At 38.0% G+C, this 54,699-nt stretch overlaps 1 protein-coding gene across 1 annotated transcript; it reads left to right on the plus strand.

Moving 5' to 3' along the window:
- Positions 1 to 23,110: 23,110 nt before the first annotated feature.
- Positions 23,111 to 29,041, plus strand: LOC145771878 (dynein light chain 2, cytoplasmic). Its single transcript, XM_082583627.1, has 3 exons — positions 23,111 to 23,250; positions 28,113 to 28,203; positions 28,368 to 29,041. The coding sequence occupies exons 2-3, from the start codon at positions 28,123 to 28,125 to the stop codon at positions 28,554 to 28,556; spliced, it is 270 nt and encodes an 89-aa protein (XP_082439753.1). The 5' UTR covers positions 23,111 to 23,250; positions 28,113 to 28,122; the 3' UTR covers positions 28,557 to 29,041.
- The last annotated feature ends 25,658 nt before the right edge of the window (positions 29,042 to 54,699 follow it).

The following is a 54,699-nucleotide window of genomic DNA, read 5'->3' on the forward strand; positions in this document are numbered from 1 at the left end:
TTGCTCAAATTAGAGCAGAATTCCTTATCTGGCAACACTATTGAGGCTATTCTTACACTATATAGTGTAAATATAGCCACAGCCAATAAAAAAATACATAGATAGGCTACGGTACTACCGTACTCTTTCATCAACGCAACCTTTAAATCTGCATCGCATGCACGCTTCAAGCTTCTGTGGTTTTGTCACTTCTTTTCCCGTACACTATTTGTAACTTTATCACTGCTGTTGTTTACCGACAAAGAAAAATAAATTGAATTGAAAGTGAAAAATTGAAACCACCACCACTGCAAGACTACAGCAACACATCAGGGTTGCCAACCTGTTTTCACCAAAAAAAGCCAGACCTAGTCACAATAAAAGCCTAAAAAAAAGCCAGCAAAAAATAGCTGAAAAAGCCAATTAGTATTCATTAAACATACACATATAAAAAGTGCACAACCAAACAGTGGCCCACTGAACTTTAACTTCAGCGATAACGCAGAAACATATATAATGAAAAGACAAGCAGTGAAGCAACTAGAAAATTATCTAGTTTCGGTTTCAAAACGAAATTCGGTCGGACACTACAACCAAATATAAGGTAGAAATTACTGCTCGAATTGACGCAGACCGAATTTTTTTCCTACAAAAAATCGCGAAAGATAAAATTAAGCCAAAAAAGCCAAAATTATGTTGGCTTTTTTTAACTTGACAAAAAATCGATGAAACATGAAAAAAATAAGCCAAGGGAGTTGAAAAACAGCCAGATTCTCAAAATCTGGCTTCAAAAAAGCCAAATTGGCAACTCTGCAACACATGTGCGTTTCGCATCAACTGGTGTCCTTGCAATCTTGTAGAATGTTGCGACGTTGAAAGCAGTGATATGGCATTTGACAAAATGCCAATCAAATAGTCATCCGTGATTTACATCATTTATACTGGGAAACGTGATCGAAAATGAAAACACAAATATTACTTTGCATAAAAGTCACAAAGAAACTTAATTTTAACATCACAAGAGTAAAAGCAAGGGCGAATCCAGCACGTTGGCGGAAGGAGTGGCGATTTCCACAATACAAAACACAGTAATGTGTAGGTCACCATGAATTAAACCTTGCAAACACATCGTAAATAAAATTGATTTTCGATGTGCGAGATCTTAGGGTTACTCGTCCCCTTGCCTCTCCTGGATTACAGACAAAAAGAAATCTATTTCAGTATTAAAAAAATGTCGCAAAATATCACGCACGCATAAAACAAGGCATTTTTTGCTATGTTGCCATGTTAATTTATATTTTTGTAAATACTAAAATACAGTTTAGTTCAATTTAATTTAATTTCTGACTATCACAACAAAAAACAATATGTGCCAAACATACCAGAGGTCTAGAAAAAAGTAGAGACGACAAAACTTTGACGTTATAACGTGCTAATTAATAAACAAATTCAGTCAGGTTCGAAAACTTGTATAATTTGTTGATACAGTTTTTGCTGCCATAAGGGTGGCTTTATCAGTGACTGGAAAAGCAGAAGAAAATGAAAAATAAAAATTAATTAACCAATAAAATCTTTTGTGAAAACCATTTAAAGCAACAACTTTCTAACAATTACAAAGTTGCATGAGATTTATTGCAGAAGATTGATTGATTGGACCACTGGTAGTCAGTTTCGTTTTTCTTAATGTAATTTAACTTTTTTCGTGTGTCTCCTTTTTTCCGCATTGTTGGTTTTCCACCGCTGCTCATGTCTCGTTGTTATTCATACTTGAAATTTATTGAATTTCTTACAAATACTTTCAGATTTTTAATAAGAGCTTAAATTAAGCCGCAAATGTTCGACTTAAACTATTTGTAAATATGTTCTTATAATATTACCGGTACTCAGTGGCGTAACTACCCATTGGATCTTGTGGATAAATCCAAGGGCGACACGTTGCTGGAGGGCGGAAAAATATGATAACGTTTGAAACGAACAAAGACAGTCATGTTATTTCATTCTCAGGGAGACTCAGACTTAAACGACCTAAGTTAACACTGATCTAAAAGAAGCCAAAAAAGATACGCGTTAGGCCTATGCCTCTAAAAACTAATTTGCAACGTTTATAGATTGTGACTCACTATGTGGTGTTCGGGACGGCATCATGATACTCATGCTGTTAGAATGACGGTTGTAACTTGTAAGCTACAGCATTGTTCAGTCAAATATACGTTTAGATTTGTTTTCTGTTTATGTCACTTTCGCGAGGAGACAGAAAGAGACCCTGAGATCAACCATCTGTCTGTGGGTGGTAGATAGACAGGATTTCTCCATCTTCATGTGTGAAGATGAGTTAGTGAAAGGTTTAAAGTTTCAGATCTGAAATAGATCACTTAGCTGAACTCAGCAAATTTGCAATTATGGTAATTGTTTTTTAACTATAGTGATGCAGATTCCAGAGCAAGATTTAAGCTGCAAATTTTTTAAGTTAATTTTTACCTATGAAGAGAGTAAAAGAAAGTGGAGCTTTTTTAGAAAAAAAAAGAAAGCTAGAGAAGAGGAACTAAGAAAAAAGAAAGGAGCCATTTTGAAGTTTGTAAAAATTGTTCTGCTAAAGAAACAGAAGAGGATGGCAGCCGCAGTAAATCGCTACCTCAGGTTGAGACGGAAGAAGAAGTGTAGGCTACCTTGTTTGTTTGTCATATCTTTATCCTGCATTGCGAGAAAGCGGACTTGAGCGCTATGCATCGGTGTACGCTTTCCGACGTACACCTGACCCACGCTGCAGCCGACGACAATGTCTGTTTCCGGTGGTCTACTCTACTTATGACTTAAATTTGGTACTACTCATTACTCGAAATCCATCACTGGGTAGAGGCAGTTATCGTAAAGTTTCTTGCCCAGAGAAACAACAGCAAGTGCGGGTGGCTGAAGTCGAACATGCAGGCTCTCGACTAAGAGCCCAACACGCTAACCACTCGGCCACTGCTGCCCTACCTCAAGCAAAGCAATAACGAAGTGATCATTGAAAGAAGTCAGCCTATGGATGAAACACTTTTATATAAAGATAAAACAGATGATATCTATTCTTCTCATAACGATGTGGCCAGTGGTGGATTTCCAGAAGATTAGCTTCCGGAGCGCTAGTTTTTTACTTTCCAAATGCGCTAGGTGCCGTAGAAGAAATTCAGAAATATGTTTTTATAAGACTTTGAAACAACACACTTGATGTACCTAAAACGTTGCTAAAGTAAGTATCATGGTCTATAGATGGTATAGCGTTGTTCAATGCAAATATTCATATTTTAGTGAAACAATAATACAAAAAGTACAAGTTATAGCCTAGAAAAAAAAAAAAAAAAATTTGTTTTTAGATTTTTCCACTTTTGATTTTTCAAGTTATAGCCTACAATTTTTAAGACACTTATCGTATTCAAAATCATAAAACCTCTGGCGACTTCGGGTCTTAATTGCCGGGTTACGTCCATGGCGTAATCAGGATCCAACATACTTCGCTGTTGGTTAAATATTTCTTAGTGGAAGACGGATCATTCGTATAAAAAGTAAACTTGAAACAGTTACAGTGTGTAGAGAAGCACGTTCAGATGTCAGTATGAGGTTTATTTGTGAAAATCCGCGCTCACATACTCGCTCAATGAAATTGGAAGGGATTATAGTGACGTTATCAAATTTTGAAGACTCTGGGATCTTCTTTTCGCAGTTATATATTTACAAAGTCCTCTCACAGCAGCTTCGCGTTCATCTAAGCGCAATCTCTTTGCCACTTCAATGATTTCGTTTTCTACGTGTGTCATTAGGTTACTGTGTCCTCTGCCAAATAGTTGCATCAAGTATTTTGAGCTGTTAATAAAAAGCAAGTCTGTTGAATTCAACAAGCGATCTTGGATAGAATTTCCTAAGTGTTATAACTTACACCCTTCACTGTTGGGTGGAAAATATCACCCTTTGGTAGGGTGGAAATGACCATCTTTCCCAATAGGCTATGGGGTGGGAATGAAAAAGTAGAAGTGGAATTTTTAGACCACCCCTAGAAGTGGTTAAAACTACACTTTTTGATTTACAGTGGAGAAGATGCGGGGATTGATTAGCGGGCTATTTCTACAATGGTTTACATGTAATTCTACACCTTTGAACTCTAAGTTTTCTTCAGCATCCTTAGCAATGCCATAATGTCGTCCGGGTTCGTTCCTTCGTGTTTCAAATAATTTTGCAAGATTAATAATTTTGTTATCTTCATCTCAAATAGTAGCCTACATGCTCTGTTTTACAATTCAAGGCTTAGGCTATTTCGGATAATTCTTGCGAGTATTCGTACATCAAAGCTAAGTCCAACAAGAAATCCGTGGATGTTATCTTCGACAAGAGTCCTTGATATTTCGCACGTTTCCGAGAATCTCTTGTGTCGCTAATAGCCACCTTTGTGAAAAATTCGAAAAGTGCTGGGAAATCATTCCAGACGGCACTAACTGTGCAGAAACTCGAGGCTACCCAACGTGTGTCCAGTAGGCCTACCCTTCCGATTTTCAACAACTGCACTTCAACAGCCGCTGCACATTCACCCAATTCCCTGCTATTGTTAGGAGAAGCGTGGTAAAGGCCATAGCGTTTGTCCATAAAAGATCGAAATCGATTTAAATTACTGACTGATTTTACAGCATGACGAACCGATAGTTCCAATCTATGGTTGCACAATACCACACCACAATGTCTGGAAATTCATCACGAAGCAATTTTGCTACACCATTTTTGCGACCTATCATCACAGCCGCGCCATCACATACAACACTAATCCGTTAGCGCAACTAACTTTATCAAGAGGTTGAAATAGGTAGGCTGAACATTAGGCTATACCGTACCTGTTCAGCAGAAACTAGCACAACATTCCTTTCTTGTCTCATATAATTTCAACGTTTCTTGACGTTGAGCCAAAATGATAGGCTATAGATAAATTTACGCTGCCGGATAGTGTCTGCTGTTTTTAGGCAGAATTGCGTTGTCAATTAAATTAGGAAGCAATCTTGCTGCGTTCTTAACTCTGGTTCAGATTAGTTAATTATATTTTTGTGTTGTGTCATTTGCTTCCGAACAGGTAGCCAGTGCTGTGTCAAAGGAGTTGGCCAAAGAGAGCCTGGCTCCCGAGCCTTACAGATGACAGAGTTTTGTGTTTCGATAGCAACATGTTTGCTGTACTAATGTAAGCTTTGATTTTGATAGGAGTATGGTTCGGTCTTGGCTTTTTTGTAAACTGTTTGGTGCAGAGTCACTTGTAGTAAACTGCTGATTTGAATGAAGCAGTCATGCGTTAGTAATGTTAGCAAGACAGATAGTACGGTAGTCGGTAGCCTACAATGTTAGTTAGTGGTTTTAGCATGCATGTTCTTTGCTGTCAGTATTCTCTTGTAGCGTAGCCTATTCTTTTCGATCAGTGGTGTTAAGGGTGTGGTTGCGATTGTCAGTCATTGTTTTTTCAGTCAATGATCTGAATATGCTGAACTATCACAAGATGTATATTCACGCATGTTCTTTGCTTTCAGTATTCTCTAGTATTATTTTCGTTTTGTGGTGTTAGATTTATGACTTGGTCAATTTTTTTTCTTAAACTGTTTGGTGCAGTCACTTCCTGAGTAAATATGTCCGTGAGTCACTTGTAGCAAACTACTGATTTAATGGAACGGTTGTATAGGCTACTATAGGAAAGTAAGGTTAGCAAGTAGAGATGGGACAGTGTTGGTAACTGGAATTGGTGGCCTAGTGCTAATTGCTGTGCCCTTTTAAAATTTGGCAGTCAGGTTAGGTAGGTTTATTTGTGCATGAGCTTATAGTGGAGTTATTTAAACCTACCAAGCAAAACATAACCACCACTTGGTAAAAGTGTTGAAATGTTCATTTTGTTAATGTCAATTTTTGTTGCACTTCTAAAGTGTTTTGCTCTATTACGCTTACATATTTAAAAATGATAGGTTATTAAATTTTCGAATAGGCTAACTGTAATTTTAGGAAAAACTCGCTTTCAAATGTCGCTAAGCAAATTAAATCTCCTAATTTGTCAATTCCTGTTCGATGTTTACAAAACAATAAGTCAATTTAATGAGCATGTCAAATTTTCAAGCTAGCTTCAATTGTGTTCTGGGTAGAATGACCCCACTGTTTATGATCATTGCCAGTATTTTTTTCTAAAATCATTAATGCTTTTAGCTTTCACTCCGAGCAAAGGACATATTAGACTAGTGTTTGCATCACAAATGTTTGCTATCACATACATTTGTGTTGTTTTTCAAACTGGTCTGAAACTCTATTACTGTAAAGTAAACCACCTTTCCATATCGATGCAGTGAAAATACACACTATTGGTCACAGCGATAAACCATAATCTCTTCGTGGGAAAATTGTAACATAAGATTCTCGGATCCGTTCGTCTGTATGTAATGACCGAAAAAGAAACACTCCTTAGAAACGTCTATTCAAAAAGTGTATTTCTGTAAAATATAGCCCGCGGCTATCGAAAATGAGATGCAACGCGATACACCACTAAAAACTTGTCACTACAATCCAAACTACTTAGTTAAAAGACGGAAATTTTGTCCAGCTGACAAACAATAAGCAAAACAGTTAAATATGCGACCAACTTCCAAGTAACAATTTTAAGAATGATCAGAATACATGGCAATATCTCAAACGTACATAAGCAGTTAATGTGACGCAATAATGAAAGGAATTGTGAAGCAATTCTCAATAGGAGTTCAAAGGCGATGATGCAATGTTTCATCAGGTCTTACGAACGATGGTGCAATCTTGCGTCATTTTTTAGGAAAAATTCCATGACGTAACACCCTAAGATTCAGTAGACCTGAACGGTTTTATATGACGTTTGATTTGAAAATTGTCCGTAACATAGCGGCCCCTAGTTATGACAGGCTAACATGGCATAACTAAAAAAGAATTTAAGGACAATTTTGAGCCAATGAATAAAAACACACGATACACAAATTGTTTGAATCACTCACGTTTAAGTTACTACGCAAATACAAAGGGCATGCAAAGAATGAACAACAATAAGAATAATACACGACGATACATGAAATTGGTACCATAAGTACACGCTAAAATGACGCTATATACAATGGTTGCGATAATAACCGACTGTTCTGGGCTCAGACAAGTGTCGGCCACCGCAGACAAAACCAGGCTCAAACCCTAACACTTAGGTGTTTTTTACGGGGGCGAGGCACGAAATATCCCTCAACACGTAATCTACTTTCACTTTCCCCGTACTCTCATCATAGTTGCAGACGGCAACTTTAGCTTTACGAACCACAGGCTTCCCTTTCCTAATTTGTGGAACCACCTCATGCACCCTCCCAAGTTGATACTTCCCACGTTTACCAATGTCTTGGAGAGAACCCACTACTACCAGTTGACCAGGCTCCAAATTCTCGGCCATTTTTAGCCATTTTTTCCGGCCCTGAAGCCCTGGCAAGTAAAAATCTATCCATTTGCTCCAAAACTGCTGAGAAAATGACAAATTGAACCGATAATCCCTTCTTAATTGGTCACGATCATATGGTTTCCCAACAGCACAGTATGGGTCTAAGTATGGGGTTAACAGTGAGGCAGGAGTGATGACAGTAAAATCCCTAGGGTCGTCACTCAAAGGTACCAAGGGGCGTTCGTTCACGATCCGAACGGCACTGCCTGTGTACGTAAGCAGTTCAATAAAATTGGGCTTGCGTATTGAAGTGTCCAAAATGTGAAAAAAGTACTTGGTCATATCGGCCACGAAACCAAATCTACTAAGCCGAAATCTAGCCAAGAGATCTGTCAGAGGGTACAAATCAAGACACGAAAACATTACATCATTAACACAAGTTCCTCGAAATTCAAACTTGCCATCGTAGACAATGCGCTTTTTTAATTGTGACGTCACAAAGTATGGTAAATACCACTCAAATCCCTTTACATTTTCTGCTTCACCAGCACGCTCAATATAGCCATTAGATTTAAGATCCTTCATGGTGTCAGTAAGGAAATCACGAAGTTCAGGTTGTTTTAAAGCCTTCTTCCTTAAAGCAGCAGCTCTATCCAGGCCCGCAACCAGCAAATATTTTCGGGGGGGGCATTTAATTTTTATCATAGAACAAACATTAAAATGATGCATTGTGACATTTTTATGTTAATGTCCATGCCCATTGATAGAGTGTGTGGCACTACCATGTTACGGTTCAGTGGTCATAACTTATGTCAATCACGTTTTTGTTTAGTACAGCATTAAAGGAAACCAGTCTTTGTAACCTTTTCTCATTTAGCTATGACTACCCAAGGAAGAAAATTACGATAATACAGTAATGTGTTCAGTCGATTACAAATAAAATACAACATCTGTAGGCTACGAACTGCATTGGCACGACTGGAGTCATAAATTAATCAATAACATATATTTACATCAACATAAACAAACAAATACATATGAATAAACTCAACACGGTAATTACAAATTACAATCCTGAAACATTTTGTTCGCTCAACAAGTTTTTATGTTTGTAGGCCCAAAGAAGTTGACTTTGCAAATGAAAAATGACATTTTAATTTAGATCATAATGTCTAACTTTCTACTTGATTTGGCAAGTTCGTTTAGCACCAATTCCGCGCTTGGAATTTTAGTACGATGGATTTGCATGAGAGCTAGTGGAGAAAGCCTGTCCTGCCCCATAGTGCTTCTAAGGAAACTTTTCAAGCGTCGTAGACAGCTAAATGTTCTTTCTGCAGACGCAGTTGTGACTGGAAGTGTAGCCAAAATTATCAAGAGTTTGTAAATGTTTGGATAAAACTCTTTTTGGGATTCTATTGCTGACACCGCATCAATCGCACTTGCTGGCCTTTCACTTTCAAGAATTCGTTCCCACTTAATTTTCCACCTGCAAGTTCATCTATCATGGCTTCGCAGTCAATGTCTCCTTTGTAAAATTGTACTGTATTGTCAATGTCACTATAGCCTACCTCGTTGAAGCGACATTTCTAGGCACAATGAGTTGAATTTGGGCAGCTGTTTTAAAATACTCATGAAATCTTCCTTGCAATTCTTGTAGAAGGCCATCTGCATACGGTAGGCATATACATACGGCATGTATACAGATTGACGATAGAAACCTTCCGGATCATTTGTCTCGTAGTTTGCTCTCATTGATTGGCGACCAGCTTTCCTAGGTATTGTTATTGCATCTAGAGACAGCTCTTGGGCCTTAGAATATAGGCCCTATTGTTTTGAAATCAGCAACTGCATTTTCTCTGCAATCAAATACAACTGCTTGAACTCCGCTAACTTCCTTTGCACACTGTGTGAGGTCCATATTTGGAGAATGAAGAATTTTAAAAATCGGTAAAAGTAATCTTGAAAATCTGGCGCACACACAAAGAGATACAACAAACTTTGGAGAGAGCATAGCACATAAATATTGCGATGCCTTGGCAGCAGCAGTTGTATCTGACCACTCTGTCATTCCTTCAAGTGTGTCAAGCACGACAGGAAACATTTCCACAAATTTTGTGACATGGTGTGTGAATGAGTACTTTCGGTTTCAATAGTCTACACTCTACAGTATGGCTGTACGTGTACGACGTACTATTCATAGTACGTTTCATACTGCATAGAACGCTTAAAATTTTTTCAAAAAATTTGGGGGGGGGCAAATGCCCCCAATGCCCCCCCCCCCTGGTTGCGGGCTTGGCTCTATCTGACGCCAACACAAAATTGTTAGGTAAATCAATATCTTCCTTCAACGGTACAGGTATCTCAAATCGACCATCTTTCAACTTAATATTCGGTTCAACAAGTTCTCTAGCCAAAATGTCATTGCGAGACAATTCACAGGTTTCATTTTGCAACGTCAAATCCTGAATGACTTTATTCAGGTCTGCTATTCCCATATCACGAGACTCAATTTTACGCTGAAAGCCAGAGATGACATCCGACTCTGAAGACGTCTGCACTCTGCACACATTAGCAACGCTTTCATCTAAGGGTGACTTACCACCACAAGCCAACCAACCGAGAGGAGTGAGTAAAGCATGCGGTTCACTACGATTTTCACCAACACGCTCTTCTTTAGCACACATCAAATAAGCGTTGTCGTTGCCAATCAGTACATCTACAGTACTACAATCATTCAAATGAAACATATTCACGTCATGAATATGACGGAAACCACTTAAATCCTGCTTATGCGGTAAAGTTTTAACATCGTCAGCCCAAGCTAGGTTAACCACCAAAGTTACATCACAAAACAGTTCATCTGTCTCTAACGACTGGATGTTGAGTTTAACAAGGTTAGCACAAGTAGGTTTCTGACCAGCCAGAGTATCCATTTTAAACGACGCTTTATCATACGGTTTAAGGCCAAGTTCGCAGACCAAATCACTCAAAACAAATGTCAACTGCGAACCAGGATCATGCTGACAATACACCAACTTCGATTTGCCAGTCATTGGATTCAAAACACGAGCAGCAGTAATGCGGTTAAAGGCTGCTTTAACATTTCCAATCTTAACATTACGCACAGGAACTCTGGCACCAGCATCCTCTTTGCCGACCGAATCCAGAGAATCACGTGACGTCACATAAAAATCATGCAGAAGAAAAAAGTGTTTCCTGTCGTTGTTAGGCCCACATTGACGACAGTTATTTGCATGATTACAGTCCCTATAACCATATGCTGGCGCAAACAATTCAAGCATTTTCCAGCTTTCACAATAACATCTCTCCGATCTTTAGGTGTCAAGCGCAAAAATCTTTACAATTAGACAAAAAATGATATTCAACTTGACAAGGTGACGAACAATAAATACATGCCGGTATGTTTTGACGTCTGACCATACCACCGCGCGGTGCGCCAACAGCAGTTGAGTACTGCGAACTCCCTGAAATCATATTATCATGGAGTTTTACCGACGTCTGCCTAACCGGACATGAAGGCAATTTTCCTTTGCCAAACTTCTTAAAATGCTGCGACTCATCAGAATCGCCCATTAGCATAATGCTAAAATCAGTCGACTTACGCGTTTCTTCCCGTACTACAAAATCGAACAAACTCTGAAAAGTAGGCTCATCAGTGCCACCATACTGATCACCTAAAAAGTCAAGATAACGCTGCTTAGCGTCAAATGGGAGTCGCTTAGCCAAATCCAAAACAAAACGTCTTTCCAATTTGTCACGCTGACCATAAGATTGCGCGTAAAGCAGACACTGCGACAATTCATCTTTAAACTCTTTCAAATCACTGGAAGAGATCGAAGTCAATTTGCTACCATAGCGATACTTTCTAATTTCCGGTTCGGCGAAAAGACCTTCACGAACTCCAAAACGTTGGGACAAGCGAGCTAACGACGTTTTTATCCTGTCTTCCTCTGACAAGCCAGGAGTGTCAGAAACCAAATTAGCAATCGTTTGCGCAGCTGTTCTAACACAAGCTGCTTGTAACAAAGTCAAACGAGTTCCTTTAAAGGGCGAAGCTGCCATCAAGGCCGTAACACGATTTTTAAAGAAGACAAATGGCATATTATTACCATCGTAACCAATCAAGGCCACCTTATGGAAAAACGTCCTACTATTTTGGTATTCAAAAAAGCAATCCTGCTGCTGAGAACTCGATTTAGCGGGAGAAGACAAGCTATATCCCTTAAGGTGCTGAGGGGGCTCAGTCACGTGTACAACCCGATCACGATCCTCACACACGTTAAAATCAGTAGACGCGACACGCCTCTCACAACCACTCAAATTACGTGTAGCTGGGAGATCAAAAACTATCGGCGCAGAAAACTGTGAAGAGGGCAAAACATTACTTTTGATAGCGGCCCGGGACCTGTACTCTCTAAGGGAGGAGTTCGGCTAAAATTCGCTGGCTTTGGCTTTAGATCCTTCGGAAGATCCTTAGCTGCGGCCCCGAGACCTCCTGAAACAGTTTGAAAACATGTGGATTGTACTGGTCCACTTACGGGTTGAACAGGCGTCTGGAAAAGGTTATGTAAATTTAACCGCGATTGATGTTCACTTCTGGAATGCCTAGAAGAGCTCTTCTTGGAGCTACGCCGGGAGCCCACATCTAATCGATATTCAGCCAAAGCTACCTCTTTATGTTGTTCAGCCCTCAACTGAGCGTCTTTGAGTGCGAACTCAGCAGCTCTCGCTTCAGCTCTCGCGGCAGCCTCAGCTCGTACCTTCTCAGCTCTCGCGGCGGCCTAAACTCGTATGGCCTCAGCTCTTGTGGCGGCCTCAGCAGCTCTTGCTTCGGCGTCAGCTTGTATCTGGAGCTCCTCTCGTCTTAGCTGCAGGTTAATTTGTGCAACTATCCGTGACGAGCTCTCAGACATCCTAGTGCTTACATTTGAAGCGCTATCCTCAGGATGTATGTCAGCATCCAACCTATTTGAGAACTCACTTACTTTTTGTTCGAGGTTATTTTTTAACGAGTTAAATTCGGGATCTACCCTATCACGAAGTTCTGCCAGAATTGCAGAGTTAAAAATTTTACTCAAAAATGCATGGAAATGCCTTAATTCCTCTTCTAAAGTAGATAAGTTAGATCGAAAAATTAACAGTTCCTGCTTATCACTCAAAGAACCTAGGGCTACAGAAAGTTCCCCAATTTGAGTCAAAATATCCTTTCTAAAATGCCGGGCCTCTCGAACTGACTTAGCCTCGTCGTTACTGGGTCCCTCCCCAGAATGGCCTGCCCGACCGCAAAGAACATCATCAGGCTTAAACTCAGTCGAGTCGACGGCGGCCGAGTCCCTGTCGCCACCGAGTGTAGACATATTAAATGTTAGGGCTAAATTTAACAATTAAAAAAAATTACGTTACACAAACACACAAAATTAAGTTATAAAAAACTTAACTGCAAAGACCGTAAAAATACAAAAAGAATTTAAATGCACAATACCGTAGTTGTACGGGTAGATGAAGTCCTAAAGTTCCACAAAACTTGCTTGGATTCGTCCACTTGAATCTTCAAGCACAGATCTTTAGTCTTTAATCTTTTTTCTTGCCAATGAATGTCAATGTAGTTTTTTCTTCAGAACCAACAAAGAAACGCCTGTAATTTTTAGCTTGAAGTTCTTCAGTACCAACTGAGAAGAAATGTCTGTAATTTTCTTTTGCTTCTGTAGATTACCAACCAACAAGATCTTCTTTTATTATTGCTTTGCTTCTGTAGCCTACCAACCAACAACTTCGTCTTTTATTATTTTGCTTCTGTACCAAACACTAAACAGAGTAGCCTACCGTCTTTTATTATTTTTGCTTCTGCAGCCTACCAACTGACAAGAACTCGTCTTTTATTATTTATGTCTTGCCTGTGCTTCCGTACAAACAGTAGCCAGAGAACCGTCTTTTATTATTTTTGCTTCTGCAGCCTACCAACTGACAAGAACTCGTCTTTTATTATTTATGGTCACAGCGGTAAACCGTAATGTCTTCGTGGGAAAAATGTAACATAAGATTCTCGGATCCGTTCGTCTGTATGTAATGACCAAAAAAGAAACACTCCTTTGAAACGTCTATTCAAAAAGTGTATTTCTGTAAAATTAGCCACCTGGCTATCGAAAATGGGATGCAACGCGATACACCACTAAAAACTTGTCACTACAATCCAAACTACTTAGTTAAAAGACGTCCAGCTGACAAGCAATAAGCAAAACAGTTAAATATGCGACCAACTTCCAAGTAACAATTTTAAGAATGATCAGAATACATGGCAATATCTCAAACGTACATAAGCAGTTAATGTGACGCAATAATGAAAGGAATTGTGAAGCAATTCTCAACAGGTGTTCAAAGGCGATGATGCAATGTTTCATCAGGTCTTACGAACGATGGTGCAATCTTGCATCATTTTTTAGGAAAAATTCCATGACGTAATACCTTAAGATTCAGTAGACCTGAACGGTTTTATATGACGTTTGATTTGAAAATTATTCGTAACAACTATATTATCATAGATTTTCTTACCTGCTGGAGGCCCAAAATTATTTTGGCCCCGGGACCCATAAAAAACTTAACACAGCACTGAAAGTAGCCTAGTAGCCTACCTTTTTCAGCAAAGAGGGTAATTTTCCCTTCCGAAATGTTTTAAATAAAATTTTACATTCTGTTTTTCTTTCATTGTTGTGTGGCACGAAGCAGCTAAATCCGTTTTCGGGATTTTGCTTTACTTCTTTACGTTACTTCGTTCGTTAAAAAAAATCTCGCATGTAAGGCAACGTCGACCAACAAGTGTGAGAACTAGCGACCCTCCCCCGCAGTTGTACCTGATTCCAAGCATTGACTGCCCATTGTATGAAAAATGCTTTCAAGATTCACGGTCTTTTGCTGTAGGCTATGTATTAGGCTTATGTTGGTATTGCTTTTGTTGGTTTGTTTGGTTAATTTTTGTCTGCTTTGGGCACATTTCCTTTCAATTTTGCCTGTGGGAGAGAGATGTTCTAATTTTCCTTTTTGCAGCACGTGTCCTAAAACTGAAGTTGTTTTTCTTTGATATTTTTCTGAAGATTCTTAGTTTGATCAACTTGATTTAAAACGGTTTGGTTAGATTTTCTGTCAGTCCAGGAAATCCTCTGCATTTTTCGGAATGCCTACATTTCAAACCCGTTTGTTCTTTTAGTCATTCTTTTGTTGATTTTCCAGGTTTCTGACTTATAATTAAGAATTAGACAAATGTAGCATGTTAACACTCTGTATCTAGTTGAGAAAATATGTAGCTACTTGTTGCAAAATATTGAATTCATTTGCTAAAAATCGACCTTTGCTTGAGCAATACGAATAATAAACTCTTTTCAGTATCATTTTAGACTAAGACGCCTGAAAAACGGAACTGGCGACTGAAACTCAGCGAAACCAAAACTGTGGCAGCAGCTTTCCACCTCCATAATCGGGAAGCTGATCGTGAACTGCACGTCTAGAACAACGGAAAATCTCTGTCCTTCTGCCCTGAACCAAGATATCTTGGGGTGACACTGGACAGATCGCTCACATACCGCCACCATTTGGTGTCACTGCGCAAGAAACTCACATCCCGCGCTGCGCTACTCAAGCGCCTGACAGGCTCTAGCTGGGGGGCGAGGGCTGACACTTTGCGTATAGCAGCCTTAGCCCTTGTCTACTCTTCAGCAGAGTACTGTGCACCTGTTTGGTGCCGCAGTGCTCACTGCCATAACATCGACACTGCCATAAACACTGCGCACAGTGACCGGATGCCTGCGTCCCACACCATTAGACAATCTCCCCATTCTCGCTGGCATCCAACCCGCTGAGCTTCGTTGCGAAGAAGCCACTCTCTCCCTCGGTCGACGAGCAATGGAACCTATAACCACCTTCTCCAACACAAGATCTCTGCTCTCCCAAACGAGCACCCCGTCGACTGAAATCAAGACACCCATTTGTGCCAGCCGCTCGGCTTCTTATCAATGAAGCGGATGTACAAGACATCTTTGCGGCTGCTTTGGTGGATCATAAATGGAGTTCTGAATGGAAGTCAATCGCCACCAGACTCTATTCGTTCATCCCCGACGCCAACACACGCCCCATCGGTCTAACACTACCAAGACAGGCATGGGTGCGCCTCAACCGTCTCTGTACGGGCGTCGGCCTTTTCCGCTCAACCATGCACCAATGGGGAATGGCTTCTTCCTCCTCCTGTGAATGTGGTGCCGAGGAACAGACCGCAGACTACATCATCAATGACTGCTCCATCTTCAAGCCACTTAACGGAGTGGAAGGTCTGCGTGTCATGGATGATGAAACCAAAGACTGGCTGCTCCCTAATAGCCTTCCAGTGTAGTCCGGGAACACCGTGAATCTGTGGTGATAAAAGGATAGACCCTCGGCCCCAGACGCTCACACGACGACGACGAGTATCATTTAACAAAGTTTTACTATTTATTTAGGCTGAAAGTACTCTCAGAACGCGCAAATTTAAGGATTTTTTTCAAAATTCTCCCAATTAGGATAGGCCTCTCAGACCCTCTGTGGGTGCTCCTCCTTAACTCGTTGTTGAGGACACCCCCATAGGCAAAAACAATTATTTGCGCTTCCTTATCCGAATTTTTGTGCTGGCTAAACCACTGATTCTTAACACCAGGTAGTACTTAGTATAGTCAAACGCAAATCATTTTATTTATCAAATACCTGCAGTACAGTCTCCTTCTGCATTTATGCTCAACCTTGTTGTGTTGTTGTGCCTTGCCTGTCTTTGGTAGGCTACAAAAATCTAGTAGGCTAAGTTTGTGAATAATTTTATACGCTGTTTTAAACTGTTTCAAACACGCTGCTATATCATCACACTTCTTATGCTCTTACATGTGCAGGAAATTAATTTAAAAAACAAAGCTTTTTTAACTATTTTATCTTGATAATGAGCTGCCATATTGTGTATTTGTTCTGCAATCTATAGGCTACTTAATATCGTTGCTGCGAACACTTTATTTCTGTATAAAATCTGTAAATAGTCCCTGTTTTGATAGTCCGTTACGTAATTACAATATGTGGGTGTGTATTAGTTTGCTTTTGTGATGTTGTTGGGTTCAGACGTGTTCTCATTGCTTTAAGAATTGGCGCTCCAGTTCTTTCAGGAACGAGGAGGCGACTGTTGTTTAACTAATTCATCTACTTGTTTTAAAGTATCAGGTTTGGTGGCCGTGCTTAACTATATTTATTGATGCATATAGCCTACCCAAATATTAGATCCTTTCATGCACGTCTTTAACCATTAAGGTTTTGCCACCTTTTCCTTTTGTTGGTTTTGTTACTGTATTTCTTTTTCACAATATCATTTCTTTTGCATTCTGACAAAGAAAAATAAATTGAATTGAATTCATCTGCTTTAAAAACTTTTAAATCGTGTCATGATGCTTTTCTGTTTTTTGCAAAAATCAAGATCCTGTCCTGATTCGGATCCTGTGAACAACTCTGAAACTGGATGACTCCAACTCGGTAAACTATTGAACAAGAAAAAGGCATAAACTGCAAGGAAAAAACGTGTGGGTTTTAAAAACTAGAAATTAAAATAATTCTTTTTTGTTAATTTTATAGTTAGGTGTAGTTTACCCTCAAACTAGAGATGCAGCAAACCCAAAATTTTTATCCACACACCGCACCGCAACTGAATTACTTATCCGCACACCGTAATTTATCTATTATCTGGAACTTTGACACTGCACCGCACCGCAAATTACAAAATTTTCAAAAAATATTTTAACGCGTTATTTTTTAAAATGTCAATTGTGGCAAAAAAACACCCATGGTATATAACGGGTAACCTATCGGTACAGTTGTGCACTAATTGACTAGGCTAACTAGATCATATTGTCCTATCAGCAATGCATCATGATGCTTTTTCAAATAGAATGTTCCTGGATCCAGTATCAGGACTTTTGAACACTTTTTGTAAGCAATAAATGTCACTGGTAACCTAAGGCTATAGGTACAGTTGTTTAGGCTACCAATTGACTAGGCTAACCAGATCATCAGCAATAGCCTACATCCAAGTTCTAAGACATCATGCTTTTTCAAATAGAATTAGAGATGTACCGATACCAATATTTTGGCCAATACCAATATCACTTTTTTAGGCCGATACTGATACCGATATTTTGGCCAATACTTTAGTGTTACAAAAAGAAGCAATTTTGGTATTTGCAAGTGATTATATTGTTAATTTTATAATCGACTTGAATATCATATCAAGTGTCAGCCGAGCAAGCAAGTCTTGTTGTTTCAAGAAAACTTCTGAAATGTCAATCGTGTTTTCGTCTTGATAGAATTATTACGTTACTTTTACATTTTCAGCAATTCTTTATTCTTTCCGAAAAACAAGTTTAAATAATTGCTGTCAGTTTTTAGACAAAGAGCTGGATTTGCAAGAGCTTGACTCATAAGAGGGCGCCAGAGTATCGGTACTTTGTTGTTTTAAAACACTATTTTTAACTTCCACTGCTGTAAAAAAAATTTTATGTCATCTTGTGGGCTGAAAATTAATCGGTGTTTTTCATCATCCATTTAAACGTTGGCATAGCATGGCCAACGTTAATTCAACGTCTAAATGCCGTTTGTCTGTATGTGACTGTAAATATTTGGTGTAGCACAATATTTCTTCAAAGCTTTCGCCGCATCTTGAAAAATGTTGTATCAACGTTAGCGAACGATTGTTATCCGCTTGCTTGCTTCAACCAAGGCATATTACTGTATTTGAAGCTATTTCTTCTTTTCGTTGTCTTTAAATAACAAGGCTTCTCTGTGTTTTGCTGCAATCAGCATAAAAGCTAGCAAAGCGAACGCTTGTCTACTTGTGAAAACATAGATCAGAAATTTTCTTGAATTTTGTATTGGCTGCGTTTTGTAAAGCGAGCTGTTCAATCTTAGTTCTTAAGCATAAATTGATAAACGTTATGTAAAATATTTCTTGACCATTTACTAATTGTAAATGTTGTATTCTATTTGAATAAGATGCACTAGTAGAATCAATTGCTGTATGACTGTTACGACTTGATATCATTTGGATTATTATTTGTACGGATTTATCCTTCAAGCCCTGCTGCTGTCTTGGTGAGTCGACTGAACTTCCCACCAGCTCTATTAGGATTGAAGTAGCCTTTATCTGCGCACTAAGTTTGTTAAATGAATTTGCGACCTGCAACCCTGTGAACTTGCGACCTGCAACCCAGTGACCTTGCGACTTGTAAACTTGTGACCGTCTGACCTTGTGATCTTGCCAAGGCCGGATTTAGCTGATGGGGGGCCCGGGGCACTTTTAGATCTGGGGGCCACCGTGCAAAAAATTTTTCGCGCCTACGGCGCGAAAAACCATCTCTACGTCTACAGTAGCATCAGTCCACTACTGCACAGCATTTTGCAAAAACTTTAAAGGCCAAAAGGAAAAAAATCACATTTTTTTCCACATAGGGGGGCCCTTCAAAAGTCGGGGGGCCCGGGGCAACTGCCCCCTCTGCCCCCCCCTAAATCCGGGCCTGGATCTTGCAACCTTTCTGCCACAATAAACTAACAGAACTCAAGACCGTGTTCAGACTCAATCTGCTTGGCTTGTTTCTCTGTTGTAGGCGCAAAACCGTATTAACTAAGCGACGCATATAATAATCCGATCCACTGTTTGGCGCCAGTGAGAAAGACATTCTTTAACGTAGAATTCGCGTCAAAATTCTACATAGATCAAATGCTAAGTTTTACCTTATTTGCATAAAACTATTAAAAAAAGCTTTGAATTGGCATATTATGGTTCTCAGCTGTGGTGTAAATATTTTTCTTACAGTATCAACCGTCTACGTGTGGCGTACAATAACAGCTATAGAATTATATTTCCTCTCCTGAGGCGTATAAGTATAAGCTCTGTGATGGTAATTAACAAAATTACGACGTTTCATGCTCTCCTTCGTAAAAGTATTTATCAATTTACTGATCGCTGCTTTAACACATCGAATACGTGGATTCAACATTTGATGAATTCCGACTGTTATTATCAATCTGCTTTCTTCCAGCATCGTGATCGTGCTCTCTAGCCTGAAACTTGTGGTTAATATTTGAAGAGCTTGTTTCCAAAACCGCTTACATCCACTTTCGGTGATTTCGAGAAAACCACGAAAAACGTTTATGACAGTTTCGCTTGGTAAATGTAATGCGCTTTTGATTTTTAACGATGTATAATTACCTACTGAATTGAGCCATGACGTTTGTCCAGATCGAAGGAATATTAGAAGGCTTAGAATCGCCTTTTTATAAAATTAGAAATGTGGATATAAGCGGTTTTGGAAATAAACTGGAGAATAAAAATTGCCAGAATGACAGAAACCAATTTTTGAAACCATTTTTCCAAGCTGACCACCACTAATTCATCACCACAATCCAAATCCACTTTATATTATACAAAGCAAAAAAACACAGTTATAAACCTCAAGTAGGCTACTAAGCAGTCTAAGCACCGTTGGTAGCTGCAACAATAGGCTGCAAGCCTATAACGGTGCTTATCAGTGTTGCCAGATAGTAGATGCTTCAAACTACCAAACACATTTCAAATTTTGCCAAACTGACCAGAGACTGACTGTCAACTCACCAAAAATGTTTGCCAAAATTCTGCCAACTCAAAATTTTACTGTCAAACAACATAAAATTCTGCCCAAATCTCGAATTTGGTAGTGAAATTTGCCAAATGGTAACACTGCTGCTTATCACGAAACGATGACGAAAACGGTTTAACAATCAGCGATGTGTCACGTGATACAATGGCTTCATATGATTGGTTAATTGTGGATACAAGTGGTTTTGGAAACAAAGTGTGATGGCGCTTAAGCGGTTTTGGAAGAAAACGCAATTTTTAGTGTCGAATTTGAAGCAGAAAGAGAAGGTTTTGGAAAAAAGGAATTGATAGTAGGTACCTATGGTAATACTCTACCTAATGACACTCTAAACTCAATTTTGGTAAAAGTGGCGCCTAAGCGGTTTTGGAAACAAGCTCTTCATTTGTGTAGTACCGATAGCTGCTACTCGTTCTCTGTGTGGTGTTGTATTTCGTTTTCTTTGTGTGTTTGTATCCTATGGACCAATTCTACTTGTGTCTGAAACAAAATCCAAATAATAAATGAATAAATAAATATTATGCCGGTTGAGCTTCAAAGCCAATTCGTTTTTACGTTGCTAAACGCTTCAACAGCCCATGTAACTTGGTTGTTTTTAGTAAGCTGGTTCTATCAGTTTGTGATTTAAATTCCACCTTTCGTTGTAATAAACTCATCAAGCTTAAACAATGTCAGAGTAGCCTAAGTAGACTGCGCATTGCGCAACGAACTCCCACAGCCACAGCTATCACCACTTGCTGCTTACAAGGCAAAGAAAACATTTATGTCTTTTGATGTTGCCGATTTGCGTCACATTTTTGTGTTTTTTTGTAGTGATACTTGCTCTTGCTATTTCTGTTACGTTTAGATGATGTCACGTCATTATGCCGATTTGAGATATAATTTAATTCATGACGTTGTATGGATGAAAAACTTTTACAAGTTTTATAGGCCTACTCTGCTGAGAGTAAAAAAGAAACACAAATGATAAATATTGGAGAAATTGAATCTCCTTACACAACTTAAGAATCGAACAACGCAAACTGCTGAAACGAAACGTTTTGTTTAAGTGAAAGAATCACTGTAAGCAACCAATGTTAAAACGTGCGCACAAGAAGTCATAGGAGTGTGACGTATCAAAAATTTGAACAGGTTGTCATTTTTCTCCATCAGTGTGACGTTAGTTACTACTTTAAAAAAATTATATCTTTGCTTATGTAGAAAATCCGCAGCAAACGCCTTTTTTACATGATTAGTATCGGCCACAGTATCGACTAAATTTTGCCTATACCGATACCAATACTCAAAAAATGGCCGAAATCACCTATACCGATATATATCGGTACAAAAAACTGATATATCGGTACATCTCTAAATAGAATGTTTCTGGAACCAGTATCAACACTTTTTGTAAGCAATAATGCAATTTTAATGTCAGTGGTTGTATGAACTACACACTACACAGACAGACAAGACGTAACGAGTAAAACTTATAGCCAGAACTAACTGTTCTAGTAACTAATGCGGTAGTTGCGCTAGGCCTATGGTCTGGTAACTGAGCTTAACAGGTAGGCTATTAACCAAAAACACTCGTACAACTTCCATCACAATCCAGCCCCAAAAACCCTGTCAACTGCAAGCCATTTGCATTAGAGATGCAGCGAATCCAGTTTAGGATTTTCGACTTTCCGTTAAAGGAAAAAAAATATGATAAGTGTTTCCAATTTAAATTTGAAATTTTATAACTGATATCAACAGTTCAAACATTAAGTAAGCTAAGACTATTTCTTTTGGGGTAAAAAATCAACAATGCAACAGTTTAAACATTAAGTAAGCTGAGGCTATTTCTTTTGGGGTAAGTTGAGCAACTGCTCCAAGATACTTCAACTAGCATTGCACATTTTATCCCAGCCTGATTTTTGTGACAAAATTACAAATATTTAAAAAACTAACCAACCTGAACGTTTTATTGAATATCCTCACACTTTATACTTACTAATACAAAAAAAAAAGATGTGATTTTCGTAGTGTAACAATAAAGTTATTCTGTTTTTGGCAAAAAAAAATTTATAATTTTCGACATAGACAATATAATTGCGTGCCATTGTAAAATGCAATTCTCAGTGGACATAACAAATACATTGAATGAAGTGGCATTATGAGTGACATATTCAGAATAAAAAAAAAAATTCTGCCGACTCGTTTTTCCAAAAACAGGGGTTGCTCATCTTACCCCATTGCACACTTTACCCCAGTCTCCCCTACACGATTCATTTTCTTTAAATTCAAGAAAAGTAGGCTCGATGTATAGCCTATGATTATTATTGACCAAAACCATGATTGACTGGTAAGTGTGATTTGGTTTAGTTTTGAATCTGTATCCTCGGACTGACAAAGCCTTGATAGGTTATTTCTGGTATTTTCGCACAGCCTACTTGCAGAGGCTTTTGATGCAGGGCCGGTTACCGAGATTGACAGAGTGAAATTTCCCATTGTTGAAGTCTTGTTGCCGGGGAATTATTCCATCCATTAGGTGCAGCTGAATGGAGAGCAGTCCTTAGAATGCGTTGCTCAAGTCAAGCGCACACTCCGAGAGTCGAACCAGCGCCGCTTGATTTTGAAGCTTCTTCGTTCACGAAGTCACGTGCTCACCAACTGATCAATCGGGGCAGAGTATTTACCAACATCTTTCTGAAAATGTGGACAAAACTGCCTCTACAATTGCATAAATAATACAAAAATGATTTTAGCTAATATTGTATTGCGATGGTGATGCAAAACAATAGAGCATTAACCCACACATTCTTTCAAGTTGTTGGCATAACTAAGCGCCAAGGAACAACCGCGTAGCAACGCGATTTCTCAACCTTTTGTCCCCAAACACATACCAAAATGACTGTTTTGAGACTAAAGTTAAATTTAGACAGTCAGCCAATCAAAACTATGTGTCCACGCAAACTTGCTTGTTTTCGTCCAATCAACACAACGTATCTGTTAGCAACGCTTTATGCCACTTGGGTATTGATGAGAATTCAACGATTGCATTGAACGTTAACTTAATTTAAACGCTCTTGTCTCTTAGCAGTAGTGTCATATGCTATTTGTACTGGTAGAAGATACTGCGAGTTCGAAAGTGTTTCACCGTCACCAGATTTGACTCAAAAGGTAAGTCAAAGTTGCACTTTAGTTTTTGGCTAAATAGTGACTGTTTTGCAAATAAGCAGAATTGGACAAACCTGCTCTAGGCCGACTTTCCATTACCGATAAATAGCCGCAGGGTTGGTCATTGTGACTTGCATTTAAAATAGCATGTGTAAAAGTTTTTTGGGACTTACCTAACAACGTACTGTATCGTTTTAGAGCACATCATCATAGTGCACCATGGCAAACAGTTTGATCTTTTATTTATTCTTGGTTTTTATTTCCTACCATCAAAGCAAAAAAACGATCTCACTTGCCATACCTAACATCAGAGGCCTGGAAAGTGTAGAAGTGATAATTTTAGCATGTTACACATTTAACTATTTACTAGGTTTATCCTCACTTAAATTCTTAATACATTTTAATAAATAAGTGCAAGCATTTGCTATCGAGTCTAAATCAAATGTAAGAGTCTTTACTTAGATTGATAGATTTACTTAAATAATAATAATAATGTTAGTTTTTATATAGCGCTGTATCCATCGCAGAATGCGTTGCTCCTCAGCGCTTTACAAAGCAGACAGTGTCAATGCAGCCGTATAGAGGCGCAACTGAGTACATTATTACCCGAATCCACTCCATTACTCAGTGCCAAGCAGAAATTAGATTCAGTACCATTTTTAAAAAGTCTTTGGTATGACCCGACAAGGTATCGAACCCATGCCTACCGATTCAGAGGCGGGCGCACTAACCACTAAGCCACCGAGCCGGAGATGATAGATGCCTATTGATTGATAATATTTGTGGGAATATATTGAATTCATGTTGTAGACCTATATTAATCATGGTCGTTTTTCATGGAATTGCAAGGTTTCAATAATTTATGTTCTTGTAAGGTTTAAGTTGGAATTATCTGAAAGATGTGGCTATGGCAGTGGCTATATTTACCATATAGCCTCTGAGGCTAAATGCACATGGTCAGTCGACCATAATGTTTGACCTCAAGTGTGCTGTAGGCTTATACAGTACGTCAGCTCCGTATCTTTTTGCAAAGCGTCAAGCTGGGCATACATAATAAACATAATGAAGGCGGCAGCAATAAAACGAAACAAATTGCAAAACTAAAACTTTCAAATTATTCATTAGGTGTTGCGACTGTGGCCATGTTTAAACCTGATTGTCCTGTGTTGGTACAGTACCAAGCACGTTATAGGCTAACATCTGCATTTTGTCGCTTTTACCTTCTTTCTGGCCCTCTGCTATATTTGGCACAATTTTAAACAATATTATTACTTTTTTTAGCCACCAAACTAACTTGCAGCAAAAATAAACTGCGTGGATACAAAAAGATCGCATACAAGTTTGTTCGGCAAACGTAGTCACATCCCCTTATGACGAACAAAAACTTACCCAGATAAATTCTTGAATTTCAACAAATTAAAAAAACTCTAACTTTATTGTGCTAGTCATATTTGAAAAGACATAAAGAATTGGGCTTTAGTTTAGGGCTACTCAATTTAAAAATCCACCACAAAAATACAGTAACGTTTGAGTCGCCGTTTGAAGGAGAATTTAGTTTTTTTTTAAAAGCGCTTTCAAACAGTATCAAACTGGTCCCTTTGTATCATAAACTCAAGAAACAATGCACAAGCCACTGATTCAGTTGAATGAAACCTTTAAATTTAGACATTGTAATATACAGGCAAATTTTTTTCATTGTTTTTTTGATCTTTGTTTTAAAAGAGAAGATGAAAGAAAAGAATACATCATGCTTGAGTAGATGTGTGCATATAGCCTCAGAGGCTATATTCAATATATATGGTAAGAATTGCCAATTTGTATATCTACAACACTAGTGGAATTCTGCCCTAATTCGAGAAGTTTTAGCCTATTGAAGACAAAAACTTGGAATCTGATAAAAATTTTGAAGCCTGGGGGAAAGAGCAAAACCCTAACTTTGGCAACAGTAAACACCTGCCACGAACAATGTTCTTTGATTGCAACCATTGTCGTAAATAGCCACTTCGTGACCTGCACCCTCTCCAGTCTCCATTTTTCTTTTGCATTTGTCATTTCAATCAAACATGGTTTCTGTAGCATCATTTTCTTCTTTAATCAATGATCATGAATGTCTTTACCTTCTGCTTTACCTATCCTCGTTTTAGCACATATACAATATACATTCGTTATTGACTTAACGCATTTTCACTTAAAACTTTCAGTATATATATAAAATAATTTTTCTACTTTGTTGTTGAGTCAAAGCTCAACTATCCACCCATTTTTGAAATATCATTGTGTACATAAAAAATATTTTAGAATAGTAGCATATAAGTAAATTGGTTTTAACTGGACATATAAAAAATTAGTAACGTGACTGCGTTAATATCTTAACTTTTTTTGTTCACGTGAAATAGTGTGCATGTAAAATAAATATATATGATATATAAACAAGTAAAACGGTTTTTGAACATTTTCAATACGTTGTTGTGTCCTCATATTCAGTGCCGGATTAACCAAGTGCGGGGCCTGTAGCAGATTGATTTGATATACAGATAATGACTGGGAAGTAATTGAATATTTTATAGATTTGATATTTTTTGATTATAGTGTAGCCGCTCTTGCCCCATCGTGTTTCGCATGTAGGCTAGTTTTTAATCAACAAAATGATCTCTCTCCAGTACAATTAGTTCCCATCATACATAGATGAATGCGTAACAAATTGTCAATGTTAGGAAACGTGGTGTCAATATTGTTTTCTTTAATCAAAGTGAAATAGTTGAATTCTGGAGAGGAGCAATCAATAGCAATGTGTTTTACGAATTGGTGTATGCCTTGCGACGTTGCTCCAGCGCAGATTGTAAGCGGTCCAATACTGCGAGGAAAACTTCCACCGGGAATCTGTCTTTAGTTGATATCCATTGCATCTGAAACTGAACGGCCACTGCCTACATTGTCATCTTGCCTTCGATTTTGGACAATTCTTGTGCTTGTTGGTCGATAATCCGGCGCTTGAGTCAGCTTCTGCGCCTCTGACTCAAACTTAGCAAGTTGTTCTCTGAAAGTCTGTAGGGATTCTACCAAAGAGGCACACAACACTGAAGCAATATTGAGATTAAGCCGCTTTGTTTGAAGAGAGGTTTGATTTGCCTGGAAGCGATCGGGTAAGCTATTTCAAAAAACCACAAAGATTCCGATTTCGAGCAACTCCATTTTCTCGAGGAGTCCATTTGCCTGCTGTCGACATTCTGCCTTTTGCACTTGGTCATTTGCAAGTTTCTCCAGTGCCTCCTTTTTGAAAAGAAAACGTTCTTTAATTACGTTAATGGCATCAGCTCTTCTGGACCATCGTGTTTCAGAGAGCTTCTTTAGCACTCCACCACCTGAACACTCCAGAAGAACGGACCACCGGCGTGTTGAAGCAGCAAAGAATAGCCTACATAGATATTTTCAACAAAGTCAAAGAACTGAACTGTTTCTGGACACGATTGTGCAGCGCATACACCAACTAAATTCAACAAATGAGCATATAGCATGGAACATATTCTGCAATAGCACCATTTTTTTTGACAAGTGCTTGTAGGCCTACTTCGTTATATTTTCCGTTCATGCTGGACCCGTTGTAATATCTCTGTCCAAGGCAATCGGCAAGATTGTTACTCTTTTCACTGGTGTACAGTACAGTCGAATAATCTTTCAAACAGCTAGTATAATAGCCTATGGTGGGCTCGTGACACTCGATCAGGCAGTTGCCTCCAGCGGAAATTACCGGTTTTTAAAGTTTACAATAATTAAGAAGGGCAAAGACGTTGGGACTAAGTAATTTAATCCTACAACTATAATATTCTACCATGTCGTTCCAGTTTGCGAGCCAAAAATTACTTACCAACTATGTTCGACAGTTTTTTTGCAAAAAAAATGTTTTGCTCAGCAAGCGCGGGCCTGTAGCAGCTGCTACATCTGCTACTACTGTATAGTTAATCCGGCACCGCTCATATTACATCTGCAGTATCAGAAATAAAGTGATAATTACAAATTCAATTTGACTATGTACTAATTACAAACAATAGTTCTGTGATTTTAACAACTGTCGCAAGATTGATAACAAGCAAATCATTATCATTTCTGTACCAGTTGTTGACTTTCTTCTGTTCAGTTTAAAACTCTTTTATACAGTAATTAGTGCATAGCCAAATTAAAGTTTTAATTGCTTTATGCTTCTTGCAGATATTATCATTATTAGGGTAATTTCTGATGAGGACAACAATGTTTTAAATATGTTTAAAAGTATTTATGTTATGTATGTAATATGCATGTCTTTTCAAGTGTAGTGAACACTAAACAAAATAAAGCAATTAAAAATATATTCAAATTTATCGACATCACCAAGTTTTGGATGTCTGTGGTACAACAAGTGAAGTCACTCCTCACTACCCAAGCTCTGTGTTTGAATATTTTTAATTGCACAGAAATCTTATACTCCATGTGCTTAGTTTTCACTGTAGTGATTTTTACAGTATTTATGTTCATATTTTGCAGCCAAGTTAGCTTGAGTTTGAAATTATGTTATTTTACTGTGTTTTTTGCTTGTGATAGTATTATTGTCTCACCCCATAATCGTTCTTTGAACACGTCCATTAAGAGAAGCTGTGCACAATGTACAATTTTAATTTAAATATTATAAACGTGAAAAAGTAGGCTATCACGGTATTATGTTGGTGTTGCAACAGTTCACTATATCAGCAACATGATCGATAATACAGTAAACTCACGGCTAAGAATTTAAACAATATATACAAATACATCTTATCTATGGATGAGATCATTGCTAAAAATTTCTTGAACCATTTTTTAACCAACTTTAATGTGCTGTCGTTTGTTTTTAGATATATCAAAATGTCGGACAGAAAGGCAGTCATAAAAAATGCCGACATGGCTGAAGATATGCAGCAAGATGCTGTAGATTGTGCTACTCAGGTACCTTTTTGATTCTTGATATTGATTTTTTTTTTCTTGCAGCAAGATATGTGCTTAGTCTGTTTAAGAGTAACTTTTCTTAGGCTATATTTTATGACAAAAATTTGCTTTCAAATTTGACTTTAATTAATAATTAATTGAAATGCTGCTTTATGTACTTCCAGGCGCTTGAAAAGTACAACATTGAAAAGGACATTGCTGCTTACATTAAAAAGGAATTCGACAAAAAGTACAACCCGACTTGGCATTGCATTTGTGGAAGAAATTTCGGTAGCTACGTGACGCACGAAACCAAGCATTTCATATATTTCTATCTTGGACAAGTAGCAGTCTTATTGTTCAAGTCAGGATAGACTACGAACACCAACGAAAATATATTTCACTCTGCTTTGTAATACGCTGTTACTTTTTTGTTTGTTTTAAGTTATACAGAGTTACACAATCGCTATCAAAAGACCAGTTTTGTACATTTCAGTTTCGAAAATGGCTTTTGGCTTTCCAAGCTCTATGTGTTGCACGTTATGTTTATTTGTTATTGGGTAATTATCACAAGGAATTTAGATGCGCCAACTCAGCAAAGCTAGCTGATCATGCTTGTGAGTTTACAAACTTGCAATCTGTTAAGCTGCCATTTCGGGTGCTGTTAAAAGTTGTATGTTCAAATTTTTCCGTATTTAAAAAGCGCTATTACATTACAGCATGGTGCATAACGTATTTGTTGTATTGCTTCTTTTAGCTTCTACCTATAAAAGTAGGGAATAGCCTACTACGCATTGTTCTAGTTAATCCTTTTCGCAATTTTTCACTTTATTGTTAAAAAAAAGATGCTTTCACGCTCTGTTGCCGTGTGATTTCTATAGGTTTACAATTTCTCGCATGATTATTTTTGGCAATTGTGTGTGAGTGTGTGTGAAATCATAAGCTAACTGTTCGCTAAAAGCAAACCCACAAACTTTATTGATTTGTTTGTTCGTTTCTGCTGCCTTTTAGGACCACCTTTTTGACACAACGTTCATAAATATTTAATTATTAAGCCTAAAATTAATGTCAGCTTGCTTCACTGGTTTCATGGCATTCTACCACACCGACCGACAGTTGTAAGACGGCAAAAACAGTTGGGGGCGACAAACTGTGTTACTCACAATTAACACAAAGTAAATTAAGATTACATCCCCAAGTGAAGATGTAGATTGTACCAGTGTCACTTTCACTATGGGAAATCAAAATACCCAGGGGGATAGAAAAAAGTGTCTTAGATAGACTTAATGCACATAAAAAATTGAAATTTTGCTTGGATCACTAAAGAGAGTCAGTATAGGCAAATCCCACCATGACATTAACAAAAGGAGGCAAGATTGCATTGGTTAAAAAAGAGTGCTTTTGGGTTTGACGAAATACAGTAAGTTGACAGCAGTAGCCTTCTGAACTCGTGCTGATTGGCTTCAAGAAACATTTAGCAATCATCCTTTTACCACCCCAGATTCACGATGTTCCCAGACTACAGTGGAAGGCTACTAGAGAGCAGCCAGTCTTTGGTATCATCATCCATGCCGCGCAGACCTTCCACTCCATTAGGTGGCTTAAAGATGGTACCGGTACAGTCATTAATGATGCGGTCTGTTCCTCGGCATCGACAATTAGGCTACATGTGTGCATTTATATGCATTAAATCAATTGCAAATGCATGAAATTTCAGAGACGTCAGATTTGAATCAACAATATTCTACTGTAGCCTACCTGTTTTTTCTGGAAGGTCATTTTGAAAAGAGCAACATTCCAATAAATTCCTAACAATTAAAACACTGCCTTGGTTGGGGAAAAACTCTCATCCGTAACTTTCAATAAATTTCCCTTAAATAGCTCAACTTCTCTTCCTCATGGGAGACTCCAGTTTAGCCGCTCTGCCTACGGGTAGCCTATAGGAGCCTGCCTGTATTACGATTTAATGATGGAGACGAGGGCGCTGCCCGGCTATGAAACTACGGTCGGTACCAGCCATCCTACACGATGGGTCGATCTTTTTACGTTGCGGAAACTTAATACTGTCTGCCTGCCCCGCTCGCGAAATTTGTTTTCCTACGAACTTTCTGTCTCATTTACATATTTCGGTTAGTGTAGCCATTATTGGTTACCGCGTGCGGCAAATTTTTTTGTCGGTTACTTCGCATAGATTGATTGAATCTTTATCCTCGGACTGGCAAAGCTTCATGCAGCTTGGTCCTGGCAGTTTCGCATGCTTGTATAGAGGCTTTGCATCACTGACGCAGGCCCGGTCGCAAGTTTCAAAAAGGTACCATTTAAATATCCCCTTCGAATTTTGTTGGTAATCGCGGAAGAAAAAGGAGCATAGCAGTGGTGGGAATCAAACCCACGTCAATGCAATGACTACCACCGCCCTAAACCTCCGCGTCAAGTCATCCAGTAGCAAACCGATGAGTTAATTTAGTTATTATTTGCCCTTTTCCTTTGTTGCTCAAAGGTTTTTTTTAATGGTAGCCTACCTTTTAGAAAGTTGCGGCCCGGTCACCGAGATTGGCAGAGTGAAGTTTCAGATTGTTGAAGTTGTATGCTTTGTATTAATACCGTGGGAATACAAACCCTGTGCAAACCTCTTTTCATTGGCATGTTTAGTTTAGTGGTTTCATCTTGTGCCCAATGTTCGTGCGAACATCGGTTCGACGCCTATCGAAGTCAATTTGTTTTCCTTTAATTTGAAGAAAATTTGTGCACCGCAAAAATCAATTTACTTTTGCGGTACACAAAAGCTTTTCAAAAAAAAGTAGAGTTAGAGTTACTTCTTCATCAATTTGGAAAATCTTACTTTTAGAGTGTCCAAAATCAATTTCTTTTCTTAACTTTTTTAAACTTGATTAGTTGTGTCTCCAGGCTTCGTTTTTTTCAAGTTCAATGTTTAGATTTGGACCTGGAGGGTGAAAATTGGCTGCTGACATTAAAAACCGAGCGAAAAAAATGAGTCGGTAAAACAGTTAGGCTACTATTGAACCCGGGCTGGGGGTTATTTAGATTAGGCTCGAAACTTTTGTTTTCTATAATACATTTGCATTACGTCCATTTTATTTTAAAGATATCTTTTGCGCTTTGTGAAAAATAGCCTACGTGTTTCTTCGATGACTTGCAGCCTACTAACACTTCCCTGAAGAAATGTGTTTTAACCGTATCTGTTACTGCTTCCTTTTGGCGGCAAGAGTTACTGGCCGAGACCATCAGGTCTACGTCTCTCTTATTGCTAATTACTCCGTCGGCTTATATCAAATAACAACGGGAAAAAGTATGTCGTTGGTCAAAAGCCATATCTATCACTTTAATCAATTTATTTCACAAAATATATTCATGATTGTGTATATTAGATAGAAAACGTGATAAAGACTCGGTTTTTGACCTATTTTCGCCATTTCTTGGTCAAATTTCTCTCTTCAGTTCACATTTTATTTTGAAAGTTTTCTTGCGTTGAACACAGAATTTCATCAAATTTTTTTTTCTGTTTCCGTTGCAAAAAGTATTCCATGCACTTTTTGCACTACAAAGCAATTTGCGCAAATAACAAATTACCTTCCTAATTATTGTCTGCCAGCAAAGAATGACTCAGATCGCGACTCCCTACCCAGACAGCAAAATCGACGTTGAATCAATGTAAAAATGACAAATTTTGCTGCCTGGGTAGAGAATGGAATTTTAGCGCCGCCGACAAACACAAAATGAAACCACACGCTAATAGTAAACTGTCAATCAAGCTATTGAATATCAGCAAATTTCTTGCATTTCATAACTGGCTGTGACAAAAGGTTTATTGTGAACTTCACAATTATCCGATACCAACATCATCGGGATTAAAAGTTGGAGCAAAAAAAAAAGTAATAGTCAAGAAATCTCAGGTTTCTAGCGTCACTGCTTCTATGTGAAATTGCTGAATTAGCAGAGGGCGAGACCATAGGGTCTACGCCAGTAACAGGTACGGTTAAGTGTATATCTTGTTTTTGTTTGTTTTATTATCTTTATCCTGCATTGCGAGAAAGCGGACTTGAGCGCTATGCATCGGTGTACGCTTTTCGACGTAGGCTACACCTGACCCACGCTGCAGCCGACGGCAATGTCTGTTTCCGGTTGTCTACTCTACTTATGACTTAAATTTGGTACTACCCATTACTCGAAATCAATCACTGGGTAGTGGCAATTATCGTAAAGTTTCTTGCCTAGAGAAACAACAGCAAGTGCGGGTGGCTGGAGTCGAACATGCAGGCTCTCGACTGCGAGCCAAACGCGCTAACCACTCGGCCACTGCTGCCAATTAGCTCGGGGGCTCGAGAATGTGATTGTTACAGAGCTTGAATATCCTCTCAACGGCTCTGCCAACATTTTCCAAATTCCAGCAGATTAACATATTTATCTTTAGACCTTCTACTGTACTTCTAACTGACAAAGACAAAAGTACAGTAGCCTAAGCCAAGAGGCTTCCTTACGTCACATTGAAAAGTTGATCAGTCAAGATAATTCAGAGATGGATCAACGCTTTGCCAATTTTGAAAATGTCCATTAATTTATTACTGATCAACGCATACCCGCATTCACCATTACCTGTTATTTGAAAATGGCTATATTTATGGATGCTTCTTGAAATAAGGTTGGTATAAACGCGTAAATGGTAAAACTTCACAGGTTAAACAATCCTGAAAAAAGCAACACGATAAAGAGTTTTTACGATTTTTATACGAACAAAACGTGAAGTGGTTTCTTCTAGTACTGCTTAATCAATCGATTGCCTTTGTCCTTCATATGTCTGTTGTCAATCGGCTGTCCTTGGTGAGGATTTCTGTTTGCTAGAATGCATGAAAGCGGTAGAGTGATGATAAAATATTGCTTTTCAGCAAGCAGATAAAAGTTAAATGAGTAAAAGTTAAACAAATAATGCTCTGTCAGTTGCTAAATAGACCAATTAGGCCATTTTAATAAAGTCTAAAGGAAACTCAAAGCTCATTAGCGAAATAAAATGTAACTAGAATAAAGATACAATAATTCTTGAGCGATATTTGAGCAAGTCTTAGCAGCCACTTAATTGGTTGCAGTGAGCTGAGACACAGAATCATGTTGCTTCTGCGATCAGCCCAGACAGCAATATCCGTCGTTTTTACATTGATTCACCGTTTGCAGGGTCAAAGCAATCGTTATCATTTCACTTCTTGAAGAAGTCTGGTTGAAGTCAGGTCTGAAGTTGTGTCTGGAGGACAAAAAGTTAGAGTCAATAAAAATTATTACTCCAAGTCCCTTGTGATGGTTTAACTAAATTTACACAAAAAAATGTAAGGCACCATTCGTTTAAGTTAGATGCCCAGTGAACGACCTCATTCAATATTAAACAAAAGTACTAATTGTATTGTTTCTATATTATAGTATTATTATTATTTATTTGCATCAGACCATGTTGTCCATATTCAAACGAAAAATAAAAGACACATTACCCCTAGACACATACAATGCAACAATAAAAAAATAGAAGTTGTGCCTTTTTCACGGACTCTTGGCATCTTGAAATCTTTTCACTAACTGTCCAAAGTCCGCCCGCGGCCAAATCCGGCCCGCGATTCGTTTTTGTGTGGCCTGCGCCTGTTGTTGCACAATGTATTATTTTTAGCCCGCACACACAGAAATCACACAAGTTCAACTTGCATTTAAAAATAATAATAATAATAGACAGTATTTTCTCACAGATATCATTGCCCGGAGAGCATAAGCTAGTAATGAGTGATACAGTGGAGCAATCATTTATTTTCTTTCTAGCAAATTCAACAATTGCTTTCGAGGTTTTGCCGTAATTTTAAAGGACTTATTGCTATTCACTTCTTTCTACTTGAGCCCTGGCGAGGCTGCAGCTTACCTGCAGCTAATTAATCTTCTCTGAGAATCCGACAGCAACATCTTTTACTCGTTCCTTTTCACCAGCAGCTGGATAAAATAAGTTTCCTGAAATGTGATAGTTTGCAAAGAAAATGTTGAGTTTGCTCGGTTCAACGTATTTGTGTGAGCAGACGTTCTCGGTTATGAACTTGTACAAGAACCGCTTGAGATCAAAGCTGAACGACTGCCGTGATATTTTATGCTTATCTATCAGCAATATCCTCGAACTAGACTGGACCTGGTTAGTGGGCACAGAAATCAAGACGCCAGTTTCATCCTTCACATTATCACAGCTGTGTTTTTACAAAGTTTCTGGATGTGCTAATTTCTGATGGAAAAGCAAACAGATTATAACTTACAGCCTAACTTATCAGACACCGCGATATATTTACAACAAAATACTTACACATGCATATAGCTTTGTTGCATGAAAAATACATTAACTTATACAATATTACCACCTACATACATTTTTTACGCAAAACATGATTGTCAGAGGTCGTTGGCCGCGGGCACTTCCACATTGTTAAATCTGGCCCGGCTGGGATAAATTTTGGACACCCCTGCATTAGAGCAACAGATCTTCTGTTCTTATTTATTTTTTGTTTCGACTCTTCAGAATGTTATTTTACAAAAATAGCTTGAAAGAGGTGAGTTCAGTGAGTTTAATGGGTTAGTAGGATTCATCCATGTTTTGCTTGATGAAGTGGAAATGAAATGTCAAACACTAAAGTGGATTACGCCAAGGAGTTACATGAGGTAAGAGGTAGGCCTACTGAGCTATAATGAAATGCTTTGGATGCAAAGATTATCTTTCTTGTCTTTCCATCCACTTGATTTCAATTTTGAACTACTGAGAATTAAGACTGAATAAAAAAAATGCGTTTGTTACAAAAGCCGCGATGCCCTTGTAATATTGATGTTTGGTTTATAGAAAGTATTTGTCATCACGGCAAAGTAAACTTATTGTAAGTACATTTATATATTTCGGCAGAGATACTAATCATATAATACTAATAGAGTGATTTTTTCATCAAAACAATAGCCCACATTGTGCTATACTTAGTCTATAAGTAAAGTCATGACGCTATCAAAATAGTAGCAAAAGGCTATAAACCGTCATCGACATTTTAGTCTGCCACCACTCCAACAAAGCTATAAATCTAGACTAATTACACACTCATATACACCAATGTTAGCTTACAAGTTGTGACAACAAATTTTGATGTTGAAATAAATCAAATTTATTTATATTTATGTTCCAATTTCTATGTTCCAACAGAATGCGAAGAAATTAAACGATTTCCACGATTTGATAATTCTTCATCGCACCTTGTCTTCATGCGCATCTGGATTTTTACGGCAGAACAAAGAAGAGAAAAAGCTTCTCTTTCTGCTGCAAAGAGAAATTCAAGATAAAGCTTTTGATATTTTGAAAGCTTTGCTTACTATTATGAAACAGTAAGTTAGAAAACGTCAACGACTGGACAACAGCTTACGATTAATCAATATGACTAAATCTTTATAAATGTATTTTATAAAAAACGTGCATCATCATTCGTGATTGTCTAAAAAAATGAAACATAAACATCATTAATTCAAATGGGTAGTATTGGGTCGGCATGGGAATCCAAATGTCAATCTTGCGTATTGGTGCTCCTGCTTTTCGTGCTCCTGCTATACGAAAGCCTATAGTGCTTTCGTATACATCTATACTTATTAGCACTGTAGTGTACATAAGTTTACAGTATAGGTTTTATAATAGTCCAATTTTGACTTCGTGGACTTTGCGAAACCAAAGTGCAATGCACTTAATGCATATCCGGCAAGGGGACAAGAGAAGAACCGCTTCTCCCTTTTTTGGCACCGACATGTCATCAGTGAACCTTAGCCTCATTTTACCAAGACATGCTCCTTGACACAGGCCTCTAGTTCACTGTAGTTACACCACTAATTTATAAAAAAAAAATTCTGAAAGCAAAGTTTTATTCTTTTAAGAATTGCAAAAGCAAAGTCGTTAGACAGCACACAGATCAAGTCATCCGCTGTGCTTCAACGAAACAACTTCGCCGGAAGCTTAGAATTTTACAAAAAGGACATGGAAATTCTATTTCTATTGGAAAGTTCGTTTTCATCTGAGAAGTCAGGTACTGTGTCGTAAATGTAAAAGTATTTTTTAAGTAATAGGTTTCTGTATCCCCGGTTTCTGTACAGTAGGCTGTGTCCATTCTAATATGGGCCAACTACGATGCACAGTATAAATAGTTGCTGCAATAAATCATTGAAGTTTTATCTTACTCTTGACGTCATCATACAATGAGCTTCCAAATAGTATACCCCATCCCCATCACACAAGCCTTTTTGATGATTTTTTGTGTACATATGGTATCAGCAATCAAGACGCCTTACATCTATGACTTGCCTGACACCATCTTCAGGAAGTATGCTTACGCAGACGATCTGGTTCTCCTGCATCCAGCCGGAGATTGGCAGTCAATGAAGAGGAACCTAAGCCAGGACATGTCAACTATATCAACATATCTCCAGAAATGGAAGCTACAGCTCAGCAAGGCAAAGACAATGTCGGCGGCCTTCCATCTAAACAACAAGGAAGCAAAACGTGAGATCAACATTACCACCGATGACGAACACCTGCCCTACTGCGCCGAACCCACTTACCTCGGCGTAACCCTGGACAGGTCACTCACGTACCGACGACACCTGGAGTCACTGCGCAAAAAACTATCTGCGCGCGTTGCACTTTTGGGGCGACTGGTGGGTTCCGGCTGGGGAGCTGATGCGAAAACCCTTCGCACAGCTACCTTGGCCCTCGTCCATTCTACCGCTGAGTATTGCGCACCAGTGTGGTGCCGCAGCTCCCACACCCGCCACATTGACACCGCCATCAATGACGCACTACGCACTGTGACTGGATGCCTGCGTCCCACTCCAACGGACTGCCTTCCCATCCTTGCAGGCATCCAACCTGCTGAGCTTCGCCGTAAAGGAGCCATGATTTCCCTTGCTTGTCGCGCACTGGACCCCGACCACCTCCTCCACAGTACATTCCAGCGCCTACCTGGAGAACAGCAGCGACTGAAATCAAGACTCCCATTTGTGCCCGCCGCACGACAGCTTCTGAACAACGTTGAAGATCTTGGAATAAGTGCGGCACACTGGACGAACTACACATGGAACATGGAGTGGCAAAACAACACCTCCCGACTCCGTAATTTCCTACCCGACGTCGATCCCCACCCTCCGGGAATGTCTCTCGCAAGACTTGCGTGGGTCCGGCTTAATCGCCTACGAACCGGCGTCGGTCGCTTTCGTTCAGTCATGTGCAGATGGAGCCTGGCTCCCTCACCGGGATGCGAGTGTGGCGCCACAGACCAGACAGTAGACCATGTCGTCTATGAATGCCAATTCCATCAACCACCACATGGAACGCTTGGACTGAAGGCCCTGGATGACGAGACGGTCGAGTGGCTGATGACATCATGCCCAAACATATAGTCTGGAAGAACAGCTCATACGACGAAGAAGAAAGCAATCCGTTGACGTCTAAAAGCTAGTGAAATTAAAATTTCTTGTCAAAATAGCATTTACAAACGTTTAAGCAATAAAAAGCAGGTTCTTCTTCTTTTTCTTCTTGCTTATGAGGCAGCAATTCAGGCAACATCTCCCAATTTTTACAACCAGAGCAATGTCTTCATATCAGGGTCTATGAGATCCACATGTTCTGCAGGTGGAAACACTGAACAGTGGTTTATGTGCTTGATAGAATGATAGAATTTTGTAACGCAAATTGATAGAATGTTGCAAAAGCGCACTTTTTAAAAAAAAGGTAAGCTAATGATTTGAGGGACTATCCCCAGTTGCTGCAAATTGTAATTTCCGATTATCAGCACATCAGCTTGATTTGACAACTATGTCTAATGCAATGTCATGATTTCTAATTTCAGACTCGTGGAATTTCATCAACACTGGACTCCACACAACCCCATGTACAATTGATAAGGGTACGATCCCTAACATAAATCCTAACCAAAAAGACAACAATCAGTCATTTAAAGTAAACGTAGAAGACTCCATAACCAAGATAACAAAAATTCTTCAATCTTTGAACGTGAGTATTCGAAGTATTCTGATGCTGATTATGTGTCAATGATCTTTTTTTTTTTTATTCTACCATATTTTTGTTTATGTTAATTCAAAACTTGTAAGGCCTATTGTCTTTTGGACTGCCATTTCAAGGGCCCCATAGATTAGACCACAGACTTTCTGGTTCCCGTTAGATGTCCCTCAGTTGCTGAATTTCACAATAAATACTCACAAAGTGCAATAGCCTACATTTTCTCTTGTGTAGCCATTTTTCGATCTTGATTTGCCCACATAGTTTTGTAGTTTGGAAGCTAAAAAACAGTTTTTTCAGTTCTCTGCTTACATTGAGATAAGTTTATGGCTTGAAAAATTGCCACCTGCCATTTTCGACAAATTCATGTGATACACAAGTTTTTGTCAGCGCTGTAGTTCTTGTCAGTTGAACTGATTAAGTAAAATCTGCACTAAACTTTCCGGCCGGCAGCTGATTAGTTGATTAAACCTTCACTCGAGAACAAACAACAGAAAGACCAAGCAAACGATGGTTCAATCCCTGGCATGTGCACTTTAACAACGTAGCCTACTTCTTTTTCTTATGTCATAAGACAGTCGTGCAGAGCAGCGGTCGGCAACCACTGCCGTGCGGTCCCGTGAGAAATTTGTTGCCGGCTGTGCAAAACCAAGGCTAGGTTGCTACAAAAATTACAAATTTGTTTGATAAATCGGTCTAGTACTAAAATATAAATTTTGTTTTTCATAATTAGTGAACATTTGCTGCTAAAAACAAAAAAAGAACAAGGATTTCATAAAATTTCCTTTAAAAACAGCAAAACAAAAACAAAAAAACTAGACAAAATTGCAAAGTCGGCCTGGCATAACGAACACACTGCGAATGTCATTGCTTACCAAAATCTGAGTAGTGAGATGGCGCAGCGGATAAGGAGCTCGCTTTCCAATCATGCAATCCTGGTTCGACTCCTGCCTTAAGCAGGTTGTTGAGAAACACCGCTCAACTCTACCCAGGGTGTAATAAATTGGTGGACGTAGTTGCTGAAGTAAAGGCGGCCGAGAGTAAGAAACTTGCCACCCTACTCTCGTTGGTGCCGACGGCTTAGAATAATGAGAACTTCATCTTCTTATCTCCCGATACTTGAATCAAGTATGGGACTCATCTTTCAAAGAAAGAAAGAAAAAAAAATCCCCATGTGGGATCAGCTTATTGCTGCAAAACAAACCCAGGACTTTCAGCGTTAGGGTGACTGAATTAGGGCTGCCATATGTCATCTTTTTTCAAGAAAAGGGAAAAGTGGTGCGAGGACCCCCAAAAGTGTTCAAATGTCCTCTTTTTTAGCAGTTTAAGTTTTCTTTTTTATATTTTCAACAGGATTTTCTTATGTGACTTTTCGGCGACGGCTTGTGTTTGATTTCCAAAATTTTTTTTTGTATTTGTACTGTGGATTCATAAATTCTTCAAGAAGTTGGTGTACTTTGTTGAACTGTTGTTGTAAAGTAAACAATCTTAGACGTCAAGAGGTACATTGTGACATTTTGAGGTTATTGTGCACTAAATAATGGCGGTCAGAGATGAGTGCGAGCAGAGCTGTGAGTCCATTTGTGGGGAAATTTTCTCATTTGAGGAAATCTGATCAATAAATTTATAAAAAAGGAAATTTGTGACAAAATCAATATTGATCAAATCCAAAAAAGAGAAAATAAGACATTGAAAAAGATAATTTCAACACAAAACATTGCGAAAGGCTCGTGTGTTTACATTTTACTTATTTTTATTACCGTACAATCTATTTTATACCAATGCAACGCTTGTAGACGTTGTCGATTTCCAACTAAAGACTTTGACTTGTTTTTTATTTGATGCTAATAGGAAAGAATGTCCAAAAGTGCACTGTGCATAACCAGGGGCGTAGTCAAGGGGAGCAAAGGGGGAAATTGCCCTTTCCAAAATTTTTCAAATACAATTTCACACTTTGCTGCAGCATCATTTGACAAAGTTTTACTGTTAATTTAGGCTAAAAGTACTTTTAGAATGCGCAATTTTAACGTATTTTTTCAAAATTTTCCAAGTGGCTAACAGTCTAACTGTAATTTTCCGGTCGAATTGTCTTCGCTTTTCCAATCCTTGTGGTGTTGAAACTCATAGTGTCACCTGAGGAAAGGAGCAAAAAATATTTTAAAATACTATTTTTATAAATTTTCAGACAATTATCAAAAATTCTTAAAATTTAAAAGTTATGCAGAATGTATAAAACCAGGACGTTGAGGGAAGTGTAAAATATTCATGGGCCAAATTTGACTAATAAATTTGTCTTGATTACTTTGCGTTTTTTTTTTTGCTGCATAGACTAGGCGTAGCCTATAATTATCCAAGAGAAAATGCAAAAGATTTTTCAAACGTAAAACTCTACTTGCGTTTTAGTTGCTGGCGAAACTTGTCCTCTTTTTAGGCGATGAAAATATGCCAGGCCTAGACTGAATGAGTTGTAATTTATGCGCAATTGTGCATGCATGATGCACCAAACATATGTGTTTTATGGATGGCCGGTCCACAAAATATTTTCTGCTTCAAACCGGTCGGTAGTGCGAAAAAGGTCGCCGACCTCTGGCTCAGAGCATCATGGGAGCTCTTGCTTTATCGTTGAACTAGGCCACGTTTTTTAAAAAACATGTTGCTTTCATAACAAGACATCGGAACAGAATCAGCAGATGTTGCATTGCATCGTTTGCTCACGTTTGCAGTAGTAATTAGTCATAGTGTTTCCTAAATAATACCCTGTGCTTTATCACTGTTTTTCATCTGCCGATGCCAGTTTGTAAGCCAACGTTTGTATGGATTACCAGGAGAAAGATTTTCTACAAATCTACAGAAAGCCCATATTGCATGATGTGGCTTCCGCTGCCAGTTTTCTCCTGCACAGTTAGATGTGCATGTTTTCAGCGATCTTGTCTTGACTTAATGGATGAAATGAGGCAAGAAAGCCTTTTCTTGGTTTCAATCAGTAAACTGAACTGAACAATCGCCCACCTAAGTGCTGGAGTTTGGCCATGCAGTAAGTGGCTCAAATCCATGTCCTGGCAAGATCTTTTCTTTCTATTCGGTTACGCTTTTCCTGGTGTTTAACACAATATTTTGCCTTCATCAGTTCGTTCTTTTCTGAAGAGTGGCTTGTTTTAGGTGTTTATTGTGGATGCCCGTAGCCCGGGTATTTCATTGGTACCGGACCAAATCATCTTTTCAGCGGTCCAGGCAACTGCCGTGCATTTAAGTTACTATATTTGAAGGTTTTTAATTGCAGCAAGAAATACACAATAACGTTTTTTAGCCTTACTTGCATTTTATGTAAAAGTGACTTGCTATCCTTCCAATTGCCATTCTGTTTACCGCAGCACAAGTATCCCACTTTTATCATCATCTATTAATTTCAGGCCCAACTTGGTGTACTCGCATGGTCAGTGGAACACTTCAGCTGTAAGTGGTTGTTTTGTATTAATCACAATTTTGTTCAATATATTGCAAATTTTTAAATGTAAATAAACTATTATTGGACGAAAAATGAAAGCAAATGCAATGCTTCATAAGCATGAGTGCTGTAGCCAATATGAATGAAATCACCCCTATTACGTAGAATCGTAGATGTTGTATTGAAGTGATATGTCAGGACCTCCTTCATTAGCTTTAAGTGTAATTTATCAACAAGAAAAAAATTAGTTTTCACGCTAAAGGAGGCTTGTCAATGTTTATATTTAACTTTCCTACTTTTCTTTACAGCGATCAACATGGCAAGTGCAGATTTGGACAAAAATGGTTCTTTTCTTGTAAGTGACAAAATAACTCATAGCCATAATATCACTACACTGTAGGTATGGTTGATTGGTTGGTTTGGTTGGTCTTGAATCCTTATCCTCGGACTGACAAAGCCTGAATAGATTATTCCTGGTAGTTTCGCATACTTGTAGAGGCTCTTCACGCATGGCCGAATGGGCAGAGCAGGTATGCATACTGGAAAAATAAATTGTTCTTTCAACATTAACTGCTCATAGCCAGTGTTTATGTTGGTTCATGAGAAGTTATAACGGTTTGCAACTGCAAAGTATTTGCAACGTCAGTCATAGCCTACTGATCGGTAAATTGCCGTAAGTGAAGTCTGATAATAGCAGCATGGTTTATTTAAATGTGTATTTAATTAGTCTATAAGTTTGACCAAGTTGCTCAAATTTGTTCTAGTAGTTGTATGTTATGACAATTTGTTTCTAACTTCCATAGGCCTATTAGAAAAGCAACACTGGGTCGAATTCTTTAAATTAATGTGTGTGGTACAATATACAGTACTAGTCTGATTTATGAGTAGCATCAGCTTGCTGTTTCCAGCCGGGCTCCTTCTAATTAGAGATTGCATATGGAATAATTTTTGTTTAATTGAAAGCTTCCCAAGAAGTCATGCGACTTTGCAGGATGATGAGTCACTTATTCTTAATAGCCTACCAGGCATTTAAATTTTGCTGAGATGTTTCTTGTGTCATAATGTGTTATTTTAGAAACTTATAATTCATGTATTTTTACCAAATCAGGAATAAAAACGAGTTGTTTTTATGGTAAAGAACCGCAATTTATTAAGTACTGTACATTTTTCTACCAACGCTTTAAGTGGTGTATGATTTGTAGGGAAAATTACAGTATTTAGGCAAAATTGGGCAGGAATCTTTTCGTACCTCAAAAATCTAAACTTCTCTTACTCTCATGGGTTTAATTGAGGAAACTATCTAATAATTTTGCAGATTTCTAAAACTTTTAAAATTTTTGTTAAAATGTTATGATACAGTCATTTAAATTTAAAATTTCAAAGAAGGTTTACATGGTAGGCCTACCATGTACGGAGTCTATTAAACTTTAAGCCAAAACAAATTAGGCACTCTTGTTGCAGGACAAACTGAAAAGAAACACTCGCTTTTTTATTTCCATTGTTCTTGCCATGATTCTTTTATTGATTGTGGGATTGCTGATATCCGGGATCGTTTGAAAATCTTGGAGATTTACATCAGAGACGAGTGAACATTGGCAAACTCACAAATCTTGTGGCAGTGACGTCACCTCGAGAGCATTTGCTTTTATTAGTTTTTTATTGCTTGAGGTCTAACCCTAACCCGAATATATAAAAATTGCTTAAACACGATAAACACGAGCCGTAAAACTTAGGCCTAATGGGCTACATGTGGTTATCTTGAATAACTGCGAAAGCTGCGTTGATGATGAAGCGTTATGCTATGACAACCACGAGCATAGCTGATTTGGGATAGGATGCAAACCCTCATTTTGGAGTGCAAAGTGAGCTATCCAAGCTGGGTTTATATTTTGAGTCAAAAATGTGACGTTTAATAAAAATGTGGCTCTAAATCCCTGTCCAGCTACGCTTGCGATTCTTCACCTAAGCTAAAATCCAATTACATTGCTGATGATACTTCACTCGAACTGATGCTTTTATATGTCGACAAATTTATAACTGTTGTAGCCCATTTTAATTGGACACAACTAAGCTACAGTTATGCAAAGAAAGCCAGTTTCTAGAGCACATGTAAGAATAACTTTTTCCTACTTTTTTTAAAAAGTGTTGATGACAGTTGGTAGAATTTTTTATTTATTCTGAGTTGTTGAGTATGACTTGAAGCAAGTGTGCAAGCATATTATAGCTGGTTTGCTCATCATTAATGTCATACGTCACATGCGTACTCATCCATCTTCAACGATTTTTATTCATGAAGTTCTGTCCTCTTTGACGAAAGTTTGTTGTAACTTCAAACACAGAATATAATATTCTAGATAAAAAATTGTGCATGTAAGCAGGGTTGCCATACCGATACCGTCCTTATTTATTTAAGATAGAAATTTAATTTTTCGGTTGTCCTTACCTAGGGGTCCATGTCGATGGCAACCCTGCATATATTATAGGCCTATAGACTAATCACTAATGATTGTATAGACGATGAGTTGATCACAGATTTACTTTTGCAATGTCTTCTGCAAATGCTTTTAAATTTGGATTTAGATAATTGTTATAATGTAAACATTTTATCAGTTTTATTGTTACAGCTTTGGTAGAGAGTTTGTCTTGTTGAACTATAGGCATACGAAGATAAGTAACGTAATCAGATTTAACATAATATTTAAATTTTTTATAGTAACATTTTGCGTTTTTTTTTTTTTAAATTAGTTGTTCGCACCTTGCCTATCTGTAGCCTACATACCACATCATGTGATTTGTTTAACACCGTTTGATGCAGTTGTCTTTGACATTCTCGTGTTTATTGTTGAGTGTTGATCGAGTCAGCACTCAGAAGCACTGTGCAGTTTTTGATTTTTCCTGTTGATAAATTTAATATTTAACAATTGTATTCTGTTTAGATATCAATTAGATTACCGTATATTATACCTGAGGAGGGACATCATGATGTTATCTCAAAAATGTTCGAAATTTGTTTCAATGTAGTTTTTTTGTATTCTGTAGCTAAATGTTAGGCTTATTATAATAAATTTAAATATGTTTTATCTGCTTTCGTTACCCGGCTTGGTATGCCAATGGTTTAGTTTTATTATATAGGGTATTTTGATATTTCGTATCTTTCCGAAAAAGCAAACTCGTTTAAGAGTAGGTTTTATGATAGGCTATGCGGCTCGAGCCTGAAACAGGCCGGGCCAGCCCTGCTTTACGCTATTCTGATATCTCATACTTTTCCGAATAAACAAAGCAGTTTTAGATTGAAATATTTCTTGATTACAACAATATTTTTTTGCTCAGCTTCATCATGTATTCAATTTATGCTTTTATTTTAATATTGTACTAAAATCTAAATGAGCTAAAAGTTATTGAAATGTCACGCATGCATGAAACTTTTCTAGGTTGATTTTTTTGTGAAATGTAGGCCTATTGCTATTGGCCGTTCCCTTTTCCAAAACAAATACCTATCTTAGTCAAACTAGAAATTGTTATTACGTCATGTTTTGCTGTTCAAAAATTTGTGAACTTTACTTGTGCCGATAATAATCTCACAGCCTAACAATATCTAATTGGTTAAACCTAAATTTACTTTCGTGAAATGCACCTTCCAAGACCTCTTCCCATCTTCACACAGTATCTTTGTTAACTTGTTGGGTATTGCTACCTGTAGGCTAGAAACCAATTAGGTAAACTCCAGTCTGTTTCAAGGTTGTTTTTTTTTAACAAGAAATGTAGCACGGACAACATTATCTGTTGAAATTGATATCACCATGAGTAAAGTTACATAGAACAGTGGCTATGGAAGTATATTCCGTCAGAGGTTCAAAGCCTCTACAAATATACGAAACTGCCAGGTTTAAGCTCTTGCTCAGTCCTGGGATAAAGATTCTCTCAAACAAGCATACCAGAGATATACTTTCAATCTGAACACAATAATGTAAACTTTATACTGTATTTAGATGTTAACTAACATCAAAATTGCATTGACATATAGGCTACATTAATTTGGCTTCGGCCCCGCTTGGCATTTATACTGCATTAAAACAAATCATATAAACATATCGTATTGTGTTGAACTTGAAATACACTGCAGGCTCTGCAGCTCTAGCCAAGGACCCCCATGCCTGACTCTGTCATCTGCAACTGGAAGTTTTTTTAATCGCTGCTCTTCTTTAAATTGATATCACGTTTCTTCTTCCTTATGTAGGTAACCCTTCTTCGTCACTCCAAGGGTCGAGGGACTCTGCCTTTTACCACCTTTGGGCAGTGGCGGCGACTAGGTCTAGATGTTTGGGAAATGGGCAGGTATCGAGCAGCCACTGACTTGATTTGTCAGCCAAACCACCCAGATGCTTAGGATGGGACACATGTTTTTTCAAACGTATGTTTATTGCTTGAGGGCGCAAAAAATACATTCGATATTATATTTGAACCTTACAGTCTTTGATGTGATTTTCTTTGGAATTGGATCTAACCTTACCAGAAGCAATGGTGAGGATCAGTGCCGGTCTTTAGGATGTGCAAACCGTGTGATCGCACAGGGCCCGCAAATTAGAGGGCCCGCAATTTACTCAGAAAATGCAGTAATTTTGTCATTTTCAAAGAAAAAATTCAACAAGTGAATTCAGCAAAGGAATTCGCAACAAGAAAACATAGAGACTCAACGAATTCAACCTATTTCGTCGCCTGAATATTTCGTACCCTGAAAAGATCGAGAAAAAAAAACGACATAGCCGAAATCGCTGATCGGAGTTGCCGCAAACATTTCAAAATTTCTCGATCTTTTCAGGGGACGAAGTAAGTCGAAATTTAATTTTGTTACACGATTTCAGGGGACGAAATAGGTTGCATCCAGACTCAACATACTGTAGAGGCATAGCTTTATTTCCGAAAAATGCCAAAGAAAGCATGATCTTATCCTTTTGCTATGCCACCGGACAGCACCATTTCACAGTAATATTCATACCTAAATTTTTGTTGAACATGCTCTCAGAATGTCCCAAATTCAAAGTAATTTTTCAAAATTTTCTGGGAGAGGCCCCCCAGACCCCCCGCCGCTGGTTGTCGTCTTTGGCGATCACGCCGCCACCGCCGCCCCTCCCCTTTTAAAGTACCTAGCTACGCCACTGAATTGGATTATTGTCATTGGGGCCCGCAAAAGCATATTCCGCACAGGGCCCGAAAAACCCTAAGACCGGCACTGGTGAGGATAGGCTACTGCCGTTTTTGACTCTGGAAACATCAGCGTGTTCAATATTCAGTTTCAGTTCATCGATGTTGTCCTTTTAAAATAAGCAGAAGATGTCGCTAGAGAATTAAATGAAATGTAACGTCTTCCGTTTTGTCCAATTCATGTTTGATTGGTGGAGTCAACAAACCGAGATGTAGTGCATACGCTCGCTCAATATCAGCTGAGAATGGAAAATTTCAATAAAATAACCTATAAAATGTACACAATAAACTAAATAAAGAGCTTCATGTCAAACAAACCTAGACCTTTTTTTCCACTACCAAGTTTACAGTCGGGTAACGAACACATTTAGCAATTAATTTTTAGAAAAAAAAATCACTAGAGACATAAATTAAGATAAATATGACCCACTTTTACTCGTGTATAAATTTTTGGGAAAAAGTGTTTTGCAATGTTGATTGTCTCTTTGACGACTACATTTCACAAACATTTTGTTTAAATTTATGTTGAAGAACTTTTTAGTTGCGTTAGCTTTTACGTCAAAGCATTTTCTTTTTGGTTCGATTTTGTACAATTTCAGAAACGTCTACAGCAGTGGTTCTTATACTGGGGGGCGTGTAAGGCTCACAAGGGGGGCGCAAAAAATTGAAAAACTCTGCATGAATTATGACTAAACAAACATGTCTACACAACTACGCTGGACAGTCGATTGTTTAAGATGAAACTTTGTTTTACAGTAGTACCAGTGTTTGTAGAGCGTGTTGTTGTCACATCTCGCATTCTTTGTGATGTTTTAGACGTTGCATAATATTTCTGCGACGCCTCTCGTAACACAACAGTCTTCTGACACAGCAGTCTCGAGCTCTAATTGTTATAGTAGGTCTATCCCTACCTCTACAACAGTAGACTACATTGGGTAAACTTTTTTTAATTTTAGCATTGATTGAATTAGGTTTAGTTTTAATTAATCAAATCTATTGACATAAAATGAGTAGAAAAAAGAGGAAGTATGACGAAGTATTCGGAATTGCTCAAGTGATAGCTCGGGAGAAGAAACCCCACAGACAATTTACAAGACGAATTCTTGGTCCTTGGAGCTAAAATGAAATTCCACTGAAAGGGACGACTTTAAAGCAATGCCACTAACTGAGTTCTGGGTGAAATATGTACAGATATTCACAAGAGTGTGGGTGCTTTGGCTATACGCACACTTCTTCCATTTTCATCCACTTGTGCGAAAATGTTTTCTCTACTCCCATGAACATAAAGACAAAATCTAGACACAAACTTGACTGTGAAGCCGATCTGAGATGTGCATTATCTGCTACTAATCATCGAATTAAACAATTGGTAGCCTAACCACAAAACAGTTACATCCTTTGCATTAATGCAACTTACCTGGAGAAACGAATTGCTGTTCTGCGTAATGTTTTTTTATTTTGAAACAAGGTGGGGCGTGAATTTTTCTAAAATTGTAAAAGGGAGGCGTAAGAACCACTGGTCTACAGAATCTAGAAATAAATTATTTCTAAGCAGTGGCGTAGCCAAGGGGGAGGGGGTTTTGGGGGTTACAACCCCCCCTTTGGCACGCGTGTGACGTCACGATATTGAGAATGATGCTTTCAGTCTCTTTATGTTTGAGAATGATGCGTTCAGTCAAAAAAAAAATGCCTAATTTTAAACAAAGCTTTCTTAAAAAAGCGAGTTTTGCCAATACCAAACATCTCAGCCAGGAATTACCAACAAGAAAACATAGAGACTTAGCTTTATTTCCGAAAAATACCGAAGAAAACATGATCTTATCCTTTTGCTATGCCACCGGACAGCACCATTTTACAGAAATATTCATACCTACATTTTTGTTGAAAATGCTCTCAGAATGCACCAAATTCAAAGTAATTTTTCAAATTTTCTGGAGGAGGCCCCTCAGACCCCCCCGTCGCTGGGTCGTCAAAACCCCCCCTTTCAAAATTCCTGGCTACGCTACTGTTTCTAAGTATTTTGTATCAAATAAGTTTCAAATATTTTTCGAAAAATATTTTTCGGAAATGATCGGTAGTTTTCGGAAGATGTCTGTTTGTACAATGACGTCATAACGCGCACTGTGGGAAAATAGTGTTATACCTCCGACATAAATTACGTAATCATGTTTGTGTTGCTATAGAATAGATCCCAATTCTACACAAAGTGTTATTAATCTGATGTCAATGAGCGTTAAACAGTTCGTAACTTCCTCTTGGACTTATGACGGCGGGAAAGATGCACAAAACAAACCAAACGTGATGGCTAGGATTTGAAACGAAAACTTAACTCAATATTTGAAGAATCAGTTTCAGACAATTGCGTAACAAGATGAGCATCGGGCGCTCAGACAACATGCCAACTAGCAAATAAACTCTTTTTTGCATTGATCCAACGTCTACAGACGCTGAATCAATGTAAGCAAGGACCGATTTTCTGGCTGGGAAATTCATGGCTAATGTGATGAGCCTGTGACTTTAAACAACATGAACATTGGAAATTCTTTTAAAGATCGTTTCCTAACTGCTTTGCTGTACTGTAAAGTGTAGACAAAAGCAAATAAACAAACTAAGAATCTATTCAAATCACACATCATTATATTCTTTGACAACACCACAGGAAGCTAAAACTGCTTGCGAGCAAATTTTTTTTTTAATTTTAAAATCCTTCATGCTGATCAAGAGAGTGAATACTGAATACCAATATAGAAATAATATCGACATATTAAACGAGTGATAATCAAGTTTCCACAGGTGTGTAAATGAAATAAGGCCATGCCATGTCTATCTTTAGTGTCATCTGTTGCTGCAAATAGGATTAACAGAGATTAAAGTAGAAGATTACTTGTTTTGACAATATATAAGCATGGAAATTAAACCGCACAACAAAATACATAGTTGCTTATACAAAACACATCTTAAACCACAATTGTTTACCGATGATAAAAACTTTGTTACTAATCAACTTTTCATGCTCCGGTAAACTGAAGTCGTTTGTGTTAATTCACAAAATGCATGAAGGACATCAGTTCTCTGCCAGGAAAAACATGTTTTTTCACACCGTTTTAACGTTCCGAAAGAGTGGGGTAATTGTGCCTTTTTGGCTGAGTTGGGTGCGCTACATAACCCACGTTTGTTTTTGACAGAATGTTATTTGCGTGTCGAATGTGCACAGTGAAATCAGGGATGTCTAAACAGTCTGGTGTCTCTGTGTGAAATATTTGGCAAAAGCAAATGAAAATCATTTGCCTCAGATTTTGTTTGTGTACGGTAGCATAAATGTTAGCTGATCAAAAATAAAAACGAAATGTCTGAGGAAAACATTTGATAAAAATAGATAGTTTGTTATCAATTAGTTTGATTTTTCTTTTTAAATCCCGGTGTTCTATGTTCAGTTCATGTGACATTTCAGAATGAGTTTGACTCAATATTTACAAAAACACGTCTTAGTTTTGCTTTTTTGCTAAAAAAGTAACAACCGAAATGTATCATTCGTGTCAATGAAACGCGTATGTGTGACTGCTACAGCTTTATTTACAAATTCTTGGTAAAGCAAAGAGTCACACAGAATATAGCTAAGTAATATCAAAATATTTGTTTTAACAAACAGCTATGTTAGTTGTATTTGCGGACACACAAGTGTATTACTCGTTTTCGTTCTCACCACGTCAGCATGATGTCATGATGATGTCACCATGACAAGTAAATAGAAGCAGTCATAGAATGTTTTCGGTCGAAATTGATACGATGTACTTCTAAAAATGTAACATTATAAATACAACGAGCATAAATCTTCGCTTAACATATTTTTGTACTTCAAAGCAATTAAATGAATGTAGACATAATAATCTCACTGTATTGTGAAAGGTGGGCGATTTCTTGTGCTTCAATTTTGAACCAAATCTTATTTGTGCTTAGTGGTGGGTTTAGATAAGCCAAATGAAGGAAGGCATTTGAACATGTATTCACCTTCGGTTGATAAGTTTAAAAAAAGTTGAATGTTATGCGTGATTGGTGCCTTGAAAAAACGAAATAAGATCTTTTCCGTTATCAAAGATGTCATTGCAGCATTGTTTGTGAAAGCACTTTCCACGCCTCACTTATCAATTCACGCAGCTATCAGAAAATAGTTAGCAAAATCTGTCATTTATGTATTGGTTCAACTCTTCAAATCGAATCAGTGTGAAAAAACAGGACTTTGCTGGGCAAGAAGTTGCTACTGTATCGTCGTATGAATGTCTGGCGACAACAAAATAATACCAAATGTAAGAAAACAAAAACACTGACCTTATCGCAATATAGTGAAGGGGTGAAGAAGGGGAATAAAAGACATGAGAGTCATCATCACGACTTCAATCAGAGCGTTTGTTGTTGAACAGAAGTGGAAAAGTCCCAAATGAAAGGCAAAGCGGTCACAAACAAGTGTATGCTTGCATTTGCACTGGTTTCAAACGCAGTTTGCACCTGTAGCTTGCTCAAATGACTTAAACGTTATTTCCTTTTGTCGCCATTGACCAGGTGGTTATTGCTTTGGCTGAATAAAATGGGTGATGTTGAACTTCATAGAAAGCTCAGCAGCGTACAACTGCGGCGATATTTATTTCACCTATGTGTTTACTTGAGCTAGTTGAGAAAGGTCTTATAACTTCCCATGTGCTATTGATTTGAAAATACACCAACAACATGTTTTTGAAACGCGTACTCCTCAAAGCAAGTGAATTGATTTGCATTTGGAATGTAGCCTCACCCATCCGATATTTCTCAAGGCATAATGTTCGAATTGGCTTAAAATATTGAGGTTTTTATTTCACATTTGTTGAAACTTTAGGAATTTTTTCAAAAATATGGATTTCATTACACTGTCTTATTCTTTAAAAACGTGTCAAGGAAATATTTCATTGGTCAAGGAAATATTTGTGGGAAATGTTTTATGTTAAAAATCAAATTTTAACTATTTACCTTGTGTTCTGGCCAAACAGCATTATTTTCTGTTTCTTTTCTTGGAAAACGTGACCAAGAGCCTACACACTGAATCCACTGTTGTATACTTTTAACCAAGAACGTTTACGAAACGATCGAGGAGAGATGTAAGTAGATTGAATCACTATTATCAAAGTAACCTTTACAGCCAGTTTCACCCTTTGCGAGTTCGTCAGAAGGTGCTTGATAGATATGTTTCCATGCATTGTGCTGGCAGAAGATAACTTTTCCTTATGGCAACCATTTTGAACGAAGTTTGTCTAAAAACAAACCATTGACGCATAATCCACTAAGTTGCTTTAGCTAAAAAAAGCGGTTAATCATTTTTCGCTTTTCCCTTGTCGTGACTGCCGCCAAACTTAATGGAAGCTTCTTTAACTGTAATTCAAAACATTCCTGGCGCTACCTAGCTTGTTAGTGCCCGTACGTATATCAACAGTCGAGCGTGCTATCATGTGCTTCGCTTTGCTTTTACTTAAATTGCTTTATGACGTAAGGCAGCTTTTGTTACACCTCATCTCAATGATTGATTAATCGCCGGTTGGTTGGCTTAGTTTGTTGATTGCTCGGAAATTAAACAGCAATTAAAATGTAAAGTTGTTGGCAAAGGATGTAGAAAAAACATCGTAGCCGAGATAAGTGGTTCGATTAAAAGTTGGCGAGTATTTCATTAAAAAACAATATGCATTTGATTTCAGAGCTCCGCATTTTGCTATTTGTTATCGAAATCTTGCTATCTACTTCAAAGCGATGGCTTTAGTCATCGTAAATTTGAAAAAAAGCATTGTTTAGAATTGAGATTATTTTGCTACAACATTTATTTTATAATATCAAACTGGATAAAACACACAAAACATGATAATTTAAACGAGTATGATTTGTTCACGTAATAACAGTACAACCGCTGACTTCATCACATTATAAGCAGCAGTCAGCGGACAAGAAAAAGTATTAATCAATGAAGCTGTTATGACTGTATTTATTATTTATGATTTTTTTATATTCTTAGCATGGTTACAAAACATGTGAAAACATTTTAACAAAATAAATTTACTTCTTACAAAGACATATAATTTTTTCCGCTTGAACTCCACTGCCTCAACACAATGGCACTTGAGTTTTTTCAATATTATAGCCCGGTGTATTGATTTATGTAAAGGTCAACTTATGCCACACCCAAACCTTCCCTTGTAATACCTATACTTCAACAACCACTTTCGGTTACACCTTTAATCAAAATCTGGCAATTTATTTAAATTCTAAGCGTCAGAACGTTGAATAGATGGAAGAGTTCTTTTACCCTGTGTGATGGCTAAACATTAAGCTTTCAGACGATATCCAGTGACTAGAAAAGTAATAGTTATTGAAAACATACTTCAATAAAACTACCAATTTCACTTTTATAGTTGCAGCTGTAAGAAGTTGACTTAACGCTTGGAAAGTTTTAAAATTAACTTTTTATGCAGTGTTTCAGTTGTCCAGGGTTATAGCCTCGCAACAAGAACTTGTTTAATGTAAACGAGTGGTTGCCATCTCCAACAATCGATTTTGAAATCTTCAAAATACTTGATCATTCAAGCGTGACAATTACGTAATTGATTTAACTTCCAACTTTCAGAAACTTGCTGTAGTGCCACCCAGACAAAAGTCGCATTTTTACATCGCTTCAAAATGGCTAGACGTTGAAACAATGTAAAAAGGAAACTTTTTTCTGACTGGGTAGAATTTCATTTGAATGCTTCATTTTGGATGTTTGGAAGACTGCAACCGGCAGCAGCTGACATTTTCGTGCGTCTTGGTTAGAGTACATTATTATTCAAGCGTAAATGTTTTTAGTTGAAATGAACAGACTCAAAATCAAGTACGTTAAGTTTTGATTTCAAAGTTTTAAATTTTTTTGTACCAAAGACAGGCAAGACACAACAATACCACATGGTTGAGCAACAATATATTTTACATATTTACAAATAGTTTTGACAATCGAACGTTTTCGGCTTAACCTAAGCCCTCATCAGGAATCTGAAAATATTTATAAAATGCAATAAATTTCAACTTCTTGAAGGTAACTAGCTAACTGAATGTAAGCAACAAGAAATAAGCAACGGTTAAAAGCAATAGGTTATAGCAACAAAAACTTTTAAATTGCTTCAAAAAAACTAAAATAACAGACAGCTTAAAGTTTGTGGTTTTTAAACCTTTGTGAAAAGCTGATCCTCAGCGAAAATTAAGTGCATACAAACACGTAAAATTGTGTGCTGGTCTTCAGATTTCACCGAAGTTGTCGATTGTATAGCCGAGTGGTGAAGGCCCTAGTTAGACGTTCAAAAGAGCGCGGGTTCAACACCAGTCAAGAGCATGCAGTTGTGTCTTCAGCAGAACACTTAAAGACATGCCTGAATCTTCAACTACCAGCGGAAGCTTGGATACGACAAACAAAACGAGGTTGCTGGCAAAACAAAGTTCCAATTTGCATATCCATCAGATTGTCTTAAATACATTTTAGTAAGTTCTTACCAGGCTCAAGGTTTCAAGAACTACTTTATGTATAAAACTGTTTTTCAGCATCAGTTTGGTCATGAATTTTAATGTTGACAAAACGATTGAAAGAGGCAATTGTCTCTCAATGCCTTCTTGATTGTCGATCGATGTTTTGGGATCCAGTTCAAACTGCATATTACCAGTTTTTTCTGCTCTTGTGTAAATAACCGAGCCCATATAAGCTGGTCTTGTGATGCTTTTTATATACACAAACCTTGCTCTTTGCCCTTTTCGCATGATGATAAAA

This window comes from Aplidium turbinatum, chromosome 6 (genome assembly GCF_918807975.1).
Source record: "Aplidium turbinatum chromosome 6, kaAplTurb1.1, whole genome shotgun sequence".
NCBI classification, from domain to species: domain Eukaryota; kingdom Metazoa; phylum Chordata; class Ascidiacea; order Aplousobranchia; family Polyclinidae; genus Aplidium; species Aplidium turbinatum.

What these genes read in the sequence shown, in the direction of transcription:
- LOC145771878 (XM_082583627.1), top strand. Translation starts at nt 28,123, where the DNA reads ATGTCGGACAGAAAGGCAGTCATAAAAAATGCCGACATGGCTGAAGAT. An exon ending in CTGTAGATTGTGCTACTCAG is followed by an intron (nt 28,204 to 28,367) that starts GTACCTTTTTGA and finishes ATGTACTTCCAG; the next exon opens with GCGCTTGAAAAGTACAACAT.